Genomic DNA, 72,089 nt, shown 5'->3' on the forward strand with positions numbered 1-72,089 from the left:
GAATGTAAGGTTTCCACTTGGGGTTCAAGAATTTTCGTCCAATGAGCGTGAAGAAGAAGAGGAGCTGCTCCGACACCGGGAGAATCAATGGCCCGATCGTCGTGATGTTGGATTTCAGCGCCTCGCCGGCGATAGCCATGAGATCTTTCGACAGAGAGACGCCGCAGTGCCCCTGCGCATCTTCTTCCTGGTAGAGACAACGGTAGGCCTTTTCATCCGCTCCTTTGTGGGTTCGAACCACGTGGATAAGACGGTACTTGGCACGTCGGCTATCTTTCCAGCGGTTCGATAAGAGAATCGCAGCGCCCCCCATACGGAAGAGGCATTTGGGAACCAACATGGACCGTTGATTTCCAGGGTACCAGTTGTGCGTGATGATCTCCGTGCTGATGACCAAAGCGAACGAATCGGGGTGAACTTGGAGTTGATCGCGAGCCAAGTCGACCGATATCAGCCCGGCACTACAACCCATGCCGGAGAGATTGAAGCTCCTTATATTGCTCCTCATCTTGTATTTATTCACCACCATAGCGGATAACGACGGTGTCGGCGTGAACAAACTGCAATTCACGACGAGAATATCGATGTCTTTGGGTTTGATTCCCGTTCTCTCTAGAAGAGAATCGATGGCAGAGAAAATGATGAGCTGTGCTTCATCTCTGGAAGCTTCCATAGTGGGGTTGGGGGGTATGTAGTGATTTGTCGGAGGGACGCAGGTCTCTTCTCCGAGACCGGATCTTTCCAATATCCTAATCTGGAAATCAACACTCTTCTTGTCGTTGGGATTCATCAATCTCATGTGTTCCATGAAGGTAGAGGAGGGAACACGGCATGTGACCGGTGGCATGTGGAGAGCATAGTCGACCAGATAAACCGGGCGGGATTTTGACATGAAATAGACGGTGGCGATGAAGATGATGAGAAAAGCAGAACAGAGGATTTGGGTGAGGTCCAAGTGGAGGGATTTCCAGAGGCTGACCATTTCGTCGGGCTCAAGCCATATGACTTCCAACAGAATTCCAGCCATAATGGGAACAAGAAGAAAGATGAGGAAATTGTTGACGAGGTATTGGTAGACAAGCTTCACGTACTTGAGCTTGACGGAGTTGGAGAAATCCGGCAGCATCTTGTCAGACGAAAAGAAGAAGAAGAAGAATCTGTGTTTGTTTCTTTGTTCTCGTTGTTGGATTGACTTGGGGTTGAAGAGTGCTAGTTGGGATGGGATTTAAAGGCTTTGGAGTGGCAATGAATGAGGGCCGCTATGTTAGCTAAATGAAGCTCTCACTTCCATGGCTCCCTTTTCCTTTTTTGGGTTTTCTGCAAAAAGCAGTCTTCTGAAATGCTTTATTTGGAAAGATAGTCTTCTCGTGTGACAATTTTTACAAAGGAGTGGATTTCACCACCATCACCACTAAGTGCTGCATGGCCCCCAAATCTGCCCATTCACTGAGATTAGCATAACTGAAAAACAGGTTTTTTAAGTTGTCATCACATTACAGTGAATTTTGCAAATCAAGTCATGCCATTAATTTGTGAACAACATACCCACTATATTTTTTATACTCATAAAAGACCAAAATGTACTTACATGTGAAAGACCAAAATACTTCTGACTGCACTGTTTGCTGAATTGACGCCATCTGATCTGTTATTGCCCATTGAAATAAGAAAAAACTTGCTCGATCTCCAGGAGTTGTAACTTTGATACAAATTGATGTAGGGTAGCCAACAAGAAGGATGACTAAATTCACTAACTATAGAGGTGTATTGAAATTTAATAACCAAAGACTAAACCTATGAAGAAATGTTAAAATTACAAGTGAAAGCGTAAGAATAAAACCTAAATAACAAATCTAATAGTCCACCTTTGGTGCTCTAGGATTCTACCTATAGAAACAACATGCTAGATCATTGAAATCAACTTTTGAACCTTTTAACTTCCTAACCTAAGATCGTTCAATGAAAATTAAAAGAAACGATCCTGTTCTAAAAATTACTTCAATTGAAACAGGAAACCCAACTTAGCGATAAAATCAAGCGGTCACCACAGAGTGAGGGAACTTTCTTGGCTGTCCCTCTCCACATGAGAATGCTCTATAAAGTGATTATGTAAATAGGAAACTAATAAGTACATCAATCAATTCACATGCACATCTATATCATATATAGAATATAGATTTTGATGGTCACGAGGTTATTTAAAACCATATAAATGTAGTATTTCTTTTTACTATTAAATAGCTTATAAATTTTTATTTCTTTATATCTAACAAGGGACCCCATGTGGCTGCACTCTCATGCAACAGCCGTTCCGCAAAATGCCTTCTGCGATGGTCCCTAGCAAATCCCATCAAGTAAATATCTCTATACCTATTAAATACGTTATAGAACTAAATTTCTTAGTAAATATTAAATACCTTTACAGGAATGTTTGGCTAGATAGAAAGGGAATTGGACTACATATACAAGGAAGCAGCATAGGAGAGCTTCGCTCATGGGAATCTCAAGCTTTATAATATCTTATTAAGCGAGAATGAAGAATCATTAATCAGGGAATTTGGGTTTCCGAATTTTCTTGATTGGAAAAGAGCGTAACTCGTAAATGTTAGCTGAAAAGGCTGATGTATTGAGTTTTGGTATCTTTCTTCTTGAGTTACTAACAGGAAAAACAATAGAAAAAAGTGGCTTAGGCATTAATTATCAAATGGGTCAAGGCCATGGTAAGAGAGGAATGGACCGGTGAACTGTTTGGCAAAGAGATGAATAAAGCAGGGAAGCAGGGGCATGAATGCAGAGGATGACTACTCATTCTCATCTACCTCTTCTGTCGAATCTAACCAACAATATGGCTGTATAGTTCACATGTCATAGGAGGGCTGGGACACTCCTGGATGCAACCACAGAATCATATATCGCATAGTTTTGGGGCTTCGTCCGAGTTGTCTTGATGTCATGTTTTTCTGTTCAAAAGGAAAAACCCATGTGGTACATTTTAGGATCACTAATTATAATAGGGAAATGTTGTTAGTATTTTGCTGAGGGCACTCCCCACTTTATTAAAAGAATGGTATGGCCCGCACCATAGGATGATCCAAACCGTCCATTAGATGGGTCACAGCCTAAATAGGTTGTGTCCCAAAAATCATTTCCTTAGGTTGATCCTAACCCTCTGATCTATAGAGGGTTAGGATCAACCCTCTAACATTCAGATCGGAAGGTTAGGATCAACCTATGGAAATGATTTTACGGGCACAACCTATTTAGGTTGTGGCCCATCTAATGGACGGCTTGGATATAGTGCGGGCAATACAGTACTTTTAATAAAGTGAGGAGTGCCCTCATCAAAATACAGAAGCATCTGCTATCTGCAAAGACAAAAAAGTAAAAACGAGAGAAAACGAGAAAAAAATAATAATAGAGGAAGCATACATAACTCCAAAAAAATCACCACTCAACAACATCTACATTGTAAAAATCCAGCAATTTCCACTTTCCACTACTGCAATTATGAGTGTGCACCAAGGTTTCATAATACAGGTACTTGAAAACCAATTGGAACGTACAACATATATATATATATATATATATATATATATATATATATATATATATATATATATATATGAGAGAACATTTCCTACACACTTGTGTAGGTAAGTTACCTACACACTACCTTAAAATACAGTAGGGGCCCACATTGTTTGGGTGATGCAAACCATTCATTTGAATGATCCTCACATAGATAGGGTGTCCACAAAAAATCAGATCCATAGGATCATCCCAACCATTCAAACTATGGAGGCAAAAAATGGACTAATTTGTGAAGGTTTATACACGTCCATTTTACCTCCACAAATCGTAGGGTTGGGATGATCCTATGGATCTGATTTTTTGTGGACACCCTATCTATGTGAGGACCATTCAAATGAATTGTTTGGATCACCCAAACAATGTGGGCCCCCACTGTATTTTAAGGTAGTGTGTAGGTAACTTACCTACACAAGTGTGTAGGAAATGTTCTCTCTCTCTCTCTCTCTCTCTCTATATATATATATATATATATATATATATAGAGAGAGAGAGAGAGAACGGTTTCCACACACAAGTGTAGATAAGTTATCTACACACTAGCTTAAAATACAGTGGAGGCCCACATTGTTTGGATGATCCAAACCATTCATTTGATTGGCCCTCACATAGATATGGTGTTCACAAAAAATCAGCTCCATAGGATCATCCTAACCCTTCAAACCGTAGAGGCAAAAAATGGACAGATTTGTGAAGGTTTATACACGTCCATTTTACCACCACAAATTGTAGTTGGGATGATCCTATGGAGCTGATTTTTTATGGACACCCTATCCATGTGAGGGCCAATCAAATGAATGGTTTGGATCACCCAAACAATATGCCCTCCACTGTATTTTAAGCTAGTGTGTAGATAACTTATCTACACTTGTGTGTAGAAACTATTTCTGCGCTCAAGCGAAGGGAGGCTATCTGCGCTCGAGCTAAAACGATATTTCTCATTCGCTGTCTTTCAGTGGGTCCGTATATATGAGAAAAGTTCTAACAAAACCTACAAATGACAGTCGAGTCCTCAACTCCTTTTGAAACAAAAAAGAAAGGACAGTCGAGTCCCTGTTCCTCAAAACAACCGAGCAAATTTCTAGGATTTCTTTTTCCGCTCCTCATTTCTAGAGAGAGAGAGAGAGAGAGAGAGAGAGAGAGAGAGAGAGTGCCCTAACCTATGGTTTTACAAGCGAGAGAACACAAGTGAGTCTTCCTCCGTTTCCACTTTCGAATTTTTTGGTTAGGGTTTTGCAGTATATAGGATTTTAATGGTTTTCTTTCTTTTATCAGAAATTGAAATGGTTAGGTTCTTCAATTTTCGAACTATTTTTTGTTTCGAATAGGGCTCCTGTATTTATTGTTTTGAATAGGGTTTCTTTATTTTTTGTTTTCAATAGGGTTTCTGTAGTTTTGGTTTTGATTGTGTAAACCCTAGTCCAAAAGATAGCTCAGATTAACCAATATTTTTTTTTGTTTTTAATAGGGTTTCTGTAATTTTGGCTGAAATCTATGTAATTAGTTTAGAGGATACAACCCCAAAAGCCTAAAAGGGCTTCCGAAGTCAGAATATGGTGAGATTTATCAAAAGAAAGCTTTGGATCATCCAAACAATGTGGGCCCACATGATTTTTTGAGCTCTTGCTCAGATAACTTATCTGAGGTATCGTGCAGAAAACATTTCCCCCGTGCGATGCACAAGTCGACAAAGAACTGTACGGACCACATCACGGGTTGATCCAACCCGTCCATGTGATGGAACACAACATAAATAGGTTGTGCCCCAAAAATCATTTCCATAGGCTGATCCTAGCCCTCCAATCTATAGAGGTTTCCATAATATATTGTTCCTCTTAAATCGGATGGTTAAGATCACCCTATAGATTTTTTATTAAAAAAGCATAAAGGAAGGGGGTAGGATTGAAATTATTTGGCTTTAATGGGTGCCTTTGTTAAAAAGCATAAAGGAGGGGGTAGGATTGAAAATATGTGTGTTGAATGGGTGCCTTTGTTAAAAAAAAGTCAAAAAGAGTGATGTGTAATTCTACAAAAAAATTCTCTTATTTTCTCTTCTACTATATATATACTAGGGGATAACCCGTGCGATGCACGGGTCAAAAAATAAATAATTCACCAAAATGTTGCTAATATGCGTAGGATATTGAGAAATAGAAGCAATTTTACTAAAATTATGGGACATAGTAGAGATTTTTTCTCCAATACATAGAAATAATGGTATTTACTTTTCTAAATTTTTATATGAATTCTCCCAAAAGCCTATTGATACGACAGATTTGAGGAAAATAGAAAGACCAGCAAGACCAAAAATAAACAGGGCATAACTCAAGGGGCCAGTATCCATGATGCTGCTGCCATTCTCCATAAGTTTGCAACCCAAACTCTTGTTTGCCAAGAGGAATAGAAAAGTGAAATTGATTGAAAAAAAATGGATATACTGAGGATGGTGGTGTGCGGTACGCAATCGAACATGATGAAACATGATATTCTGAGGTCCGAGTTCAGATCCATGAAGACTCTGAAAATTTTGTGCATGCAATTTCATCCCCGTATAAAGTCATCCCATAAGGAGGTGGCACAAACAGCTTCCCATGTGTTTTGGATGCCTGTAGCAAGAAACTATGGAAAAGTGGTAGCAGACTTCCCTCATATGAGAGGGATCAAGAGTAATCTCCTCAGCCACAATATAGTACTATTGAAGGAATCTAATACATAAAGACCAATGCCCATATTACCAAATGATCATAGTGAAGAAAAATACTACCAAGAGGGTAGTTATTGTGACTGAAATTATATATCCTCGTCATATAAAATTGTAATAATCCTCCGTTGCGTCAATGGTCAGACCAATTTGTGATAGACCTAACATTGTCAATTTTGGAATTGATACGAAATGCCATCCCAACATTGGCAATCTTTGAGCATCTTGAAAGGTCCATCTCTTTCAAACCATTCATTCCTAAAACCAAGAAAATAGAACATCCAATCATAAGTAATCCCATATGGAATCACCAAATCAACCATAAATCATGAGCCAGATACAGTTAAAGCATTGCATCCAGTAACATTATAAGTGAGTAGTGGAGATAAACAATCTGATAACTTTTTTGATTTGCAACACAATTTAAGAGTTTAGAAACCATTGAAAAAAATGAAGAGCAGAATGATTGATATCCCCGCAACCTGCTATGTTTAACGTGCCAAGGTAGTGAAGTACATCTAAATGTTAGAAAAATTTGTACCAAATTTAAAGCAGCAGCAATAAAAAGAATGGAAATAAAAATTAAAAATATGTAAGGGAATAAGAACTCATGTATCTCTTCTATTCAGGAACCATGAATTTGGCTGTTTCAGGGACCCTGAAAATTCCTAAATGCCTTTAAGAAGCATGCATATAATAAAATATAAAACAGTGAAATCTGCACCAGATGAATTTAAAAATCACCTGAAATAAAGAGTTCGAACTCTAGAAAACCCTAGCCCTAATCTGACGAAAGAGAAGTCTGTTCGAAGGTGGGCATTAGGAGATATGAGTTTTATCTGTGGCATTGAGCCAAACATCTTGCGTGCAGACATCTCTCTAGGGCCGGCATCGATCCTCTTTTCACAGTTGATGGTGGGCTTCAGGAAAAGTGCGGCTCTGGTAGAGATTTAGAGAGGAGCTGGGCTGTCTGCAACTGACAGGAATTATTTTTTCTTATTGAGAGATGAAACGGTAGAGTAACATGAGGCGATAATGAACAAACAGGGCATCATCCTTAGGAAAACAAAGAATTTAGTATAACTGAAATCAGAAAAAATAACTTAAAAGGGCATTGAAGGAACACATACTGCGTACTGCCCATTTTTATAATGGAATTAAACAGGTTCTGACCCGGACAAAGAGAAACCTAAAAATCCATGAGAAAAATATTAAAAATCTTAATCTTAATAGCAATCTGAATATCCAAAAAGAAGAACGCAAATAAGGAAACCCAAAAAAATGGACTAATAGGGGGACAAAGACCCATCCATTTTCCTTCCATTTCTTTAGTTTACAACCATTATTGCAAGGTCTCAGTAAAAAAAGAAACGAAAAGAGACCAGAAAAAACCAACGTACAGACTACGGAGTCGAATCCATCCATGCTGTCGAGCAGGATATAAAATATCTCAAAAGAAAAAATCTCTCACGGAAGACACCTAATACAGAGAGAGTGATGTATACACAAAAGCTGCGTGTATACCATAAAGGAGGGGGGTAAGATTGAAATTATATGAGTTGAATGGGTGCATTTGTTCAAAAAAGTCAAAAAAATGTGACGTGTAAATCTCATGTAATTTTCAAAAAAATAGAAAAAACTCCTTTTCATCCTAGCTTATTGTAGTAGATACTAGTAAAAAACCCGTGCGATGCACGGGCCGACAAAGAACTGTACGGACCACATCATAGGTTGATCCAAACCGTCCATGTGATGGAACACAACATAAATAGGTTGTGCCCCAAAAATCATTTCCATAGGCTGATCCTAGCCCTCCAATCTATAGATGTTTCCATAATTCCTCTTAAATCGGATGGTTAAGATCACCCTATAGATTTTTTATTAAAAAACCATAAAGGAGGGGGGTAAGATTGAAATTATATGGCTTTAATGGGTGCCTTTGTTAAAAGCATAAGGGAGGGGTAGGATTGAAAATATGTGAGTTGAATGGGTGCATTTGTTAAAAAAAATCAAAAAAAGTGATGTGTAATTCTCATATAATTTTCAAAAAAATCAAAAAATTCTCTTCTTTTCCTCCCAGCTTATAGTATATATGAGGAAACTATTGGTGAGCTTAAGCGCACCAAACCTATGGTGCGCTTAAGCTCCCCAATCACATGGCTCCCCAATCACATGTGGTGATCCAAACCATTCATTTGCAAGGCCTTATGATAGATAGGGGGTGTACCAAAAATCAGCTCCATAGGATCATCCTAACCCCTCCATTTGTGGAGGACAAAAAATGGCCCTATCTATGTAAGGGATTTTAAAATGAATGCTTTGGATCATCCTAACAAAGTGGGCCCCCATGTGATTGGGCGCTTAAGCTCACCATAAGTTTGGTGAGCTTAAGCGCACCAACAGTTTCCTCTATATATACATATGAGAAAACGGTTCATACACATATGTGTAGAGAGTTCTCTACACACTCGCATAAAATACAGTGGAGCCCCACATTGTTTGGGTGATCTAAGCCATCCATTTTAAAGGCCCTCACATAGATAGGGTGTCTACAAAAAATCAGATCCATAGGATCATCCCAACCCTACGATTTCTGGAGGTAAAATGGATGTCTTTAAACCTTCACAAATTAGTCCATTTTTTGCCTCCACAGTTCGAATGGTTAGGATGATCCCATGGATCTGATTTTTTGTGGACACCCTATCTATGTGAGGGCCTTAAAAATGAATGGTTTGGATCAGCCAAATAATGTGGCCCCCACTGTTTTTTAAGCTAGTGTGTAGAGAACTTATCTACACATATGTGTAGGAACCGTTTTCTCTCTCTCTCTCTCTCTCTCTCTCCCTATATATATATATATATATATAGGGAGAGAGAGAGAGAGAGAGAGAGAGAGAGAGAGAGAGAGAGAGAGGAGACTGTTGGTGTGCTTAAGCTCACCAACCTTATGGTGCGCTTAAGCGCCCAATCACATGGGTCCCACATTTTCTGTGGTGATCCAAACCATTCATTTGCAAAGCCCTATCCTAGATAGGGGGTCTACCAAAAATCAGCTCCATAGGATCATCCTAACCCTCCATTTGTGGAGGACAAAAATGGGCAGATTTGTGGACAAACAAGGTCTGTCCATTTTGACCTCTACAAATGGATGGGTTAGGATGATTCTATGGAGCTGATTTTTGGTACACCCCCCATCTATGTAAGGGCCTTTCAAATGAATGCTTTGGATCATCCTAACAAAGTGGGCCCCATGTGATTAAGCGCCCAATCACATGGGTCCCACATTTTCTGTGGTGATCCAAACCATTCATTTGCAAGGTCCTTACATAGATGGGGGGTGTACCAAAAATCAGCTCCATAGAATCATCCTAACCCATCCATTTTTGGAGAATCATCCTAACCCATCCACAAATCTGCCAAGTTTTGTCCTCCACAAATGGAGGGGTTAGGATGATCCTATGGAGCTGATTTTTGGTACACCCCCTATCTACGATAGGACCTCGCAAATGAATGGTTTGGATCACCACAGAAAATGTGGGACCCATGTGATTGGGCGCTTAAGCGCACCATAAGGTTGGTGAGCTTAAGCGCACCAACAGTTTCCTCATATATATATATATATATATTCGTTTGGAGTTGGCTATATCAATGGATTTAGATATATGCCAAAGAAGAGAAGCACGTCGATTGGAAAGAGTTGAGATTGGCAAGGGCAAAGAGAAATACATCCCTAAACAACGGAGGATCGAGGGTGGAAGGAGGTGAAATGGAAAGCCCACAAGAAAAAATTCCAAAAAAGTGTAAAGCTCTGGCCGGAAAGTTTTCTACAATGCAGAAGCATAGACAAAGCTCTGGCCGGGGCTCTGAATTTCTCTGGGCAGCAGTGCGAAAGTGGTGGATTCGGGCAAGATAATAAGTTGTGGGGCATGGAAGGGTGATGTTTGATTGCCTTTCTTCACCTCCTCATATAAGAACAATGGAGATGTGAAGAGAGACTGAGGCATATGTTTACTTCTGCCCATCTAAGAAAGAGAGAGAGGGATGCGAGTAGGACTCCTCCACAAACTGATCTCGTGTTTCCGCTCTGTGGTAGAAACAACTTTTTTTGTTTCAATTTTAGTGTTTCTAGAACGCAAAAAAAAAAAACCAATAAGAATGGTTTTGTTGACATGCCAACCATGTTTTTTTTCTATTTTAATCAGAATAACAAAAACAAGAAAACTTTCTTATGGAACGTTGCCAAACACGCTATTAGCTAAAACACGACAGGATAGACACGATAGGAACTGAGGAAAGGGTAAGAAAAGCCTGAAAACAAGCGTAGGGAAAGTTGTGTTGTTTCCCATGGTTCAATGGGGAGCTAAATTAGAAACAAATGTGTTTAGGATTTTGGAAAACTATGTTTATATATATGAGATTAAACATGTCTCTTGGGTGTTGGAGTTTCCTGGTGTGGAGGCTATAGAGAGAGAGAGAGATTTCTATCAGATTTCTCTTTTCTATGGTCTATCCCTCCCTCGAGCTCTCTCAACATTGAGGCCATGTTTGGCAGCTATGAATTTTTTTTCCATAGATTATTCCTTTATCAAACTCCGCCTGTGTTTTTCACAGCGTGTCCCAACCCAGGATAAAGGAGGAGGGTTGGCGTCAGGTTGGCAGCCGGCCGTAAAATTTGCCACTCTTTTATGAAATGAATCCTATAGAAAATTTGTTGGGGCGTAACCCTCTTAGCGACGCACTGCATCAGCGCCCGGATGTGTTAAATGAGCGAGGATCTTTGCACCTTCATGGGTGGGTGCGAGGGGTGAGGAAGCTAGTCATGGGCCGTCACTCCGTTAGTGACGTGCCACATCGGTGCCCGGGTGTGGCGGAAACTGGGCAAGGGTCCTCGCATTCTACTGAACAGGTGCGGGGAGGGGGGCAAAACAATTAGTCCAATAGAGCAGGATTTGTTTAGCCAGTTGGAACATAGGTTCATTAACAGGTAAGCTAAGAGAATTAGTTGATACGCTGAGAAGGAGAGTTAGTATAGCTTGTCTTCAGAAGACTAAATGGGTAGGAGAGAAAACTAGGAAAATAAAAAATACGGGTTTCAAGTTATGGTATACAGGGAATGAAAGAAATAGAAATAGTGTAGGAATCATAATAGATAAGAGTCTAAGAGATGAGGTTGTAGATGTTAAAAGAAAATGTGATAGAATTATTCTAATTAAATTAGTATTAGGTGAAGATACAATTAACATTATTAGTGCGTTGCCCCTCAAATAGGATTAAATGATTCTGTCAAGAGGCAATTTTGGAAGATATGGATGAAGTAGTCCAAGGAATACCAAATGAAGAGAAGTTATTTATAGGAGGAGATTTAAATAGACATGTGGGAAGAACTAGTGGAGGTTTCGCGAGGGTTCATGGAGAATTGGGTTTTGGAAATAGGAATGAGGCAGAAGAAGATATTTTACGGTTTGCAGTGGCTTATTATTTGATGTTAACAAATACATTTTTTAAGAAAAGAGATTCACACTTGATAACCTTGAGCAGTGGCACCAACTATAGCCAGATAGATTTTATCCTCACTAGGAGAGAGGACAGAGCTGCGTGTAAAGATGGTAAAGTCATACCCGGGGAGTGTTTAGTCACACAACATAGGCTAGTGCTGTTAGATATATATATCAAACGTTGGAGGAGAAAAGATAGAGATGTCAGACATCCGAGGACTAGGTGGTGGGCTCTCAAAGGGGGAAAATTAAAGATGTTTCAGGATAGACTGCTTAAAGAAGGACCTTGGAGTCATGACGGGGGGACTAATATTATGCGGAATGGGTTATCTATTTATATCAGGAAAGTGGCTAGAGAGGTACTTGGAGAATCTACAGGAAGTGGGCCGTTGTCTAAAAACATGTGGTGGTGAAACGAGGAAGTCCAAAAGGCGATTAGGTCTAAAAGAGAGTGTTATAAATGTTTGCATAATTGTAGAAATGAGGAGAACATTGAGAAGTATAAATTGGCTAGAAAAGAAGCTAAGAAGGCAGTTAGGGAAGCTAGAGGCAAGCATATGAGGATTTGTATGGCAGGTTAGGGATGAAAGAGGGTGAAAAAGATGTCTACAAGCTTGCTAAGATGAAAGAAAGAGCAGGGACATGAATCATATAAAATGTATCAAAGACAAGAATCAAAGATTGTTAGTAAAAGAAAACGAGGTTAAAGAGAGGTGAAGAAGTTACTTTGATAAGTTGTTTAATGGAGAACCTATTGTGAACTTGGGAGATCTTGATAACGCTTTTAATGATACAAGCTGAAGGTTTGTTCATAGAATCCGAACATTAGATGTAAGCGTAGTTATGAAAAATATGAAATTAGGTGAGGCTAGGGGGCCTGACGATATTCCTATCGAGAATTGGAGATGTTTGGGTGATGTGGGTTTGGTTTGGTTAACTAGATTATTTAACAGTATTTTGAACACTAAGAACTTGCCTGATGAGTGGAGGAAGAAGACATTAATACCTATTTACAAGAATAAAGGGGATATTCAGAGTTGCACTAATTGTTGGGGAATTAAGCTAATGAGTCACACCATGAAGCTTTGGGAGAGGGTAATTGAGCATAGACTAAGAAAATAGACAAAGGTGCTAGAGAACCACTTTGGCTTCGTGCCCGGATGATCGACTATGTAAGCTATCTTCGTGATTAGGCGGTTAATGGAGAGATTTAGAGAAAATAAAAAGGACATTCATATGGTTTTCATTGATTTGGAGAAAGCGTATGATAAGGTTCCCAGGAGTGTTATGTGGTGGGTCCTTGAAACGAAAAAATGCGTGCTAAATATGTTGATGTGATTAAGGATATGTATGATGGAGAAGTAACTAGTGTCAGAACCACGGATGGCACGTCTAGTGAGTTTCCAATTACAATAAAACCGCACCAAGGATCAGCTCTAAGCCCTTATCTTTTTACGCTAGTTATGGATGTGCTCACTGTAGACATCCCCATTTTGCTCTGCTTTAATCAATAAAGAAGTTAGTGTTTTCTTATCGGTTTTTCAGTGTTTTCCATTTCTGTGTCCGTCTCTTATGTTTTCTCGATCTTTTCGGTCATTTCCGCCGTGTTTTGTATTTTTCCGCCGGGTGTTGAGAAGGGTTATTTACAGGAATCTAAATAAGAGAGAGCTTTGGGATAATTTGCTTCGGGCAGAGTCAATCGAATGGTCCCACGCAGTGTTTTGGAGAAGAAATGAATTTGGCTTACTTGGATCCAATACTTGAGGTTATTCGGGAAACTTTATTTGATGTATCATAATGAATCTATGGTTCGGATCATATGGGGTTAATTTCTATGCGCATCCCGTTGTGGGCTCGCAAACGAATGATTCGAATTGCTTGTAGAAATAACTTTGGGATGTGTAATCAATTTGTCTCTTGACGTGTCAGATGAAATTTAAGATCATTTTATTGAAAGTGGTTTTGAGGTATAACTCATTGATATTGCAGCCTAACAAGATCAATGGCTCGGATCTACCTTTGGCGGTGGGTTGTAAGGCGTAAATCAATTTACATCATGGATCTCCAATTAAGTGGTTCGGATTATCCAATGGAAACGGGTGTGGAATATAACCAACTTACATTGGGTTTCAACAAGCGGATAGTTCGGATTGCACTCTACATTTTGTTGGTGTGGGGTCTGCCATTTGAAACCCCATGATTTGAAGGTAGGCTGACCATTCGATGGAAAGGATTTTGGGCGCCATGTCATGTACAGTATGTCTATCCAATGAGTGGTTCAGTTCATCCCAGGGAATTATTTTGTAGTGTAACCTATTTACATTGCAACCTACTTACATTGAGTCTCATCAAATGAATGGTTCGGATCATCCATCAAATGGACGACTTGGATCAGCCAAAGGGAAATTGTTTTGGGGGCCACGTTAATTCATGTTGTTACTCACCAAATGAACGGTTTGGATCATCCCACGAATATGATTTATGGGATACGCCAATTTACATTGTGGTTTGTCAAATGGACTGAGGATTATCTCATTCGGTTCAAGTTTGAAGTGCACCAATTTACAGTGGGGTACTATCGAATGAGTGGTCAAGATTATCAAGTGAGAATAATTTCAACACAAGTCCAATTTACATTGTGACTTGCCAAATGGACGTTTTAGATCATCCAATGAGAGAGACTTAGGGGGCGTGTCTGATTTACAAATTGAGGCCCCCAAATTATATTGTCAACCATCAAATGAATGGCTCGGATCAGCCCACTAAAATGCACTGTTAGATCGTCCTATGGAAACCAATTTGGGGAACTTTAGATGAATGTGGCAGGGGGGCAGTTTTGTTATTTGAAGAAAAAAAAGTAATCCAAGTTGAGTCGGTTTGCTCGTTGGGAGAGAGAGAGAGAGAGAGAGAGCCCAACGAATTTCTATTCAAGGATAGGCCAAAAGGAGTGTTTTTTTTAACAATAGTGAGAGAGGACAGCTGTTGTAATGGGCATATCAAATGCTATTACAACAAGCAACTTACTAATTTACATTAAAGAGCTTTAGGAAATGTTAGAGATGAAAGAGAAGGTCATTGTTCGGATGCACCATAGTGGAAAGTTGGTTTTTTTTTTAGCCATAACTTTCTTAGAAAATAAGAGGCAGAGTTTTTAGCATCTTCTGTAGGCTAGGAAGAATAGAAGATTCTCATTATACCCTCTTCTGTTTCTTATGTAGTAGGAAACAAAATTAGGTGATTGGAAGGATATTATAGAAACTTTCATTCTTTGAAGAGCAAATAAAAAAGAGAACGACCAGATGGTTGGGCATCTTTTGGATCTCACAGAGCTCTTTCTCTCTCTCTTTTTCGAATCCTCCAACCCTCTCTCATGTCTCGGTTCTCTCACTCGAACCTTCTATCATATCTCATCACTCATCTCTCATCTCTATCTCTCACAAATCTCTCTCTCATATATCTCTCTGACTCCCTTAGCCATCTTTCTGCGGGTCTTCACACATAGCTTTGGTTCGCAACTTCATCAAAGGGGTTTTCTAGAGCGTATAAAAGGGTGTGACAAAGCGTATACCTTGGATTTACGCACCCTAGAGACAAGGAGCGCGATCAACGGTAGGTTCCTCCATTTTTTATAATATCAAAGGTAGAAAAGCATGCGTAGGGTTGTTTCTTCTTTGTTTTCTTCATGATTTTCGTAAATGCTACCATGCATGATTTTGGTGGGTCAGTTTATTTGATTATCAATTTTGGTAAAAAATGAATCGTTATATGAGAGAATTGGGTGTTTAACCGAATAGGATATCTAGTGGCTTTTGAATCGTTTTACAAAATGAGTATTTTAAAACCAAGGGTTTTTTGTGAAGCTATGTTTTCTGAGTCTTAATGAGGTTAAAAGAACACCAAAGATTTAAAAATTCTGGTAGATTTCATTTGTTTTGATGGCTCAAAAATTCGTTTAAAAAATACTTGGAAATAGGATTTTGATGGTTCTAAAAATTATTCATAAAACAAAACAATTTGAAACTCATTGAAATTTGGTCCTCATTATATTTTTGATTTTTAAGTATCATACAAAAAGTTTCAAAAGAGTTGGAGTTTATTTATTATTTTTACTAGAATTGTTTTGATAAAATCACTGATTTTCATGTATATGAAGGACATATCATTAAAAAAACTCCTTAAAAGCTGAAATATGGTAGCAAGTTGAACTGACCAGTCAGAATCATATCTTGAATTTCTCGAAAATTTTGGGCATATTTTAATATTTTTTATTGATTTTTAATTGCCCTGACCAGAACATGAATATATCTGTTAAAAATAGACAATTATCTAAATAATGTCTGAATGTTTTCTCATAATTTTTTATTTGTCCGAAAACGGTCAGTAAAAGTTTGGTTGGATTTGGAATTAATTTACTATATTTGTTAATGTAATGTCATCAATCTGACCCGTAAGTGGGAAATCAATTACAAATCGAATTTCAATCTTTAAAATCATGAAAAATTAAAGCAGAATATATTTTTCAAGAACACATCATATCCTAAAATTTCTGGAACAGATAACTTAATTAGCTATAGGCTTCTTTGTAAAATAATTAATCTGATCCAATTGTGGTAAATTCATCTAAAAATCCAAATTAATTCAAAGCACCTTGAAAATTTTCAGAGAACTCTAACTTTTCATCATGTATTCAATCACTAAGCCATCTGAAACAGAAATCTTAGGAGTAATAGATTTCCTTTGTAAAATAACATACTAGGATAATTTAACTGCCGAGATCGCAATCGTAATCGTATACTAATTGCGATTAATCCTGCATAATTGGAGTGCGTAAATTATAGTATGATATTGGCTCCGAGGTCCACTATCCACGAAAATCCTGAGAAATATGCCAGGCAATAAGATACTATAATTTACGTGCTAAATTATACTAGTGTAGAGAGCACGATTCCCTTCCACGGTTGCGATTCGAGGCCGAAACTTGCGAACCATAGAGCCTTTAGTATTCCTTAGATGTTTAGGAATCGAAAACCCTCAAAAATTGAAAATCATTAAGTTTAACAAATCGAATTAATTCGATCCGCGTTTTAGGAGCCGTTGGATTACGGTCTCCTATCGTAGGAACCTTTAGGGCCCCTTAGGAACACTTACGTCTCGTTGTGTCCTAGGTTTTAGGGAGTCCTAGAGTTAGGAGTCCATCCTCATCACGGTCGTTTCCTATGGATAGCAACCGTGCCAATAGATCTAGTTACACTAGTCACCCCTTTTTCCCATAGGACAAGCCTAGTCACCTAGGATGTAGGTTCACCTGCATTAGTCAAATGGATGTCTTGCACTTAGATATGACCATATAACATCTTAGATGGAGTCCTAGGATAATAAAATCTACTCAACTTGAAATAAATAATTTCTCTTAAACTGTAAAACAGTCAATCCAGTCTAGATCAGTGTCTTAGATGAGTTAGGCATAAGTAGCTTAGTTCAGGTGCACCGAACTACGATCGACTCTGATTCCAGTGAGGCTGGGATACGTAGGCAACTTGGATACTTGAGTGGCATATCAAGCCCGAGTCAGCTCCACACATAAGTGGTGGGGTTTTGTACATTAATCCTTAAATTAAAAGTAATTAAATCACTTAGGACTTTGCATGAAATTAGAATTTTAGGAGAACTTTCACTTAGATTGAATTCAAACAAATTAAGAAAATCAAGATACACATTTCGGAATTACATTGAAAATAGATCTTAGGATGCATGTCACGTAGTTCGCACATTAATATAGAGTTAAATGAGCCATTTAAAAGAAATTCAAAAGAGTTAACTTTTGAAATTGAAGACCGGTTATCGGACAGGAATGGTGCATGTGGTGGTAACTCCCCATACCTTCCATTCTCGTAACCAGGTAACGAGTCTAGATTTCTGGTCAATTATGGGTCCTAGATCCCTCATCTAGGTGGCGACTCTGTCACTCTCTTTTGCTTGGAATTCGGATTGCCTTAGTGATCCCAAGTTCACGAAAAAGATAAATTAAATCACACCTTGCTAGGCTCGGCGGCTTACCCCTGCCCTTATGGGTACTGGGTTGCACGTTTGTCTGCACCCTATGGTTTGGTTGCTGCCTGCTTGGTTGGGTAATTAAAATCAATAATAAAAAGTACACGCCAATCGCGTGGGTGCGAGAGACCAAGAGAGAGCGTGGCAGCTCGCGTCATTTACCTCTCTCGTGGGATCGGGTCCCACAGTTTGGCGACTCTGCTGGGGACCACCTAACTTCATTAAAATTCCAAAGGATAACTTATTTGAATTGATTTTAATTGGCTCATGAAAACTATATCTTATATGCTTGGTAGATTAGTTTGTTTACTTTCTCATCACATAATACTCAAACTTAATCTACCAAAACCTGAAGGCATCATAGATGGCGCAAACTTATTGCACACACTTACATCACTTGCATCTAAACCCCTGCATCTCACATGCACACCCATCATATTTTAGGAACCCGGAGTGTTATCTAGCATGGTTGATTGGGATTTCATCACCTAGTGCCTCTGTTCTAGAGAAGCATTCCACTCTTAGCCTAGTACCTTTATGGTGCGTAAACAGATTTCTTGTTCACGTACTAATACGCCGGACACTGGTACAGTATATTGAGCACGGATTCGCGCTAAGGGAACTCTTGGCCTAACCCCTAGATTAACCCACACATGCATATAGTATACGAACACACGTTCATCACGTGTGTGAGCCTAGTTTAGGATATCCTACCCATTTGTGTCTAGATTAGGCCGTAGTCCATCTTCCAATGGCTACGATCGGTCCTTAGGTACACAAACAAAGTCATGAGTCGAGATCATCTCTCCACTCCGTTAGATTAGGATTATGATTGATGCCTTCAGGTAACCCTTGTCAAAATGTAAAAAGATTAAAAAACTTTCACTTTGGGATTAGGATATAAATCCCATCTTTCCTAAGATTTCTTAGGATTAGCCATTCCTGATCTACCGGTTGAAAGCAATCCTATGTAATCTCATCTTTTGATCATGTGTCTATCATTCGCCTCTTGTGGGATTCGATTATGTCTTCATTCCCTTTCTCAATTGCCAGGAATTGTGTCTCAATCATTTGATTATGCAATCATGATGATCTGATCGTACTTGTACCCTTAGTCTCTTCTTATTCTAAGGGCAACCTTTTTCAAGAATATTTTGCTAAGTCCTTCAGAGTTCACTCTCATAATCCTTGAACTAGGGGCATTCCCCTATACAAATCTGTTATCATTGTCATGTCTTGGTCCTTTAGGATTCATTCTATTGTCCCAATTACTTGCTTAAATGTGTACTCTTTTTTTCAGTCATTGAGAATGAACACTCCTTGAATGTCAAGCTCATATACCGTTCTTATTGTTTCCATGTCAGGACTGTTCACAACTGAAAATCCAGGAAAGCTTCTTGGGTTTGAATCTATTCGCGGTCAGTGAGAAAGCTAATTCCCCATTTTCTTTGGAAGCGTCTCTAATCCTCTCATTCCATACTCATGGCAGACTCTATGAAAAATTCACAGTTCTCTTACATCATGGAAGCCTTGACCCAGCTCGTCCAACAGATGAAGGAATTGAAGGAAGAAAATCGATTCATCAAAGCTCAACTTACTCAGAAATTTGGTCCAACCACTGTTGTTTCTACGGGCAAAGATCCGAGCCTCTCCATGGTTATGGGTTCGGAAGAACTAATTGTGAATCTCTCTAGATAAATGGCTGCGCTAACAGAAGAAGTACATCAGATGAAGCAACAAATGCAAACCTAGTATTGTCAGTCTCAAAGTTCTAAACAATTCACTGACAAAAATACCAAAGTCCAGGATGTTGTTACCAGGAACTCTGTCTCTCAGCACCAGCAGGATTCTGTTGGGCCTTTAATTCTTAAATATGACCAAGAACCACCATCTGAGATTCCTAAAAAAGAATTCACCGACTTGCCGATCTCGCGACCTGATGCTTTGAAATGGTTGCTCAAGGAAAGAATGATAACACTATTGGGACCAGAGCCTGTTCCTAATGTTCTTCCCAGTCCCAGGACCTCCCAAATGAAAGAATTTTGTGATTACCATTTGCGTCCTGGTCATGCTACTAATAAATGCCTCAGTTTGAATATGATATTCAAAACCTTATAGACATGGAGCTCCTCGACCCTCAAAATCTTTTGTCAAGCGGCGAAACTCCATCCTTTCCTGATGACCGCAAACCGTGGTTTGAGCAAATGAAGAGAAAGTCTCACGATAATCACGACCAGCAATGTACAATGATGGGTCGAAATATATTGAGCCCGGTCTCCATAGGTCAGGAAATCAAAGTGGCCACAACACATGGGGCTTATAACAGAGGCAATTTTACTTCAAAAAAAATCAAGGAGCTACAAAATCCTATGGTATTCAAATACAATCAGTTAACGGCTACACCTAAGCAAGCGCTTAAGAAGGAATTTACCCCTCTCTCGTTTCCACCATCAGTCATTTGCAGCAAGGGTTAGCTTCAGGTCACATTACCCTACCCGCCATTAGGGCTCCTCCTAATCCTTTACCAGCAAATTGGAGAATGGACCAGTATTGTGAATACCATAGAGGCTCTGGCCACCTTACTGATAATTGCATTGCTTTAAAATTTAGGATCCAAAAGTTGATTGATGAAAGAAATTAGCCTACCAGAATCATGCAGTACTGCCGCCAGCCGATCGAAATGCTTAGATAACTGAGGGTTCAAAGAAGCACAGGTCCAGTTGCAATGAAAAGACAGAAGTTGAAAGTACCATTTATGAGCCAGCTTTCGCCGAGCCTCCAAAGCCGGACAGTTGCAGCAGTCTTAGTCCTTTTGTTATTTTAATTAAGTCCAGTCATGATGTCAAGTCCAGTGATCGAGTGCAGTCTTCTAAAAAGTTTGAATAAATTCTTAGTCCAGTTGAGTCTTTTCTTACTTTTATTTTTTGAGTCAAGAATGTGAATCCTGAGTCTATTCAGGATAAGTCTTATCAAATGTAGTCATTTTCAATTCAATGAAATTTGCTTTTTTCTATACATTCTAACGTGTGCTTCTGACTTTAATAAACAATGAGAATAATACTCCCTCCTCGAATGAGAAAGAAGATGCCGACGAAACTCCTCTTGAGTTGCAGCATATGCTCAAACAAGAGGAGGAGCACCTGTGGACCCCGATCCGAGATAGGCGGCGAGGGAACGGGTCCCCATCACCCTCTAGATCATCCACGTGTGAAGGAGAGCTCTACCAATGAACTCTCAAAACGGATGCCACCCTCATAGCATAGCATGAGTGGCGATATAAAAAGAAAGAGATATGTCTCGATCCGGAGCCAAGGCTCGAAACCAAGACATACCTGAAATAAACTCAGAGTCGCCATCCATGGATATGCCATGGAACCCTAAAATCAAATCCTCTGTGCAATGGATAACCAGAAATATACATGGGTTTGTGCCTGGTTACGAATGGGGAAGGTCTGAGAGCACCCCCAATTCGTCCGAGTGCAAGCACTTGGTCTCTTATGCCATTTATTATTAACTCCAAAGAAGTTTGGGTAAAAATCATGTGAAATGGGAACAATCCTCAGGAGTCGTCTACCTTAGCATGCATTTCCTGAGAATACAAATAATAAACACACATAAAATAAAATGAAAGAAGTGTCACCTAAGCATAGCTAGGTTATGAGTGACATGCCTAATGGGTGTCTAAATTCTGATATGCAAACACATGCAAGCTATAGCTAAAGGTATAAGATCAGTACGATAAAGTAAGAAAAAATATCAAAACATATAATAACAACACAACAAATCCTAAGACTCTAAATTATTAGCTCGAGTCCTCGAATAGTCTGGTATTCATCCAAAGAAGCCTACGTATCCCCGCCTCCACGAGAATCAAGGCAACGTAGTTCTTCGCACCTATTCTAAACTAGGATGCCTAAGACACCTAGACCTCTATCCTAGACTCGATCTAAAAGACCGGACCAATTATTAAAGTTTCTTGTACGATTATTTAAATTCCAGTGAATTGTGGATTTTAGGACACCCTATATGCCCTAACTAAATGCAGATTAGCCCTAAGCTAATGCAGGTGGTTCCTACAACCTATGTGTAACTAGGCTGTGTTTCCTAAGGAAAACAAATGCTGGACTAACGTATCCAAGACCTAGTCATCAGTCGGCGATGTGGATCGCCGACTGACCGGACGGAGGCGCTCCTATAACTCTAGGACAAACCCCTAACTCTAAAACAAGCACACAACAAAACAAACAAACAAACAACCTATTAAAAGAAACACCTAACTCTAAAACTCTCTATCTAGGAGAAACTCCTAACTCTAGAGGGAGATCTTTTGAAAAACAAGGTTTTAAAGGTTTTTGAAGAAAGTTTAAAATATTATTACAAAAAGTTTGGCTGGACTTGGGATGTAAATCCCAAGCTGCACTACGTACGTGAAAGGATCAAGCCAACGTAGTTCGAAACGAACTTCCTAACTACGCTCACGAAAACTTTAACTTCTCTAAATTATTTAAGGGTTTTAATATTTTTCAAATGTTTTTTATATTTTTTAAAGTTTTCAAATGTTTTTGAGTTTCAAATTTCTAATGTTTTTGGATTTTAAATCTTTTCCAATGCTCTGAATTTTTAAATGTTTTCAATCTTAAAGGGAACACGCAAGTAACACCACAAACTAGGGCAAAGCCCTAAAGCTAAAGGGGAAACCCCGAACAAGCAAGCAGCATCTCAAAGAGACGAACCACAACACGTAAAGAAGTGCCCCAAGAAAAGAGAAAACAATCTAAGATCCCAAGCAGGGAAGGCTCTATATGACTGAGTTAGTCTCTAATGGAAAAACTCCTAACTAATAACACTAGGGAGGGAGTACAAATGAGTCAGAGAGTCTCTAATAACACTACCAAGTCGAAGACTCGCTCTAAAAGAGGAGGCCACTCTAACATGAGGCTAGGTAAGCCTCCTAAAGGGAAAACTCTCTATATGAGACAAGGCTTGTCTCTGAGACACAAATGACGTAAACAAGGGTTCTGATAAGATTGGGCAAGTCTCCCATATACAAAGGAGGGCTCAAAGTATCCCTATCATCGCCCTTAAGTTCCATAGTAAGCCAATAATATAGTTCAAGTGTATAACCATCTTGGACAAACCAACATCAACATCTGTAGAGGTACCGAGTGATAAACAACACAGGTTCAAATACCTAAATCTAAGAATGTATACAAGGTTGAAATGAAATGTAAGGTTAAAACGCTCACGATGGAGTGTAGATGCTTCGTCCAGTTTTAAGGAGTAAAGTCACATAATTCTCCATGGAAGCGAGCAGCGACCTCCTATTTATTTCGATATAACCAGCAGTCCTTGCAAGTGCTTTTGCAAACAGATCCACTGCCGATAGATCAGAGGAACTCAGAAGTTCCTTTGCAACTGATCCGAAAATTGGAACCACACTATCAGAGACTTTGGATATTGTTTCGACTGTCTCTGAACCAGCTAACTTAGCAATATAGGAAGGCTGGGGAGCTAAGATGTGCTCAAATTTTACACTCGACTCTCTATCTATTTTAGAAACCGCAAACGATTTTTTTTTTTTCATAAAGTAGCACAGCAACTCCAATATTGCCAGCTCTCCCTGCGCGCCTTGACCGATGGATGTAGGCTTCCACATCTCGGGGCGGCTCACACTGAATAATTAATTGGACATGATTGATGTCCAACCCACTCGCTGCCACATTTGTGGCCACCAGAACCTGAAACTTGCCAGATCTGAATCCAGCAGGGGCAGATTCACGCTGAGACTGCTGTATGTCTCCAAGCAATGCTCGGGCTCCAGCGAACAAGCTCAAAGGCAGCATTCTTTGCCTCGACAAAAATAATGGCATGGCCTCCACTGCTATAACAACGATAATATCCGGGATAAGCTTGGTTCTCACTGAATGAAAGCAGGGAAGGGCAATATGTCTAACACTGGTACTAGCTTTCATTTTCTCATTACCAACAAGATCAATGGTTTTCTTCTGAGAATTAAGAAACTTATAAGCAATCTGCTTCACCCACGGAGGTAAGGTAGTACTAAAGAGAAGCGTCTGAACTTTGCTTATATTCTTAATCTTTTCAAGAATAAGCTCAACATCTTCAACAAAACCTATCCTCAGCATTTCATCAGCCTCATCAAGTACACGGAATATCAGAGCATATTCATTCTATACTTAATGACTAGCAGCTACATATCATTTAACCCCACCAAAATACAACTATAGAACATATAACCTGCGATGAGATAGTTTACCCAAGTTGCGATCATATCCACACTATTATAAATGATGTGAATATGCTTAAATCTCAAAGCAAATGAAACTTTTGGGTAAATGGCAGGTTCAGCCATGCAAATGGTAATACTAAATCAAAGCTTAAAGCTAGAGGAACTCCTCATTGAGGTCATCACAAACATGCACACTAACATCTGGAACATTTTAAGAGTATTCGATTAGAACTAAAAGTAGTTCTTGTCTAAAACAGGGGAGGTAAATCCCTCTTGTCAACAGTTATAATAAGCTAAAAATTCGAAATGATCAACTAAGTACAAAACCTCCCCCCAACTCAGCACCACTAGAAGTGGGCTCTCAAAAGGTTTCACATGCCAAAAGCGATTTTATCATGAGAAAAGATTAACAAACCGAGACATATATGATTAAAAGCTCACATGGTTAACTGTTCATATGAAGATCTAACCCATATAAACATTAATTCCCATGAGAAAAGATGAGAAAACAGTTTTATAGTATGAAACCCTCCACCTTGTGTTGTGCAATCAATAAGAAAACATGCATAGAAGCGCTTTTCATCTTTCCAAGATCAAATATAGCTGTAATAAGTGTGCAAGACAGTAGGATTCAAAACAGCGTACATGATAATCTGGACAACTTCTTATAATTCAACTTTCACAACAACCATAAGATAAAAATTATACCCCTGATAATTTACTCATGACTCAAAATCACTTTATTTTGGCTATAGCAACCTACACAATTCAAAATTAGTCTTTATTTATGAAGGAACATAAACACAGCTCAAAACTAAACCTTGTGCTCATTTAGTCTGTGTGAAAGTGAACATAGCTCAAAATCTAATCATATACACATGAGAATATGAAGAGATGGCATTAATGCACCTATCCTCTGGTAATTACACAAACTTACTATCTCGCCTTTCAATATTATCATAATCAGAGCATTTGGTTAGAACAAAAGCTGACTCAAACAGGAGCTGAGACAAAGATTGATTCAAACAGAAGCTGAAATAGGACTGATTTAAACAGGGGCTGAAATAAATAGGGATTAAAACATGGGTTAAATCTTGTATAAAACTGAGATCAAATCATGGACTTGTACTGTGCCAGCAAGAATTTGTAACCTAGGCTAAATTGTGCCAGAAATTAGGATGAAAACATGGAGGGTGTTATGATAACAGGGATCTAAAACATAAACTTTAAATGCACCCCTGTATATCTAGACACATTTATACAAGTAGAGACACACATGCAATGAACACAACTCTATACATATATACATACATGTACACATGCACAGCCACCTATTCACATATACTTATTCTCATAGACATTGATACATTCATAAACATGTACAGACACACACAGAAAATGGATACGCATACGCACACTTTTTAGACTTTGAAACACATACCTCTGCACATGCACACACCTTTATACACAGGTATATATTCTCATACACAGAGTAGATCAACAATTAAGAGTAATTGTTTAGGTAATATGGCAACAAAAGAAAGACATGCACCACTGATAACCTCACTGTCATGTAAATATTCTAGTTTAGACAGCAACACATTCAAAATTAAAGAGATCATGTACACAGTTGATCTTCATGTCATGACTTTGTGATCAAAATCATAATAAATAAAATCACAGATCCACCATTTCAATGAGCAAGTATACATTTAAAGAGTAAGATCAACATCCAGATATAGGGAGAATGATTATCAAAACTTGATTTAATAGCTTTTTATCAGTAAAAGTAGAATCAAGCTAGATCGACCACCAAACAACCATAAAAGAGATTTTTAAAGCAGGAGATCAACCGGATCTTAGCAATCCTACAAAATGATGATGAGAATCTTACCTGATTTGATATGAATTCTCCAAATTCAAGATAATCTCACCGAAGAAAAAGATAGCTAGCTTTCTCGCCCCTCCTCCGGTATTTATGCTCCAATTTACAGCGAGGTTTGCCGGAGAGGAAACTTTGAAACGGCACTTGGGGAAAGATGAGGTAGGATCCTAGCCGTGACAACGGAGGTAGCTAGATCCGAAGAAAGCAGAGGAATGGCCGGAACTAAATCGGATCTCAGGCGAGATCGATCGGAGGATAAGAAAAACTGAGATCTCTCAGATTTCTCTCTCACTCTTCTTCACAAATCTCAGAAATTCCTCTAATACCTTAGATCTAAGAGATTTTTTCAAAAATTTGTAATAGATCTAAGAAATAGAGATATTGATAGAGAAGGAATGAGTTAGGGTTAGAAATCACCAAGGTAATGACGGAGAAGAAGGTCTCGGTGATGAGATATGATCGGAGAAGCTTGAAAAGAAAAAAAAAGAAGTAATCAAGGCGAAAATTCCGGCTAGGACTTGGCCAAAATCCGGTGAGATTCCAATCGGAGAAGAGGAATCTGAGCTTGAGATTTGGGATTTCCCTTTTTCAGATCTCTCTCCCTCCCTCTCAAAATTTCGACGAAGATGAATAGTGCCTCCTTTTTCTTCATTAATTTTTCTTATATATGCAAACAATGGTTGGGATATTGGCACTCCTATAAACAATAAACGCACAGAATTTGATAGGCGCACAAATATTTGATGAGCGCGCGAAATCGGCTCTGATCCGGATGAGATTATGCACCCCCCGTACATATAAATGATATATATTTACCTCTTTTTTTCCCACGGACAACCCCCTTTTCAGATGAATCACCCTCCTTTTAGCTTACATGGCGCTCACTCTCTTGGCTCGTCTTATTTGACAAATTGGTTCGGAATTTGATGAGATTTGGCGGGGGTCTTGGTGAGACCCCAATCTATCTTATGATGTAATTCGGGATCCTAGCTTCGTGATTAAATGGGGTTCCGCCCAAGCACAGCGAACTTGGGTCCGGTCAAAATGGGGTGTCTACAGCGCCGAGCTCAGCCTCCCAAAGAGAAAATTGAAATGATAAAACATTGGCACTGAAACTTTGATTCAGTAAATACCTATTGAAAATACATTGCCCTCTGAAGAGTGTGAGGAATTGATAAACCCATTTCGAGAATAAAGAGATGGTCCAGTAAGCGCTACCATTAATGCCAGGAGAAAGACCCAGATAGAACGTTCAAGAAAAAATGAAGTGAATATCACATGCTATATAAGGGGCATGGATTCGAAATAACTTCCATATCTCTAGTCAATGGCCCCGGTCATAGGTTTCACTAGTGACAATGTAAATCCATCAAATTCAATATGAAAAGTGCAAGACCAATCATCTCAGAGCGATCATCAAAATATCAAGACCCACCGATTCAAGGATGAAATGAAGTCCAAAAACCAGTATGCACTCTCAAAGTCAAATTACTTATCAATATCCAGAATGAAGAAGAATCATTATCTCTTACCGGGAAATGCCGTCAAACTCCGTGAAAAAAATAAATAAATAAATAATCAGTACTAGAGGGACTCTAGTAACCTAGACCGATTCCCAATCTGAACATCGGAAAGCCTCATTTGGCCGAATAAATCCCAAAATCATAACCCAGTGTCAAAGAATACCGGTTTGCAAATCCTTTGAGCCTGAATGAAATTTCCTTGAAAACCCATCAAACTAGGGGCATCTACCCCGACCTACGCGAGACCTGATCCCTACACTGGGGTACATAGGCAGCTCGGTTAAACCGAGTTCGGTCGATTAAAAAAAAAAGAAATTCAATCATTCCAGAAAAAAGAGGGACAAGTTCCAAAAGAAGAAAAGTCAATCATTCCAGAAAGAAAGAAGAAAAGAAAAATCAATTAACCTTCAAACAATTTATCTTCAAACTAAGGGCATTCGCTCTGAACTACGCACGACCTGATTCCTACCCTAGGATACGTAGGCAACCTGTTCACAGGTTCGGTCGAAATCTTTGTTGAACCTTAAGCCATTCTTTGAAAAGCCCTATCCTACCTATAAAGTCCTTCCGGTGTTCAGAATTAATGATCTAGGTCCCGAAACACAAAAAGTGAAAAAGAAAAAAAAAGAACGGAGTTTGAAGATTTGCTAGACTAAAAACTTGAAAGGGTGGTCTAGGCAAAATTTAAGATCATTCCCCTGCTAAGTTGAAAACCCGAAAGGGCGGCTTAGGCAAAAGCTAAGGGAATAGCGTGCTGAGTTGAGAATCCGAAAGGACGATTCAGGCAAAAGTTAAGGCTAACACGGTCCACCAAGTTAAAAATTCTGAAAAGGTGACTTGGTCACAGTAAGAGAATCATTATAAGAATGCTACAGCCGGTATTAAGACTGAAGATCGAAAATAAGTTCAAGCGAGTTCAAGTGTCATCCTAGAAATTGGGGGCATTGAAACCAATCAATCGAATGAGTTGTAATCAACTCCTTGAGGCTTTGCCGTTTTAAAGAAGAAGTCCAGTGTTTATCGATTGAGAAACTACTCTTTGAAAGGCTAGACTTACCAAACAAAATGTTAATTAAGTCAGGAGCATCATTCTGTATCAGTCCAGTCAATCCATTCATGTTCATTTTAGCTCATTCTTTCAGAAACTTCCCGTTCCTCAAATAGTGTCTTTGCTATTTTTCCCTTTTGGGTAGAGTCGATCAATGTCCAGTTAGTCAAATATTGCGACTGCCTTGGTGAAAGAGGCCTGGTGTAGCTAGCTCCCTATAACTACGCCGGAGTCATGCTAATCCTGAGGGAGGACTTCAGGAATCAAGTGAAAAGTTTCCAATTTAAGCAAAAATCAATTCAGAAAGAGTCCAGAAGCATAAACACCAGTAAGCCCAGTTCTTATAAGAAGATCGTACCCTAGAAAGGCACCATAAGCTTGGAAGAGCCTTGGATGTAATGATGGTTGAGCCAGTGAGACTTTCTCTGTACTTGTCAAAAGAAGAATCCAATATCCAGTATTCCAATATTCCAGTTCCAGTATCCAGTATTCTAGTATTCCAGTATTGCAGCATCCAGTATTCCAGTATTTCAGTTCCAGTTCCAGTATCCAGTATTCCAATATTCCAGTTCCAGTATCCAGTATTCTAGTATTCCAGTTCCAATATCCAGTATTCTAGTATTCCAGTTTCAACATCCAGTATTCAGTTTCCATTCCAGTATTCCAGTTCCAGCATCCAGTATTCAGTTTCAATTCCAGTATTCCAGTTCTAGCATCCAGTATCCAGTTTCAATTCCAGTATTCCAGTATTTCACTATGCCAGTTCAGTTCCAGTATCCAATATTCCAATATCACAATTCTAGTGTCCAGTATCCCTATCACCAGTGTTTCAGTGTTCCATTTTTCAGTACTCATATTCCTGTTCCCAGTATTTCGACACTCCAATTCCAACACACAATTCCAGTGTCCGAAAATCCAGTGTTTCAGTACTCTAATTCTAGTATCCGGTATGTCTTCGTTCTAGATTCCCGGTTCCCGATGTTTAGATCAAGATTCCAGTTTCCAGTCCTAACATCCAGTGATCAAATTCCAATCCCAATTGAATCAATCAAAATGTCAATCCAATCTAATCCCCAGTTCACCAATTATCAATTTTTGACTCTCCAGTTTTCCAGTAATCAAGTTCTACAATTCCCAGTGAACTAGCTCTTTAACTTCCCAGTTCTTTAATTCTCCAGTTATCCGACTATTGAGTCCCTTAATCATCCAGTTCTCCAATTTTTAGCTCTGCAAATATCCAGTCCCTAAATTTTCAACTTCTCCAGTTTTTCAATTCTTCAGTTCATCAAATCTTCAATTCTCCAGTTTCAAGTTATCCAGTCTTCCAATTCTCCAGTCCACCCATTGTTTGATTATTCGGTTTCTCAGTTCTCCGGTTCTCAAGTCCTTAAGCCTTTAATTCTCCGGTAATCGAGTCCTCTAGTTTTTAAATTATCATTTCCAGTCTCATTCTCAATTGTCAAATCCGATCTTAAATCCATTAGCCCCCGTCTCACTCGCGAGTAGGCTAATTCTCTGATTTCTCTAAGCCCGTTCAGGAAACGGTACCTCCTTCCGTCGTTGCCCGTTTGAAAACGGCGCCACGTCTAGGTTGCATGATTTTTACACCTAGATTGAATCCAGTTCTTTATTATTTTGAACTACCAAGTTACGATGTTTAGAGTAAATGATCTTGATTATGTTCTAGGACTTCATCTAGGGTCTTGCATTAGGTTAGGTTGCATTGTCTAGTGAATCCATTGTTGATTAACGCTGCGCAAAATGGTGTTGTCACTTTTGCTTTGGTATTCAATGACTACATCATCTCTACCAAAGAGGGGCATCTATAGACACCCCCATTTTGCTCTGCTTTAATCAATAAAGAAGTTAGTGTTTTCTTATCAGTTTTTCAGTGTTTTCCATTTCTGTGTCCGTCTCTTATGTTTTCTCGATCTTTTCGGTCATTTCCGCCGTGTTTTGTATTTTTTCACCGGATGTTGAGAAGGGTTATTCACAGGAATCTAAATAAGAGAGAGAGCTTTGGGATAATTTGCTTCGGGCAGAGTCAATCGAATGGTCCCACGTAGTGTTTTGGAGAAGAAATGAATTTGGCTTACTTGGATCCAATACTTGAAGTTATTCCGGAAACTTTATTTGATGTATCATAATGAATCTATGGTTCAGATCATATGGGGTTAATTTCTATGCGCATACCGTTGTGGCTTCGCAAATGAATGATTCGAATTGCTTGTAGAAATAACTTTGGGATGTGTAATCAATTTGTCTCATGACGTGTCAGATGAAATTTAAGATCATTTTATTGAAAGTGGTTTTGAGGTATAACTCTTTGATATTGCAGCCTAACAAGATCAAAGGCTCGGATCTACCTATGGCGGTGGGTTGTGAGGCGTAAATCAATTTACATCATGGATCTCCAATTAAGTGGTTCAGATTATCCAATGGAAACGGGTGTGGAATATAACCAACTTACATTGGGTTTCAACAAGCGAACAGTTCGGATTGCACTCTACATTTTGTTGGTGTGGGGTCTGCCATTTGAAACCTCATGATTTGTAGGTGGGCTGACCATTCGATGGAAAGGATTTTGGGCGCCATGTCATGTACAGTATGTCTATCCAATGAGTGGTTCAGTTCATCCCAGGGAATTATTTTGGAGTGTAACCTATTTACATTGCAACCTACTTACATTGAGTCTCATCAAATGAATGGTTCGGATCATCCATCAAATGGACGACTTGGATCAGCCAAAGGGAAATTGTTTTGGGGGCCACGTTAATTCATGTTGTTACTCACCAAATGAACGGTTTGGATCATCCCACGAATATGATTTATGAGATACACCAATTTACATTGTGGTTTGTCAAATGGACAGTGAGGATTATCTCATTCGGTTCAAGTTTGAAGTGCACCAATTTACAGTGGGCTACTATCAAATGAGTGGTCAAGATTATCAAGTGAGAATAATTTGAACACAAGTCCAATTTACATTGTGACTCGCCAAATGGACGGTTTAGATCATCTAATGAGAGAGACTTAGGGGGCGTGTCTGATTTACAAATTGAGGTCCCCAAATTATATTGTCAACCATCAAATGAATGGCTCGGATCAGCCCACTAAAATGCACGGTTAGATCGTCGTATGGAAACCAATTTGGGGAACTTTAGATGAATGTGGCAGGGGGCAGTTTCGTCATTTGAAGAAAAAAAAGTAATCCAAGTTGAGTCGGTTTGCTCGTTGGGAGAGAGAGAGAGAGAGAGAGAGAGAGAGAGAGAGAGAGAGAGAGAGAGAGCCCAACGAATTTCTATTCAAGGATAGGACAAAAGGAGTGTTATTTTTAACAATAGTGAGAGAGGACCGCTGCTGCAATGGGCATATCAAATGCTATTAAAACAAGCAACTTACTAATTTACATTAAAGAGCTTTAGGAAATGTTAGAGAAGAAAGAGAAGGTCATTGTTTGGATGCACCATAGTGGAAAGTTGGTTTTTTTTTTAGCCATAACTTTCTTAGGCAATAAGAGGCAGAGTTTTTAGCATCTTCTGTAGGCTAGGAAGAATAGAAGATTCTCATTATACCCTCTTCTGTTTCTTATGTAGTAGGAAACAAAATTAGGTAATTGGAAGGATATTAGAGAAACTTTCATTCTTTGAAGAGCAAATAAAAAAGAGAACGACCAGATGGTTGGGCATCTTTTGGATCTCACAAAGCTCTTTCTCTCTCTCTTTTTCGAATCCTCCAACCCTCTCTCATGATCACTCTCATCTCTCGGTTCTCTCACTCGAACCTTCTATCATATCTCATCACTCATCTCTCATCTCTATCTCTCAGAAATCTCTCTCTCATATATCTCTCCGACTCCCTTAGCCATCTTTCTGCGGGTCTTCACACATAGCTTTGGTTCGCAACTTCATCAAAGGGGTTTTCTAGAGCGTATAAAAGGGTGCGACAAAGCGTATACCTTGGATTTACACACCCTAGAGACAAGGAGCGCGATCAACGGTAGGTTCCTCCATTTTTTATAATATCAAAGGTAGAAAAGCATGCTTAGGGCCGTTTCTTCTTTATTTTCTTCATGATTTTCGTAAAAGCTACCATGCATGATTTTGGTGGGTCAGTTTATTTGATTATCAATTTTGGTAAAAAATGAATCGTTATATGAGAGAATTGGGTGTTTAACCGAATAGGATATCTAGTGGCTTTTGAATCGTTTTACAAAATGAGTATTTTAAAACCAAGGGTTTTTCGTGAAGCTATGTTTTCTGAGTCTTAATGAGGTTAAAAGAACACCAAAGATTTAAAAATTCCGATAGATTTTATTTGTTTTGATGGCTCAAAAATTCGTTCAAAAAATACCGGGAAATAGGATTTTGATGGTTCTAAAAATTATTCATATAACAAAACAATTTGAAACTGATTGAAATTTGGTCCTCAGTATATTTTTGATGTTTAAGTATCATAGAAAAATTTTCAAAAGATTTGGAGTTTATTTATTATTTTTACTAGAATTGTTTTGATAAAATCACTGATTTTCATGTATATGAAGGACATATTATTAAAAAAACTCCATAAAAGCTGAAATAAGGTAGCAATATGAACTGAGCAGTCAGAATCATATCTTGAATTTCTCGGAAATGTTGGGCATATTTTAATATATTTTATTGATTTTTAATTGCTCTGAATAGAACATTAATATATCTTTTAAAAATAGAAACTTATCTAAATAATGTCTGAATGTTTTCTCATAATTTTCTATTTGTCCGAGAATGGTCTAGTAAAAGTTTGGTTGGATTTGGAATTAATTTGCTATATTTGTTAGTGTAATGTTATCAATCTGACCCGAAAGTTGACAATCAATTAAAAATCAAATTTCAATCTTTAAAATCATGAAAAATTAAAGCAGAATATATTTTTCAAGAACACATCATATCCTAAAATTTCTGGAACAGATATCTTAATTAGCTATAGGCTTCTTTCTAAAATAATTAATCTGATCCAATTGTGATAAATTCATCTAAAAATCCAAATTAATTCAAAGCACCTTGAAAATTTTCAGAGAACTCTAACTTTTCATCATGTATTCAATCACTAAGCCATCTGAAGCAGAAATCTTAGGAGTAATAGATTTCCTTTGTAAAATAACATACTAGGATAATTTAACTGCCGAGATCGCAACCGTAATCGTATACTAATTGCGATTAATCCTGCATAATTGGAGTGCGTAAATTATAGTATAATATTGGCTCCGAGGTCCACTGTCCACGAAAATCCTGAGAAATATGCCAGGCAATAAAATACTATAATTTACGTGCTAAATTATACAAGTGTAGAGAGCACGATTCCCTTCCATGATTGCGATTCGAGGCCGAAACTTGCGAACCATAGAGCCTTTGGTATTCCTTAGATGTTTAGGAATCGAAAATCCTCAAAAATTGAAAATCATTAAGTTTAACAAATCGAATTAACTCGATCCGCGTCTTAGGAGCCGTTGGATTACGGTCTCCTATCGTAGGAACCTTTAGGGCCCCTTAGGAACACTTACGTCTCGTTGTGTCCTAGGTTTTAGGGAGTCCTAGAGTTAGGAGTCCAGCCTCATCACGGTTGTTTGCTATGGATAGCAACCGTGCCAATAGATCTAGTTACACTAGTTACCAGTCACCCCTTTTTCCCATAGGACAAGCCTAGTTACCTAGGATGTAGGTTCACCTGCATTAGTCAAATGGATGTCTTGCACTTAGATAGGACCATATAGCATCTTAGATGGAGTCCTAGGATAATAAAATCTACTCAACTTGAACTAAATAATTTCTCTTAAACTGTAAAATAGTCAATCCAGTCTAGATCGGTGTCTTAGATGAGTTAGGCATAAGTAGCTTAGTTCAGCTGCACCGAACTACGATCGACTCTGATTCCAGTGAGGCTCGGATACGTAGGCAACTTGGATACTTGAGTGGCATACCAAGCCCGAGTCGGCTCCACACATAAGTGGTGGGGTTTTGTACATTAATCCTTAAATTAAAAGTAATTAAATCACTTAGGACTTTACATGAAATTAGAATTTTAGGAGAACTTTCACTTAGATTGAATTCAAACAAATTAAGAAAATCAAGATACACATTTAGGAATTACATTGAAAATAGATCTTAGGATCCATGTCAAGTAATTCACACATTAATATAGAGTTAAATGAGCCATTTAAAAGAAATTCAAAAGAGTTAACTTTCGGAATTGAAGACCGATTATCGGGCAGGAATGGTGGATGTGGTGGTAACTCCCCATACCTTCCATTCTCGTAACCAGGTAATGAGTCTAGATTTCTGGTCAATTATGGGTCCTAGATCCCTCATCTAGGTGGCGACTCTGTCACTCTCTTTTGTGTGGAATTCGGATTGCCTTAGGGATCCCAAGTTCACGAAAAAGATGAATTAAATCACACCTTGCTAGGCTCGGCGGCTTACCCCTGCCCTTATGTGTACTGGGTTGCACGTTTGTCTGCACCCTATGGTTTGGTTGCTGCCTACTTGGTTGGATAATTAAAATCAATAATAAAAAGCACACGCCAATCGCGTGGGTACGAGAGACCAAGAGAGAGCGTGGCAGCTCACGTCATTCACCTCTCTCGCGGGATCGGGTCCCACACTTACGGAGGGTATCCAGGAAGAGGTGCCGTGGTGAATGTTATTTGCAGATGACTGAGTATTAATCGATGAAACCAAAGCAGGAGTAAATGCTAAGTTAGATTTATGGAAAACTACTTTGGAATCTAAAGGTTTTAGACTGAGTAGGACTAAGATAGAGTATATGGAATTCAATTTTAGGAATGTAAGGAGGAGGGATGAGGATGTAGTAAATATGACTGAACAGGAGGTACCTAAGAGGGATTTCTTTTGCTATCTCTATTCAATTCTACACAAGGAAGGAGAGATTGGAGATGGTGTTAACCATAGAATAAGAGCAGGTTGGTTGAAGTGGAAGCTTGCCTCAGGACTTCTGTGCGACTGTAAAAGCCCTACCAAGTTGAAGGGAAAGTTCTATAAGACAGCTGTGAGACTAGCCATGCTGTACGGCTCAGAATGTTGGGCCACCAAGAAGCAGCATGTTCATAAGATGAGTGTAGAGGAGATGCGAATGCTTAGATGGATGTGCGGCCACACTAGGTTAGATAGAATTAAAAATGAAGACATTCGTAAAAAGGAGGGGGTGGCACCAATTGAGGAGAAGATGAGAGAGCACCGCTTAAGATGGCTTTGACATATCCAACGTAGGCCTTTGGATGATCTGGTGAGAAGAGGCGACTAATGCCAAATTGATGGAATAAAAAAAGGTAGGGGCAGAACAAAAACAACTTGGGTAGAAACAGTGAGGAAAGACTCGATAGCTAGAAACATAACAGAGAACATGACCTTGGAAACGATAGAATGGAAGAAAATGATCCACGTAGAAGAACCCAACTAGAGCAGAGATTAGAGCCGGATAGATTCCTTTCACCCACTTCATGAAATTTTTCTAAAGGATTCATTTAGCAGACCCCAACTAGTTTGGGACTGTAAGAAAAATAAGCAATCACTTACCACCTTGTACACAAAGGGTTAGTGAGCCATACATTATTTGTGCAACCCAAAAGCGGAACTGAGGATCTTAGCTTTATGTTACGAGCCTGTTAATATCACAATAGATCCGATAACGATCTCGTTGTTTGTTGTAGCAGAGGCTACTAGAGTAGCACTTTCGTTCTTCATGATCACAAAACGGATGATGGCTCTAAAGAGAGTAGGGAGAGAATGAAACTTGGGAGAGAGAAGGAGGATGGATTAGAATCTCATGTTATGTATCTCTTTTCTAGAGATATCGACTACTTACGTATTAATAGTAGTCCAGGATTATAAGGCTCCTTCTCAAGATAGGAGCTAGTAATCTCATCCAAGTTCAACGCTAATTGCTTATCAAGATAAACCAAAACGAGAGTTCTAATATCTCATGATAACTAATTAGATTTATCCATTTAGATTTTTGGGGGGCCGACCACCTATGTTGGCGTTTCTTTGGGTTACAGGTAAACCAATCCTTATCCCAACATCTCCCACTCGCACACATAGGGCAAGCGATCTCTCTCATCAAAAATCTCATATACTCAACTCCTCATACCGTAAAATGGAACGTGTGACCTAACGAGAAGGGAAATACAACAATAGGAGTCCTGTGTTAAGTCATCATCTAACTAACACAGCCATCACTCAGAAATATCTCGTCTATGCCCCAGACGGTTTGATTACACCGGATTCAACACTCTTAATCCCTAAAAAATAAGCAGTGCTATACCCCAAGATATGTAATGTACTCATGACTCATAACGAAAATACAATTCCGACATAGTCGCCATGGCTATGAGTTACACAACATGGTGTAGTAACAAACGATCTTCCCTAAGCTCTCATGCCAGTTCAAATAGGCTCAAAAGCTTTCCTAGATATGCCCCGCGAGATCGTTTCAATCATGATCCTAAGGTACATGCTAAAGTAGCGTCATTGAGTTTCTTCTTCATGACATAGTCTCAGGTCAAATAAAGGGCACAAATAGGAACAAAGTATTAGTTATGATGCATGTGGCTCACACAGTGACGAAGCAGGGATTCATTCATCACTCCCACTATCGGTCGTCTCTAAGCATATACAGTATGATATGTATGTTATGATGTGATTCCCATGAAAATGGGTATGTCACTTTCAGCACAGTCACTCTCACAGCGCCTCCTTGAAATCTCACATCCGCTACATACAGGCTACATAGTCATAGAAATGCTCTATGATCAACCAATTGATGGTCTCATCTTAGCTCCAACTAAGGCGACATATAGCTGTGGATCCCGTCCGGAGGGTGACCCACGAGGGTGTGTTTTATGATAGCACCTTTGTTCATTGACTTTGAATATGATTGTTTTTCTCATAAAGTTGGGATGAAAATCCTAATTTACGAGAGATGCCATGACCAAAGTCGCCACCTAGATTAGGGACCTACGACTCAAAATTAACTCTGTATGTTTGGTCTACGATTCCGAGTTGGGTTAAGTTACCTGGTTACAAGAAGGGAAGGTGTTAGGCACCCTTATTGCCCGATGAAAGTCGGTCTTTACCTTTTAAAAGCTTTAATTATCTAAATTCTAACTAAATGGGGTGAATGTGAATGTTTATTTGAACTAACCTAAGGATTTCTAATTTGGCCGTTCACAGTTTATACTCATGCAGGCCAGGAGTGCATCCTACATGCAACTACATGCCTACGTTTTTTTACGTTTTATGAGATTGATGAGATTTGGTTTGAGTTTGATTAGATTGATGCAACTACGTTACATACTTCTAAGACTAAGTTGCATCTTCAGTATTTGTGTGACTCTAAGAGTTCTATTGAGGAGCTCGGAGTAGAATTTCTAAGTTTTAGAACCTAAAACTTTTACGTTTTTAGAATTTTAAAATTTCGAATTAGTGATTTTCCAATCAATTTAAGTTCTTAGGTTCTTTTAGATTTTTGAATTCTTTAAGAGTTCCAAAGTTGAACACAAATAGCTAAACATACAAACAATTATTCTAATAATGAAAGAAACTGAAACAAACAACCTAGTATGCGAATTCTAAGCATATCATGCAAGCAATATATTATTTCTAGCATGCAAAGAAAAGAAATTACACTAAACATGTGAAAAATGACTAAACATGCAATAGAAGAAAGGGTTTTGGGAAAGGGATTGGAATGGTGACGGGGAATGCGAAGTCTGAAGAAGGGTGTGGAAAAGGAAAGAGGTAGAAGAAAGGTGTGGGAAAGGAAAGAGGTAGATGAAAGGTGCGACCGAACTTGGTGGTGCCAAGTTGCCTACGTACCCCGTGGTGGGGATCAAGCCACATGTAGTCCGTGGAAGAGTTTGAATTTGGGTTAGGAATTGGAATTTTGGAATTGGGAATTAGCATTAAGGGACTGAACACAAAGGAATAATCAAGTTTGTTAATTTTGGGAATTCAGAAGAGATAGGGTTACGAGATTCGGCCAAATAGATTCTGACATGGAGCTTGGATTGTGTTGAGGTGTGACTTGGTTAGTGATATGCAACTCGGTTGGGGAAAAGGAGGGCAAGTCGGTTGAGGGTAAGGAGCACAACTTGGTTGGGGATAAGAGTGCATGACTCCGTTGGGTAAAAAAAAGGTTTGACTTGGTCGGGGCTAAAGGCATGACTCGGTGATATTAAAGGGGTATGACTTGGTTAGACAAAAGGGACGACTCAGTTCGGATAAAAGGGGGTCTGACTAAATTGGAGTCATAAGGGCGCAACTCAGGGTTAGGACTAGGATACGGCTCGATTGGAGTCATAAGGGTACAACTTGAGTTTGGGAATAAGGGTATGACTCAGTTGGAGTCATAAGGGCGCAACTCGGGTGACTCGGTTGGATGTTACATGGGTTGGGGGTGAACACAGTGCATGGTCTGTAGAATTTGGTGATTCTTTACACATGCACAGCATGTGTATTGTGGGAAGGGTCTTGAATTAATGATTAAAATCAAATGGGTTTGAATTGGCTTGGTTGAGTAGGTATATTATGGGTGGAGTCCGGTTGATGGGTTTAGGTTTCGAACGAGTGGGCTCGGATGATGCAGTCTAGTTGGTTAAGTTGAAGGGAGGGATGGTATGGATCCACACAGCACATACAAACCGTGCATAGCACATGGGCTTAATTATTCTTAGATGGGCATGGCACATGCGATGCACACAATGCATTGGATGCAATACATATGATTAATGGATTTGGGATTTTGTTCATGCATATGCATAGCAAATAAGGTATTTAAGATGCACACAGGGCATTGGGTGCACAGCACATAGTGCATAGGTTCGATTGGGTATGGGTTTGGTCATGGCTAAACCGGGTTGGAATGAGTTGGGTTGAATTGGGTCAGGTCAGGTTAACACGGGTTTTAGGTACGAGTTGCACCGATTCGAGTTGGCTTTGTGCTGAGTCGGGGCTGAACCGGGTTAGGTCCAGGTTGGACCGGATTGAGTCGGGTCAGATTAGGGTACGGCTTAAGCTAGGTCCTGGTGAGTTGGGGCTAAGAGTTGCGGGTTCGGGGAAGTGTCGTTTGCATGGGGTGCAACCTAAGTGTGGTCTGTTGGATTGGCCTCACTATAGTTTGTCAATGCAAATAGTGCATGAATATGCCCAACGTATGCCCACCTAAGTGGGGTCTGTTGGATCACGCCACGTGTCACCCTCGCACCAGAGGAATCTAATTATGGTTAAGAACGGTGTTAAGACACGGCAGGGCCATGTGATCTCGCCACGTGTCGCTTCCCCGCCACCAAAATCTTAAGCATAATCACCATCATTGCGATTATGGATAAGGTTGCACGACAAAGCCATGTGTGCCGCCGAGCCAGGGGGCAACCCAATCCAACAAAAGAAGGCTTTCTCTCTAAAATGATGAGAGAGGTCCACGTGGCATCCCATGAAGGAAATTTGCATGCAAGAAAGAAGGATAAATAGGCTAATAAACTCTTGAAAAAAGGGGGATCCAACCCAAGAGGGAAAAAGGAAAATTAAATTCCTAAACCAAGCGCCATTAAAGGGGAGCTTTAACCACCATTAAGACCATTCAAGTCCAAGCAAAGAGAGGGGAAAAAGGTGCCGGACGCCCGCTCTCTCCTTCCTACTCTCCACTTTCAACCCATCCGCCCAACTTATGGAGAAAAAGCCCGCGCATTAGTTCTGGTAAACTTGATCGTCCCCCTGTCATTTCTTGCTGTTCATCATACGGTTTGTCCAGAATCTGACTTGGGTGTCGAGGTGGTCATCCGCGACCCACCTTGGACCTCCCTGACCCTTTTGTTTGTGATTGCAGATATCAACGGAGGCACTCTACCTGCCATGTGATTGCAAGCCCGGATTTTGGCCCCATCATATTGGCGCCATCCGTGGGACTCGTTTGAGCCTGAATACTTCGTGACGATGAGAAACCACACCCAACAATAAGAAATAGGGCTAGTGACCAGAAGCCAGGCCCAACATGCACAAACTCATGTCTCTAACTCCCGGGACCAAAACTCGCATGCCTCGGGCCAGCACTTGCCTACCTCCAGCATACCGCAGATGGTTCCCACCATGGAAATGTTCAACGAACTTCGTCAGAAGGTCCTTCTACGGTTGCCTCCACAACCAAAGCCCCCCGTTCCCGAAGTTCCCCCAGCCCCACACGGGCAGACTGAAATCTACGAAGAAGACAGTGAGGAATCATACGAGGAATGTCATCATCGACGGAGGCGGGAACCAGTCTGAGTCGCCTCTCCTTCTATAAACAGCCCTTTACCTCCGCCAGAGGGAGCTCCCCTGACTAGGGGATATTGACCAGATGCTGAAAAACCAGCCACTTAGAGCCACACCAACCCCACCCGGACAACTCGATTCTAGGAGTTGTGCCTGGTACAAGCAGAAGAGGTGGCTACTTCCGCACAACTATTAGGTTTGGACCAACTAGCTAACTTGCAAAGGCAGATCCAGGAAGTCAAACGAGAAATGAAAAAACCATACGCCAACGACATCCAGAACGAATGGGAAAGAGAAATAATGTCCCCGTTCACATTGGAGATTATAAAAACCCCTGTAGAAACAGGGGTAGATTTTTCTCGATTCGGTAGAGTTCTAGCTAATATGTGACCCCTGACAATTCGATTCGGTATGAAAACCTCGGACAACTCGATTCGGTAGATTTTTTTAGCGGATCTGTCACCCCTGAAAAACCAGCCACCACAGATCCGCTAGAGTTCCTCCAGACTTTCAGGAGAGTAATGGCGCTTCGAGGCGCATCGGACGGATTCATGTGCAAAGCCTTCGCCTCCCTCCTAAGAAAAACCGTCAATGACTGGTATATGCACATGGAGCTGAACTCCATCAGATCCTTTCACAAATTCGGAAGAAAGTTCACGGCACGATTTGCTAACAACCGCCTCCGTCATGACCCGACAGACGCTTTCTTGGCCCTCCGACAGGGAAAAAATGAAAGCTTGAGAGACTTCATGCTGAAATTCAATGCCAAATTATCCCGGCTCACCAACATTGACGTCCAGATTGCGGTCGCCGCCCTAAAGTACACTACCATCGATCAAAACCTCAAGGTACACCTCACTCTCAAGCCACCGCGGAATCTACAAGAGCTTGAGTCCAAAACCAACAAGCTCATCCGAGCAGAAGAAGCATGCATACGGGAACAGGGCCAAGCAGGCCCCGTGGAAAAGAGAAAAGAAGACACGAAGGGAGCAGGGAAATTGCGGGCCGAGGAGAGGTCAGAAAACGAGAACCCTATCCCCATTTTTGAAAGGTTAGGAAATGCCCCAATAAGAGTCCCGCTTTCCCATGTCCTGTTCGCCATCAGAGATCAGGGCCTCCTAACTCCTCCTAAGAAAATGAGCACCGATCCAAAGAAGTGTCTCGCCGGAAAGTTTTACGATTTTCACATGGACCATGGCCATGAAACTGACCATTGTTACCATCTTAGACTCCAGGTGGAAAAGCTGGCCGAAGAAGGCCACTTGAATCAATATCTAAAGAGCCCCGTGCGGATCGAATGCCTTCACCAATAGACGCACGCACGTCGCTCTTCTCCCTCTGGCAGATCGAGAAGCCGACACCGGTCCCGCAGCAGGCACCGGTCTCGAAGCAGCATCGGTCCCGAGACCGTCACCGCCACTCCCAACACCATCGATCCCCTAAGAGAGAAAAACCCCCACGCCAAGCGGTTGCCCCCGATCAACCTCCCACCATCGCTGGAAAGATCAACATCATAACAGGAGGGGCCGCAGCAGGAGGACCTACAACGGCCGGCCGACGAGCATACGCAGAGCGAGTATTCTCCCTGGAGATGCCTTTAAAAAGGGCCCGGACAGACCCGCCTCAAGAAGACAAGGTCACATCTTTCTCCAGTGAAGACTACAAGGGACTGCAAGTCCCGCACGACGATGCGCAGGTTATCAGGCTGATCATCTCTAACTACGATGCAGAGAAGATCCTAGTGGACACAGGGAGCTCCGTCAATGTGTTGCACCTAGGGACCTTTGAAGAAATGAAGCTCGGTGAAGGAAGGCTAGGACCTGCGGAATACTCGATATATGGATTTTCGGGAGCTTCTGTGCAAGTCAATGGAAAAATCGACCTACCTGTCATCTTCTGTATGTACCCCCTCCAAAAGACCATTATGGCCACCTTCCTGGTCATAGATATACCCTTCACCTACAGCGCCATCATCGAGCGACCGGCGCTGAGAGATCTGGGGGCGATAGTATCTACCCCTCACCTTAAAATGCAGTTCCCGACTCTGGAGGGGATAGGAGAAGTGTGCGGGCAGCAAATGATAGTACACCGGTGCTACTACGCAAGCTTGAAGGGGAGCAACGCCCCAGCAGAAAATTTCACGATCGGGGGCGAGGACCCTTGAGAACGAGCCCGCACAGTTAGGGGTGAGCCAATCGAGGAGCTAGACTCTATTTTCGTATCCGAGGACCACCCCGAAAGGGAAGTCCGGATAGGCTCCCTACTAACTGGCACCCTGCGAGACCAAATGATTAACTTTCTCAAAGCCAACGATGATGTATTCGCGTGGTCTGCCTCCGACATGCCCAGCATACCCTCAGAGATCGCGGTTCACAAGCTAAACGTGAACCGGCCCTCAAGCTCGTCCGACAAAAGAAGAGGAACTTCGCGGCAGAGCGACAAACACATATCAAAGATGAAGTGGAAAAGTTACTACAAGACGGATTCGTCCGGGAAATCCGGTATCCCGAATGGCTGTCCAACGTAGTCATGGTTAAAAAAGCTAACAGTGGTTGGCGGGCCTGTATAGACTTTACTGATTTATACCGAGCCTGTCCAAAAGATCGCTACCCTTTGCCAAGCATAGATCAGCTAATCGATGCAACTTCCTGGCATGAGCTTCTCACCTTCCTAGACGCCTTTTCCCGCAATAACCAGATAAAGATGCACTAGCCAGATATCCCCAAGATAGCATTTATCACCGCCCAAGGCCTCTACTGTTACACAGTAATGCCTTTTGGGCTAAAAAACGCTAGAGCCACCTACCAAAGGCTCGTGAACAGATTTTTTCAAAAACAGATAGGCAGGAATGTAGAGGTCTATGTAGATGATATGCTAGTTAAGAGCCTCAAAGCCGGGGAATAGATCTCCGATCTCAGAGAGACCTTCGACGTTCTATGACGAGCCCGGATGAAACTTAACCCGACCAAATGCGCCTTCGGGGTGACATCCGGGAAATTTTTAGGCTTCATGGTCAGTCAGAGAGGCATTGAAGCCAACCCCGAGAAGATTCAAGCTATTCTGAACATGGAGCCCCGAGCAACCGCGGTAGAAGTGCAGTGGCTAACAAGGCGAGTTGCTGTCCTCAGTCGTTTCATGTCCAAGTCGGCGGAAAAGTGCCAGCCTTTCTTTAGGCTCTTGAAGAACATCCAGGAGTTTGAATGGACCCCCGTTTGTTAAGAAGCATTCGACGCTTTGAAGCAATACCTCCAAACACCCCCGGTGTTAATTAAGCCAGAGCTCAGAGAAGAGTTATTTTTGTAGCTAGCAGTCAGTCCTACAGCGGTGAGCGCCGTATTGGTCCAACGAAAAGACAAGGAAGAACGTCCGGGGTACTACGTGAGCAAGATCCTCCATGGCGCGGCGGTACGGTACCGGAACATAGAGAAGTTCGCCTTCGCTGTTGTTACTGCTGCCCGGAAGCTCCGCCCTTACTTCCAAGCCCATACCATAGTGCTTTAAACGGATCAGCCTCTGCAAAAAATTCTACAAAAGCCAGAAACCGCTGGGAGAATGGTGAGGTGGGCAGTGGAGCTGGAAGAATTTGACATACAGGTTCGACCAAGACCAGCTATCATGTCTCAAGTCCTCACAGATTTCATAGTGGAATTCACTGCCCCACCCCGGGGCCCACAATGGTGGAAGAAACCGAGACCCCCTCCGAGTCACCAACCTCTGGAAGCGGACATGCCGAGCCCGGACCACCTGCAGAAAGTAATGAGGCCCTCTGGTTTCTGCATGTGGATGGTTCGGCAAGCAAGGGAGGATGCGGAGCGGGAGTGGTCCTTACGGGGCCAGATGAGTTCTCAGCGGAGTATGCCCTACCATTAGATTTCAATGCCTCCAACAACGAGGCTGAGTATGAGGCGTTGCTAGCCGGATTAAGCCTAGCCACAGAACTAAGCGTAAGGAAGTTGAAGGTTTACAGTGATTCACAGCTAGTAGTTGAACAAGTAAATGGGACCTACGAAGCCAAATAACTCTGGATGAAACGATACCTCAAAAAGGTGAGAGGAAAGTTGGAAGGAATAAAGGAAGTGGAAATTCTTCAAGTGCCGTGGGGCATGAACGCCTGCACCGACGCCCTCTCCAAAATGGCCTCTGAAGAGACCTGTGATTTCGGCTCCATATGCACCGAAATATTGCTTCACCCTAGCATTGATGAAAAACAAGTAATGGAAATTCCGGCCAAACCGACCTGGATGGACCCCATAGTACAGTACCTGTGAGATGGGATACTGGCCGAGGACAAATTGGCGGCCCGGAGGCTAATCGCAAAGGTCGCCCACTATGTACTCCAGGAAGCCAAATTATACAAACGGTCATACACTTGGCCGTACCTTCGATGCCTAGTTCCCTTTGAATCAGAGTACGCGTTGCGGGAAGTGCACGAAGGGATCTGTGGAGATCATGGGGGCGGGAGAACACTGGCCCAAAAAATCATAAGGCACGGGTATTTTTGGCCGACGATCCTGAGAGATGCCCAAGAGTTCATCAAGAAATGTGGCCCATGCCAGAAATTTGCTACCACGCCTCGCCAGCGGCCACCCCGTACGCCCCCATGTCGATCCCTCTACCCTTCGCCATGTGGGGTATGGACCTGGTTAGCCCCTTTCCAAAAGCCCCGGGAGGACATACGATGCTATATATCGCCATTGATTAATTTACCAATTGGGTCGAAGTCAAAGCCGTGGCGAAACCAAACTCTAAGGCAACAGAGAAGTTCTTCTACCACGACGTAATCTGCCCACTTTGGCATCCCGAGAATACTCGTGACAGACATTGGGCCCCAGTTCGCGAGCACTGAGTTTTAAAGTTTTACGACAATCTGAGTATCGAACACAGGTTCGCGTCTGTGGCGCACCCTCAAGCCAACGGACAGGTAGAAGTGACTAATAGAATCCTACTTCAGAGTCTCGAGAAACGGTTGGAAGAAGCTGGGAAGTCCTGGGTGAAGGCACTCCTCAATGTCTTCTGGGCCTACAGAACGATGCCCCGGACTACGACTGGAGAATCTCCTTTGAGCCTAGCATTCGGGGTCGAGGCCGTCATTCCCGTGGAGATCGGAGTCCCGACTTTTTGCATGGAAAATTTCGATGAACACGAAAACTCTGAGCTCCTCTGGAACACCCTCGACCTGGTCCTGGAAAAAAGAGAGCGGGCTAGGCTCCGGATTGCCTCCTACCAACAAAAAGTCTCCCGATATTACAACTCCCGTGTGAAAACACGCTCGGTACGCCGGACCTAGTGTTGCGACGATCGGAGGTCTCAGACCCCCGACACTCTGGAAAACTCGCCCCCAAATGGGAAGGGCCCTACAAAGTCACCCGAGCACTCCAACCCGGAGCCTACCAATTGGAACACCTTGAAGGAACCCCAGTCCCACGAGGCTGGAACATGAAAAATCTGCGAAGGTTTTACCAATGAGAGGAAAGGGTAAGTGGTGTCTTTTCTTTTTTTGAAAAATTATTATGCTTGTATTTCTTTTGTCTTTCCTTTTTTAGAACGAAGCCAATGTAACCTCTGTTGCGATTAATGAAAGGATGTTTTCTCCATAATACGTCTATCTCCACCCTCCGGCCCATGCCTCGCGTTGGACCGAGAGGGCACAGGAAGTGAGGCAGAGGCAATATCTGGATTGATCCCCCAGAAAATGCCCTAAAACGCTTCCCATGAAATAAAAGAAGACCAGCCATTTCTAAAAGACAGGCGGGACATATCAACTCCGAGCTGATCACTCGCGAGGAAGATGGCCCTCCCACAAACAGGATACCCTAAAGCAACACCCCACGAGGGCGCACTAAAAGTAGTCAAGCCTGCCAATCCAAGGGTTAGTATTGTCATGACAAAAGAAAACGTACAGCGATCTCTCCAAAAAATGGGCCACAACCATCATGTACTACTGCAGCCTAGCCACACAAAAAAGGGGAGAAGAGCGAACAGGCATACCCTCTCTCCACCAAAAAAAAAAGGGGAAATGTTGCTTGGCGAATTACTACAGATCCAAAGTACCGGTCTCAAACAGGACCATGGAAAAGAGCTTGATAAAAGCCTCTAGAGGCGCAGGAGCCGTACTTACCACCCTACTGATTCCCTGTCGAAGGCGCAACCTCAGTAGGGGCAGTCGGAGCCGCCTCGCTTGCCGAATCCTTGGTCGACTCCACAACAATTACCCCCTCCTGAGGAGGATCCTCCGGAGCAATCTCCTCGGACTCATGCCTCAGCTTCTCCAAAGGGAAAGATGGGTCGACCTCCCGTCCACGCCGCCGACATTCAATGAAATCCTCTACCTCGATGTCAATGCTAAATTCGGTCGTGGCCATAAAAAACTCCTGGGAGCCCCGCCATTCCTCCCGTGCCCTAGCCAACTCCCCGACTTGCGTTTCCCGGGCAACCAGCAGATTATTCTCCGCCATGTCTCTCCTGTGTTCGGCCATTTGAAGTTGTCCCCTGAGGTCCTTAATGATGTCCTCAAGTGACGCCTTCTCGGCCTGGACCTTCCCAAGATCCTCCCCCAACTTGCGGATGCGCTTATCAAAAGAACCCATCTCAGATTCATCCTCCAACATGTACTCCAGCATCTTCCTAGCAAAACTTTGAGCCTGCAAGGATACATCCCGGGGAACTATCAGCATGATAATACACAAGATACGGAATGGAGACATTACACAATAAATCGAACAAAGGATACTTATGCAAGGCGCAGAGTGGAGATACCGGGCAGCCAATGTTCAGTGAGGGTATTTCTCCAGCTCGGCCTCGTCACCAGGAAGAGCCGTCATCAGGCCCAACTCCACCCCAGCCCGTGGGTTCGTAAGGACGCCGTCCCCATCGCCGATCCTCCAATCTGGCCTAAACACCTCGCCGTGCATCTTGAAATTCTGCTCAGGAATCTCCACGTCATCCAAAATCAACTTGGTCATACTAGACCCCTCCATCATTCTGGGAACATCAGTGAAAAATGCCGACGAACCCTTAGCCAACTGTCTGGTCTTCCTCTGAGGAGTACAGGGAAGAGTGACCTTCTTAGCAGGAGGCTCCAAATCCTTGACAGGAGGAAGTCTCTACACACCTTTCCCCCCTACCGAGCGGCCGGAAGAGCTTGAAGGCGTAGACCCCAGAGGCACGACCGTCGCCTTCCGTGCCGCCGCCATGAACTCCGAAGGGATCTTTGCTCGACCAGAGCAGCCCGTCGGCAATTCCACCATAGCCTCCTTCCCCTTGACAAGGTCCTCGGAGAAGACATATCTGTAACCCAAATTCAAGAAAAGTGATTCAGCAATACAAAAAACGAAACTCGGGAAAAACTTAGAGAAAGCCGCTAACGAGAAGGGGGGCTCACCACAGGGATTGGCAGAGCTCTCTCCCACATCCTCGACTGTCCTGTGGGTCGTCCTCGCCATAGTACAGATCATGCCATACTTCCTCAAACTCTCCTCTTCCTTGAACTCGGAAACATCAATGGGTTCCCCGGTGACAAGCTTCTCCAAGTCAAATTTACTATAATCTGACTCATCGGGAAAGGACTTCCTTCTCCACTTGTGGGAACGCCTCCAAGACATGGGGAAACCCCAATCCGCATCCGACGGAGGGGTAATAAACACAAACTCCTCCTTCCACGTCTTTATGGAGGAAGGCAGGTTTGTTGCAATCTTTACTTGGGGACGCTGGCTCAAGTACAACCAGCTATCCTCGCCCTATATTAGAGGGCCGAGGGCGACACAACTCCTAAGCAAACGGGGGGGTGGCCTGGGCCTTGTGCTGACCGGCCTTGGTTACAAAGGCTAAGAGGGTGTGCCAACTGTTAGGAACCAGTTGGGAAGGTGCCACCCGGTAAAACTCAAGAGCTTCGACGATGATACCCAAAAGCAGAAATCTAACCCCCACCCTAAAAGACTCCACATAAAAGGCTACCTCGCCCTCTGTAACCCCCTCACACACCCCGTCTTTAGAAGTTGGGATTCGAATCCCATACTCACCAGGCATCCGGTATTCTTTCCTAATCCTGCCCTCCTCCGACTTCTTCAAGGAACTCTTGATTGACATCACACGCCCAGGTCGAATAGTCTCACCGGCCATTATGTTCCTAATGACCGCCTCGCGAGTGGGGGGAACCTGAGTGGGGAGTCCAGATTGAGTGGCCTCCGAAGATGTTGAACCAGAGGCCCCAGTACTATCCTCCAGTTCTCTAGGCATATGGTCGCCTTGAGAATCACCCCCTTTGCACCTCACCACCGACTCACTAGTTGGATTATGAGAATCAGTCGTATCAGATATTGTCAAAAAAGAAAAAAAAATAGGGGGGGTACAGAACCAAAGATTGATTGAAATGAAAAGTATGAGACTCACCTGGAAGAAGGCAAGGACCGGAGATAAGCCAACTGTGAAAATACCCCTCAAAAGAAAGAGATCAACCGATGGATGAAAGGGCCTCGCAGAAAAACCTATTACACCCAGAGAAGATGAAGGAACAGAAGACAATGATCCCGAAAAAGCCTTTAAGTTAGGGTTTCCACACGTGTCAATCACCCTCTCGCCTCCCTTCAATCGGATAGGACATCCACACGTGGCGCTGTTTTGGGAATTTGAAAAAGCCGTCAAAATCAAAGCGCCATTTTGTCGGTGAAAAGACACTTCTACCCCCACTGCTAAACTTTGGAAACAAGCTACCTTCACCGTTTTCCCGCTGAAAGTGAGGAGAAGACCATTCGAAAGGGTGTGGCCACCCTACTGCCATTCCACTTAGATGGAAAGAGAGCCTGGTTGAGCAAAAAGGGCTCGGACGTCAGAGCAAGGGTCCATCCACCCCACTACCATTCCACTTAGATGGAAAAAGAGCCTAGTTGAGCAAAAAGGGTTCGGACCTCAGAGCAAGAGTCCGGCCACCCCCACTACCATTCCACTTAGATGGAAAGAGAGCCTGGTTGAGCAAAAAGGGTTTGGACCTCAGAGCAAGGGTACGGCCACCCCACTACCATTCCACTTAGATGGAAAGAGAGCCTGGTTGAGCAAAAAGGGTTCGGGCCTCAGAGCAAGGGTCCGACCACCCTACTACCATTCCACTTAGATGGAAGAATAGCTTAATTAAGTCAAGAAGGTTTGGAGCTCGGGACAAGGACTCGGCCACACCGGCGCTCAGCCTCCTCACACGCACAAGGAAAAACGGAAAGAATATATCTACATTACACGCAAGGCATACAGACAACGATAAAGATGCCACAAAGAGCACTCCATGGGAACAAAAGATAACTATCCATTAACTGCCTTTTTGGCCAGAAGGCCTACAAAAAAAAGAAGGAAAGAACAGGGGAACAAGAAGAGAAGAGGCCCATAACCAACAAGGCCCTCAAAACAACTTTTTCTTTCAAAAAAGAGGAGAAGGAAGGGAAGCCCGACCCCCGAGAGTCAATCTGAAAGACTGTTTGGGGAACTTTCCTCAGATGAGTCCTCCTCCTCCTCTCTCTCCTCCCCAGAGCTCTCCATAAAAGGGTCCACCTCATATTCGAGCAATTGTTCGTTAAGATCACGGACCTTCCTCTGCAACTCTCCGTTCCTCCGCTTCAAATCCTCAATTTTCTCACCCATCCTCAGGACGCAATCGCATAATTCCATCCCCTGCCGATAGACCCTGGAGAAAAAAGACTGCTTATTCGCAATGTGAGAGGAGAAAGGCTTGCCCTTAAGAGGCGGAGAGAAGGAAAGCCCAGAGGAGGGCTCGGGTCCCTCCTAGCCTTCTTTTGGTAAGTCATGAGATCCTCATCAGATTCAGAAGACAGGTCAGGATCGCTGGAACATTCGGAGGTAAGCGGGGCCTTACCCTTGTCCCGTGAGGAGAAGCCGTCTCTAGGTTTGGACATGTTCAGCAGATAGGGAAACAGTAAAATTAGAGAAAAGAAGGAAAAAGACATGTGGAGAAGAAGACCAAAAAAGCCTCTATTATAAGCGTCAAAGCGACCCTTAGATTACCAAACGAGGTAACCGACTCTACACGTGTCTTTTCCCAGTTGAGTAATCAACCGACGCGTCATAATTACCTGGCAACCCCTCGAGGATGAATCGCCAAATGAAGCAGCACGCTCCTCCGCAATTCGAGGCTCCCATCAATGCCCTCATCACAATATTATTTAACCAGATAAATGAACTTACTCCCTTGGTCCATTCAACGGACCAAAGGAATAGGGGGGTATTATGATAGGGAGTAAAAATGGTGATGCCGTTGGATCATGCCATGTGTCACCCTCGCACCAGAGGAATCTAATTATGGTTAAGAAAGGTGTTAAGACATGGCAGGGCCATGTGATCTCGCCACGTATCACTTCCCCGCCACCAAAATCTTAAGCATAATCACTATCATTGGGATTATGGATAAGGTTGCACGACAAAGCCATGCGCGCCTCCGAGCCAGGGGGCAACCCAATCCAACAAAAGAAGGCTTTCTCTCTAAATGATGAGAGAGGTCCACGTGGCATCCCATGAAGAAAATTTGCATCCAAGAAAGAAGGATAAATAGGCTACTTCTTGAAAAAAGGGGGGATCCAACCCAAGAGGGAAAAAGAAAAATTAAATTCCTAAACCAAGCGCCATTAAAGGGGAGCTTTAACCACCATTAAGACCATTCAAGTCCAAGCAAAGAGAGGGGGAAAAGGTGTTGGACGCCCGTTCCCTCCTTCCTACTCTCGACTTTCAACCCATCCGCCCAACTTATAGAGAAAAAGTTCACGCATTAGTTCTGGTAAACTTGATCATCCCCCTGTCATTTCTTGTTGTTCATCATACGGTTGGTCCAGAATCTGACTTGGGTGTTGAAGTGGTCGTCCGGGACCCACCTCGGACCTCCCTGACACCTTTGTTTGTGATTGTAGATACTAACGGAGGCACTCTACCCGCCGTGCGATCGCAAGCCCGGATTTTGGCCCCATCACATAATACATAGAAAATTGGATCGGATACAACACATGCACATAACATTTATAAAAGATTAATTGCACAGATGTACATGGTGCATGCATACAGTGCATAGATTTAGGAACAATAGGGTTGGGCCTTTGGGTGTATGTTCTGAGGGGTCACGAGTTTATGGGTGTCGGGTTCGGGATGCGGGTCCGGGCTCGGGCTGACTCGGGTTGAACCGGGTTGGCTCGAGTTCACACCCAGGTTACGGTTCAGGTCGCGGTTCATTTCAGCAGGTTGAGTATTTTAGGAAACAATTGGGCCGAGTGGCTCTTAGGGGTTGGAAGGGGGAGAGAGTTAGTTGGTCCGAGTGGGCACGATGGCTGGTTTAACTAGGTTGACCGGGTCTATTGTATGAGTGTATGAGGGTACTGTTGGGTGGGTAGTGTTTGAGCACGGATGGGAACAAACAAAGGGCATGTGGTGTATGGTGTGTGGCTATGGTCATGGGATTTAAGGCTTTTGGCTTTGGGATGGTGGGATAAGGGGCTGATGGCCATGGGTAATGGAATGTAATTATGATGTATATAGGTAATGGAGTATGAGGCTTATGGCTATTAGTTATTGATATGGTCTGATAGGGTGTGTGAAATATAGATGGGGATGGGGTGTGACGTCTGTTATGTTGGATTTAGCTAGATTAGGTTCAGGGTCTGTTGAGTTGGAGTTGAGTTGGGTTCGAGTTGGGCCGGGTCAAATTGTATACGGCTTGGATGGGATAGCCTCACACAGTGCACACATAGGATCAAATTCAGCCCCCGTACAAGAGGGTTTGAACATAGGGATTCAGCACGTGAATGTAGGGGAACAGCCTCACACAATGCATACAAAGGATTAGATCAGCTTGTGCATGTGCCCACATAGGATTGATTAATTAGGTTGCATGGGTTGTGCTCATATCATTATATATTTAATATACTGTTCCAACCATTCAAAAAGGGGGTTTGAATATCTTTTTCTAGGTACAGCTCATGAATGATTTTGGGTGATACACAAAGTGCATAGGCTCGGTGGTTGTAAATTTGGTTGGTTTTGGCTCGGATTGAGTCCGCGTAGTGTGAGTCCGGGTTGGATCCGGTTGGGATTAGGTTCGGGATGCGGTATTGAGTTCACTACGGTTTGAGGTATGGGGTCAGGGTCAGGGTTTGCTTGGGCTGGACCGGGATGAGTCCGGGTTAATTTGGATTAACTCGGGCAGACTCGGGTTGGGCTCAGGTTAGGGATGACGAGCGGCTTTGGGTTAAGGCCAAGTTGGCCATGGGTTTAGGTCGAGTAGGGTTGGATCAAGGCCGAGTTGGGGGTTCGGGTCAAGGCCAGAGGAGCCATCGGGTTTGGGTCAAAGCCGGACGGGCTGGGGTTTGGGTCAATGCCAAGTTGGCGATGGGTTTGGTATTCTAAACACTAAGAGTTTTCAAGGGATTTGGTTCTTTTATAATGGGCCATGGCAAAAATAAACATACAAAAGATAGAAAGAGGAAATAAATGCATAACTTAAGATATGAAAAACTTTGCCTACCTCGTCCAAAGCTTGATGATGATTCTCCCCTTTGAATAGTGGTCTCTTAAGATGATGATTCCTCGTTGAAATAAACCGCAATCAAAAGTAACCAACAGAAATTGAACTGGATTTGATAATGGATCACAGTGGGGATTTCTTAGGGAAGGAGGGAGCTGATTGATGGGACATAAAATACGGCGCGATCCTCTAATCTCACCACGTGTCGCCCATGCATCGATGGAATCTAATCATAATTAAGTAGGGCATTAATGACCGACAAGACCGCGTAATCCCGGCACGTGTTACCCTCCCGCTGCCCGAACCTCATCATCACGATTATGGGCAAGATTACACGGCAAGGCCACGCCCACCGTCATGCCAGAGGAAGGCAGTCCAATCCAACAAGTGTGGTCTCTGCCTGAAATGATGAAAGGGCCCCTTAAAAGGATTCCCAAGTGAGAATAAGAAGAGGCCGCAGGGGAGGAGAAAAGATCCAATCCCTCTCAAGGCCACCCAAGAGAAGGGGCAACTCCCCGAAGAGCGAGGCGACAACAAATGAAGTAGGGAGATTAATCTTGGGAAGGAAGGAAAAAGGTGCTAGACGCCCGAATTCCTTCCCTCCTCTTCTTCCACTTCCCACTCGTCGCCTCCGACCCGTCCACCCATGCACCGAAAGAAGAACCCGCATTTTGGTCTTGGTAAACTTGATTGCACCTCAGCCTTTTCTTGCTGTCCTTTATATTGTTGGTCTAGAATCTGACTTGGGTGTCGAAGTGGTGATCCGAGACCCACCCTGGACCCCCCTTGACCCCTCTGTTTGTGATTACAGACCCCCGCGGAGCCTCTCTACCCACCGCGCGATCGCAGACCCGGATTCCGAAGCCATCATATTGACGCCATCCGTGGGACCCGTTGAGATCGAACACCTCGAAACGATAAGAAACCACACCCAATAGCAGGAAACAGGGGTAGTGACCAGGAGCCAGCCCAGCATGCACGAACCCATACCTCCAACTCCTAGGGGCCGAACTCGCCGCTCTCGGGCCACCATCGGCCCGCCTCTAACACTCCACAAATGATCCCTACCATGGAAATGTTCAACCAACTCCGCCAGGAGCTACTCCAACGACTGCCGCCACCACCAGAGCCTCCAGCCCCGGGGATGCCCCCGGCTACGCATGATCGCACGGAAGCTTACGACGAAGGTGACGGGGAGTCGCCAGAGGAATGTCATCCTCGGCGAAGGAGAGCGCCAATTCGGCGAGCGCCCTCCCCTTCGACAAATAGCCCTTTACCTCCTCCAGTTGGGGGACACCAGCCAAATAACGGGAGACAAGCTACCTTGAGCTATGCCCCCCCTACCCGAACAGCTTGATTCCAAGAGTTACCCCCAACGCAGGTAGAAGAAGTAGCAACCTCAGCGCAGCCCCCGGGCTAGACTCATTGGCCGACCTGCAGAGACAAATCCGAGAAGTCAAACGGGAGATGAAGAAGCCTTATGCCCACGACATCCTTGACGAATGGGAAAGAGAGACGGCGTCTCCGTTCACCTCAGAGATCTTAAAAACCCTTGTGGAAGCGGGAATAGATCTCTCCCGATTCGGCTTTTACGATGGGAGCACAGACCCTCTTGAGTTCCTCCAAACTTTCAGGAGGGTAATGGCACTCCGAGGCGCGTCGGACGGATTTATGTGCAGAGCCTTTGCCTCCTTGCTAAGAAAGACCACCAACGACTGGTACATGCGCCTGGAGCCAGACTCCATCACATCTTTCCACGAATTCGGGAGAAAGTTCACCGCAAGGTTCGCCAACAACCGCCTCCGCCACGATCCAGCGGACGCCCTCTTAGCCCTCCGACAAAGAAGAACGAGGCCTTGAGAGACTTCATGTTGAAATTCACATCGACGTCCAAATAGCGGTCGCGGCACTAAAGCACGCTACCACCGACCCAAATCTTAAACTACATCTCACCCTCAAGCCGCCATGGGACCTGCAGGAACTTGAGTCCAAAGCTAACAAGTTCATACGGGCGGAGGAAGCATGCGTACGGGAGCGAAGCCGAGCCGGCCCCGAAGAAAGAAGGAAGGAAGATGGGAGAGGGTCCATGAGGCCACGGGCCGAAGCAAACCGGAACCCCGCCCCCGTCTTTGAAAGGCTACGAAGTGCCCCCCTGAAGGTCCCCCTCTCCCATGTCATGTTCGCCATCAGAGATCAAGGTCTTCTGACCCCTCCTAGGAAAATGAGCACGGACCCGAAGAAGCGGTACAATGGAAAGTTCTGTGATTTCCACGGGGACCACGGCCACGAAACGGACCACTGTTTCCACCTCAAACTCCAGTTAGAGAAACTGGCCAAGGAGGGACGTTTAAATCAGTACCTTAAGAACCCCGCGCCGATTGAACGCCCGCACGAAGCCCAAATCCCCGCCAACGTGCCAAGAAGCAGGCACCGGTCTCGAAGCAGGCATGGGTCCCGCAACAGGCACCGGTCACCTAGAAGGCACCGGTTCAGCAGTAAGCGCCGATCCCGCAACGGGCACGGCGCGCGCCATCACCAATTCCCCAACAGGGGAGAACCACCTCAGTAGAATCCGACCTCCGAACAGCCGCCCACCATCGTCGAAAAAATCAACATCATCGTCGGAGGACCTGCAGCCGGGGGACCGACGACAGTCGGCCGACCAGCATACTCGGAGCGGGTACTCTCCCTAGAAATACGCTCCAAAAGGCCCCGGATGGACCCCCCCCCCAAAAAAAAAGACCAGATCATCACTTTCTCCTCTGAAGACCTTAACGGGCTACAAGTTCCCCACAACGATGCGCTAGTAGTCAGGCTAATCATCGCCAACTTCGACATAGGAAAGATCTTAGTGGACTCGGGGAGCTCTGTCAGTGTGCTGCACCTCGAAACCTTTGAAGAAATGAAGCTGGGCGAGGGGAGACTGGGGCCCACAGAATACTCCATCTACGGTTTCTCCAGGGCACCAGTGCGGGTCAGTGGCAAAATCGACTTACCAGTATCCTTCGGAATATACCCCCTCCAAAAGACCATTACGACCACCTTTATGGTCATAGACATTCCTTTCACTTATAGCACCATCACAGGACGCCCTGCTCTGAGAGACTTGGGAGCAGTAGTTTCCACCCCCACCTCAAAATGAAGTTCCCTACTCAAACCGGGATAGGAGAAGTTCGGGGACAGCAGATGATAGCACGCCAATGCTACATAACAAGCTTGAGAGGAAGCAACGCCCCGGCCAAAAATTTCACAATTGGGAGCGAGGACCCCCGAGAGCGAGCCCGAGCGGTAAGAGAGGAACCCACCGAGGAGCTAGGCTCCATCCCTATATCCGAAGACCAGCCAGAGAAATAGGTCTGAATTGGTTCCTTGCTAAAAGGTGCCTTGCGAGACCAGATGATCAGTTTCCTCAGAGCCAACAAAGATGTGTTCGCATGGTCCGCCCTGGACATGCCGGTATACCTCCGGAAATGACCGTTCACAAGTTGAACGTAAATCCGACCCTCAAACCCGTCCGACAAAAGAAAAGAAACTTCGCGGCAGAACTATAAACTCACATCAAAGCGGAAGTGGAAAAGTTGCTGCAGACCGGGTTTGTCAGAGAAATCCGGTATCCGAGTGGCTATCCAACGTGGTCATGGTCAAAAAGGCCAGCGGGGGTTGGCGAGCCTGCATAGATTTCACAGATCTACACCGAGCCTGCTCGAAAGATCCCCACCCTCTCCCACGTATAGACCAGCTCATCGATGTCACATCCGGACACGAGCTCCTCACCTTCCTAGACGCCTTCTCCGGTTACAACCAGATAAAGATGCACGGGCCCGACGTCCCAAAAACTGCATTTATCACCGACCAAGGCGTCTACTGCAATACTGTCATGCCCTTTGGGTTGAAAAACGCGGGGGCTACGTACCAGCTGCTCGTAAACAAACTATTCCGGAAACAGATAGGCAGAAATATGGAAGTGTACGTGGATGACATGTTGGTAAAGAGCTTGGAAGCCCCCAAACACATCTCCGACCTTCAAGAAACCTTCGACACCCTGCGACGGGCCCAGATGAAACTCAATCCCGCAAAGTGCGCCTTTGGGGTAACATGTGGAAAGTTCTTAGGGTTCATGGTCAGCCAGAGAGACATCGAAGCCAACCCAGAAAAAATCCAGGCCATCCTAAATATGGAGACCCCAGCAACGGCAGTAGAGGTGCAGCGACTCACGGGACCGATCACCGCCCTCGGCCGCTTTATGCCCAAATCAGCCGAAAAGTGCCAGCCCTTCTTCAAGCAGCTAAAAAACATACGAGAGTTCGAATGGACCCCAGCCTGTCAAGAAGCTTTCAACGCCTTAAAGCAATACCTTCAAACACCCCCTGTGCTGGCCAAGCCCGAACCTGGGGAAGAATTGTTTTTGTATTTGGTCGTCAGCCCTACGGCGGTAAGTGCGGTACTGGTTAAGCAGAGCGACAAGCGGGAACATCCGGTGTACTACGTGAGCAAGACCCTCCATGGTGCAGAGATTTGGTACCTGGACATAGAGAAATTCGCCCTCGCAGTCGTCAGCGCCGCCCGGAAGCTCCGCCCCTACTTCCAGGCCCACCCCATAATACTCTTGACTGACCAACCCCTCAGAAAAATTCTGCAAAGACCGGAGACCTCGCGTAGAATGGTAAGCTGGGCCGTCGAGTTAGGGGAATTCGACATACAGGTCCGGCCAAGGCCGGCCATCAAATCCCAGATCCTCGCCTACTTCATAGTGGAACTCACCGCCCCAGCCGCAGAACCAATAGCAAGGGAGGAAACCAGGGCCCCCAGTGGGCAAATGACTCACGAAGGCAGGCGCAGCAGGCCCGAGTCGCCGAAAGAAGACAACGAGACCCACTGGACCTTGCACGTGGACGGCTCGGCAAGTAAAGTAGGATGCGGGGCAGGATTGGTCCTCCAGGGCCCGGATGCATTCATAGCAGAATACGCCCTCCGACTAGACTTCAAAGCCTCCAATAACGAGGCTAAATACGAGACCTTATTGGCAGGGCTGAGTCTGGCCGCGGAGCTAGGCACGAGGAAGTTAAGAATCTACAGCGATTCGCAACTGGTGGTCGAGCAAGTGAACGGAGCGTATGAGGCCAAGGAACTCAGGATGAAAAGGTACCTCCAGAAGGTAAGGGAAAGGCTAAAAGGGATGGGGGAAGTCAAGATTCTCCAAGTACCGGGATGCATGAACGATCGCGCAAATGCGCTGTCCAAAATGGCCTCCGAAAAAACCCATGACTTTGGTACCATGCTCACGAAAATACTGCTCTCACCCCAGCATCGACGAGGTACAAATCTTGGAAACTCCACCATGGCCCAACTGGATGGATCCCATAGTACGGTACCTGAAGGACGGAATACTGCCAGAGAACAAACTGGAGGCCCGACATTCAACCGCGAAGGCCGCCCACTACGTGCTCCACGGGCCCAAGCTGTACAAACGGTCGTACACATGGCCGTACCTCCGATGCCTGGTACCCTCGTAGTCGGACTACGCACTACGAGAGGTGCACGAGGGGATCTGCGGAGACCACGGAGGCGGGAGGACCGTAGCCCAGAAGATCGTAAGGCATGGCTATTTTTGGCCTACGATCCTCAGAGATGCCCAGGAATTCGTCAAAAAGTGCAATCCCTGTCAGAAATTTGCTACAACCCCCCTCCCCCATCGACCAGCCACCCCCTACACCTCGGTGGCGGGGCCGCTGCCTTTCGCCATGTAGGGCATGGACCTGCTTGGGCCATTCCCGAAGGTCCCCGGGGGGCATACGATGCTATACGTCGCCATCGATTATTTCACGAAGTGGGTCGAAGTTAAAGCCGTAGCGAGACCAAACTCTAAGGCAACAGAAAAAAAATTCTATCATGCGTGGTTTGCCGCTTCGGCATTCCCAGAATCCTCGTAATAGACAACGGACCCCAGTTCGCAACTGCTGAGTTCGGCAAGTTCTGCGACAATTTGAGCATCGAGCACTGATTCGCCTCGGTAGCACACCCTCAGGCCAACGGGCAGGTGGAAGTAACTAACAGGATCCTACTCCAGAGTCTTAAGAAGCAATTAGGAGAAGCCGAAAAGTGCTGGGTAGAAGCGCTCCCTAGCGTCCTTTGGGCGTACCGAACGACACCCCAGGCCGCAACAGGGGAGTCCTCTTTCTGTTTAACCTTCGGGGCCAAAGCGGTCATTCCAATAGAGATCGGCCTCTCCAACTTCCACACGAAAAACTACGACGAACATGAAAATTCCGAGCTCCTCCGGAACGCTCTCGACCTCGTACAAGAGAAAAGAGAGCGAGCCCTCCTCCGGACCGCCGCTTAGCAACAAAAGGTGGCACGATACTACAACTCCCGTGTAAAGAAGCGTTCAGTAAAACCCGAAGACCTAGTACTACAACGAGCGGAGGTATCCGACCCCCGAAACTCCGAAAAACTCGCACCTAAATGGGAAGGACCCTACAAGGTCGCTCAAGCGCTCCGTCCCGGAGCCTACCAGCTCGAGCACCTCGACGGGATCCCAGTCCCCCGAAGCTGGAACATGGACAACCTCTGAAAATTTTATCAGTGAAATGAAAGGGTAGGAAATGTGCTTTCTTTTAAGTTAATATGTATTCTTTGTTTGTTTTCTTTTTGTTATTTTCAGCACAAAGCCATATATCCCCCTTTGGAATCAATGAAGTAGCGTTCCCACCTAAGATATGAGCATGTCCATTTTCCGGCCCTCGACACATTTGGGACGAAAAGAAAACAAGGAGTAGGACAGAGGTAACATCTAGGCTGATCCTCCCGAAAGTACCCTAAGATGCTCCCCATGAAAAGAAAAAAGACATGTCCTTTCTAAAGGGCAGGCAGGGCCCATCAACTCCGAACTGATCACTCGAGAGGAAGATGACCCTTCCACAAACAAGATGCCCTAAGGTGACGCCCTGCGCACTAGAGGTATTCTTGCCGACGAAATTAGAGGCCAACAACAATCCATCAAGGAGAAATCTGCAAAAGGGCTCAACCACCCCACGTAGCATCACATAAAAATGCAGGAGGCAAACGAGCCTTCCTTTTCAGCCCCCCCCCCCCCCCCGCGGCAAAAAAAAAGGGGATAGAGTTCAAAGTGTTATTACAGACCAGACATCTTGGCCCCAAACAAAATAGAGTTAGAATGTTATTACAAAAAAAAAAAAAATAGAGTTCAAAGTTCAAAGAGCGTCCTCATTGGCCCCCTGCGGAGACCTCAGCGACCGCAGAGACATTCGGGACCGCCACCGGATCCTTGACCGGCCCCGTGGCATCTGCTGCCCCCTACACAAGATCCACCGGAACAGCATCCTCAGCATCATGCACCAACTTCTCCAAAGGAAAAGAGGGGTCGACATCACGAACGCGCCACCGACATTTGATGAAAGCCTCTATCTCGATGTCGACACTGAACGCGACCGCTGCCCTAAAAAACCCTCGAACCACGCCATTCATCTCGCGCTTTCACAAGCTCCTCGGCATGCGTCATTCGGGCCACCACCAAGTTGTTTTCCGCCCGGTTCCTTCCATCCTCAGACATCTTGAGTTGCCCCTGAAGGTCCTGGACGGTGTCGTCGAGCACCGCCTTTTTAGCTCGAACCCTCTCGAAGTCCTTACTCAGCTTGCGGACGCGCTCCTCGAAAGCGCCGATCTTGGACTCATCCTCGACTATGTACTGCAGCATCTTCCTGGCATAACTTTGGGCCTACAAAAGCCCCGCCACGAGCAAACCATTAGTGACCTCAAACGGAAAAGAAAAAAAAAACGAACGTAAAATCAAACGAACAATACTTACACAAGATATGGAATGAAGGTACCGGGCCCCCAGTGCCCTACGAGGAAAGTTCTCCAACTCAGCCTCGTCACCAGGAAGGGCGGTCATCAACCCCAGCTCCACCCCAACCCAGGGGTTTGAGAGGACACCATCCTCAACACCAATCTTCCAATCCAGCTTAAACAATTCCCCTTGCGCCTGGTAGCAACGCGGGGAGAACTCCATTTGCTCCAAAAGCAGCTTAGTCATGACCGACCCCTCCAACCGACTCGGTATGTCTTCTACAAAGGCAGATGGGAACGGACCGTTCGACCAGCTTTCCCCTGTTTGGTGCGAGGAGGAACAACTTTCTTGGCAGGAGGCTCCAGCTCCTTAGGAGGAGACCTCGCCGTATCTTTCAAACCGACTGATCGGCCGGAGGAACTAGATGGCATGGGCTCGGGAAGCCTAGCCACCGACCGGTCCTTCCTGGCCGCAGCCATAAAATCAGAAGGAATCTTCGGACGGCCGGTTGGGCCCTTCACTGCCCCCACGATAACCCCCTTTCCCTTAGTGCCGGGCCCCCAGTGCCCTGCGAGGAAAGTTCTCCAACTCAGCCTCGTCACCAGGAAGGGCGGTCATCAACCCCAGCTCCACCCCAACCCAGGGGTTTGAGAGGACACCATCCTCAACACCAATCTTCCAGTCCGGCTTAAACAGTTCCCCTTGCGCCTGGTAGCAACGCGGGGAGAACTCCATTTGCTCCAAAAGCAGCTTAGTCATGACCGACCCCTCCAACCGACTCGGTATGTCTTCTGCAAAGGCAGATGAGGAATGGACTGTTCGACCGGCTTTCTCCTCTTTTGCGCGAGGAGGAACAACTTTCTTGGCAGGAGGCTCCAGCTCCTTAGGAGGAGACCTCGCCGTATCTTTCAAACCGACCGATCGGCGGGAGGAACTAGATGGCATGGGCTCGGGAAGCCTAGCCGCCGACCGGTCCTTCCTGTCCGCAGCCATAAAATCGGAAGGAATCTTCGGACGGCCGGTTGGGCCCTTCACCGCCCCTACCATAACCCCGTTTCCCTTAGCAACATCATCAGAAGAAGACATACCTGTTGCAGCCAAAAAAAAAAGAGGAAAACAACAACTCAGAAAGAAGAAGGACGCCAAAGAAAGGAAAACCCAGGGGAAATCGCTAGCGAAGAAAGAGGCTCACCACGATAGCTGGAGGAACTCTCCCCCACTTCCTCACCCGTCCGGCGGGCCCTCCTCTCTGCAGCACCAAGCAGACCATACCTTCTCAAACCCCTCTCCCACCTGAACTCGGAGACGTCAATAGCCTCCTCGGAGGCAAGCTTCTCTAGGTCAAACTTGCTATAATCAAACTCATTGGGGAGGGATTTCCTTCGCCACTCGACAGAACGCCTCCAAGACCTAGGAAAGCCCCAACCCGCATCCGAGGAAGGAATAATAAACACATACTCCTCTTTCCACTTCTTAATGGAAGAAGGCAAGTTCGCCGTGATCTTCACCTGAGGACGCTGGGTCAGGTACAACCAGCTGTCCTCACCCTTCACCAATGGGCTAAGAGCAACGCAACTCCTAAGCAGAGGTAGGGTAGGCTGAATCTTGTGAAGGCCTGCTTTGGCCACGAAAGCCAAGAGAGTACGCCAAATGTTGGGCGCCAGTTGAGAGGGGGCCACCCGATAAAATTCGAAGGCCTCAACTATGGTGCCCAAAAGTGGGAACCTAATCCTCGCCCTAAAAGCCTCCACATAAAAAGCCACTTCTTCCTCCGTAACACCCTCACACACCCTGTCCCTAAAGGAAGGAACCCTAATCCCGTACTCGTCAGGAATGTGATATTCCTTTCTAATCCTATCCGTCGCCCCTTCCTCCAAAGAACTCTTGCAGGACGCCACCCGACCACTGCGGATGACAGCACCAGACAGAATATCCCTAACCTCCGCCACACGAGCAGAAGAGACTCGAGCGGGGGATCCAGAGGAAGCGGTCCCCGACGACGACTCAGAAACCCCGGAGCTATCCTCCAACTCCCTGGGCATCTGTTCATCTCGGGAATCGCCGCCCCTGCCTCTTACCAACCGCCTCCTTTTCTTGGCGGAGCCTTCTCCGCTACTTCTACTAACTTGATAGATGGACTCTGAGAACCGGTTGCGACAGACATCGTAAAATAATCAAATATCAGACAAAACAAAAAAAACACACGAAACTCACCGAGGTGAATAAGTGAAGGAGAGCAAAAACCAGAGAAGAGTCGATAAAAAACCAGCCACTGGACGAAATCGCTGCAGAGAACAAAAAGACGAAAGAATAGGGTAAAACAATCCCTGAAAAAGCCTCAAAGACTAGGGTTTGGACACGCGTCGATTAACCTCCCTCTCTTTCCAATCAGATGAGACATACACACGTGGCGCCGATTGAGGAACTCGAGGAAACCGCTAGAAATCGAAGCGCCATTCCCTACGACTAAAAAGACATTTCTACCCCTGCCACTAAAACTTCCCTAGCAAGCCATCCCCGAGACGTCACTTGTAGCGTCCTCACTTAATGAGGGAGGGGGCTCGAAGGCCAGAGCCCGAGACCTGGCAAGGGAAGCCGACCTCAAAGCACCGGATGAAAAGCATGCGGCACGACAGAAAAGACTCGGAACCACGGCACAAGGGCTCGGCGTACGACTCCACTAGATGGAAGAAACCCAGCACGCTGGATAAAGGCTCGGGGCCATACACAAGGTCCGGCCGAGCTACCTCAATCCCTCGGAATAAGGAAAACATATACCAAGCACATTGGAAAGGGCACGGGCCCAATGACGAAGCCAGGCCTTGCTACCTCCGCTCCGCTCAAATAAATGTAACTACCGCACAGATGAGAAAGGAAGCACAAGATTCAAAATAAAAACATAGGGCACGCAAGCCCAGTACTAAAAAAAAAAAAGAAGAAGCAAAGGAAACTTGGTCCCACAGAAACTAATCGCCCGAGCGGCTGGAAGAAGACTCCTCCTCCAGGGAATCCCCCTCCTCCTCCCAGGAGCTCTCCAGGAAAGGGTCCACCTCATATTCAAGCAGCTGCTCGTTAAGGGCATGGACCCTTCTTTGCATCTCCTCGTTTCTCCGCTTCAAGTCCTCAATCTCCTCGCCCATTCTCAAAATCCGGTCACACAGCTCCATCCCCTGCCGATAGACCTTGGAGAAAAAAGACCACTCCTTAGCGACATAGGAGCAGGACGACTTGTTCTTGCTAGGCAAGGAAGAAAGGCGAAGGGGGGGAAGCCTGGAGGAGGATCCGGATCCCTCCTGATCCTCTTCCGATGAGCTGTGAGATCTTCCTCCGAGTCAAAATCGCTTTCTTTCACGGTGCTGCATCAAGAATACAGATCAGGGTTGCTTGAGGATTCCTGGGAAAGAGGGGCTTTGCCCCTAGCTCGCGAAGAAAAGCCGGACATGTTGTCAGAAAAGGAAAAGATGCAGAGAGGCAATCAGCCTAAGAAAGAAAACAATAAAAAAAAAGTACCTGGGTAATCTTCCTTTATAAACTCAGACGAAAAACCCCTGGGTCACGAAATGATGCGACCCATCCTATACGTGTCTCCCTCCTGTTGGGCGACCGGCTAAAGCTACATAATGACATCACAATTCGCCAGGAGAAACCGCCGGACGAAATGACACATTACCTCGTACTCCGAAGCTCTCATAAATGCCCTCGCGATAACATTACTTGACCAGACATTACTCCCTTGGTCCATTCAATAGACCAAAGGAGTAAGGGGGTATTATGATGGGACATAAAATACGGCGCGATACTCGAATCTCGCCACGTGTCGCCCATGCATTGATGGAATCTAATCATAATTAAGTAGGGCATTAATGAGCGACAAGACCGCGTAATCCCGCCACGTGTTACCCTCTCGCTGCCCGAACCTCATCATCACGATTATGGGCGAGATTACACGGCAAGGCCACGCGTGCCGTCACACCGGAGGAAGGCAGCCCTATCCAACAAGTGTGGTCTCTGCCTAAAATGATGAAAGGGCCCTCATGGCGCCCCTTAAAAGGATTCCCAAGTGAGAATAAGAAGAGGCCGCAGGGGGGGAGAAAAGATCCAATCCCTCTCAAGGCCACCCAAGAGAAGGGGCAACTCCTGGAAGAGCGAGGCGACAACAAAGGAAGTAGGGAGATTAATCTTGGGAAGGAAGGAAAAAGGTGTTAGACACCCGAATTCCTTCCCTCCTCTTCTTCCACTTCCCACTCGTCGCCTCCGACCCTTCCACCCATGCACCGAAAGAAGAACCCGCATTTTGGTCTTGGTAAACCTGATTGCACCTCAGCCTTTTCTTGCTGTCCTTTATATTATTGGTCCAGAATCTGACTTGGGTGTCGAAGTGGTCGTCCGGGACCCACCCCGGACCCCCCTGACCCCTCTGTTTGTGATTGCAGACCCCCGCGGAGGCTCTCTACCCACCGCGCGATCGCAAACCCGGATTCCGACGCCATCACTGATATTTTCATTGGCTCTTGAGATGCTCTCGGTTGAATAGAGAAGAAGGATATTTATAGAGTTTAGGAGGGCAAAAGTTGTCATCTTGAGAAATCTTGATCGATTTTGATTTATGAATGAAATGGCAATCTAATAATTGACCAACCTATGAGAGAGGGACCTATGTCCTCTTTTTTAATTTAAGCAACAAAAGTGAGCAGCTTTGCGGGAAAGTTTCTTCTCTTAAATTTTGGAAACGAGTTAATGGCTTTCTTTTGTGTCCCCTTTTAATTTTAACCAACTTAAGTTTCCTTTTCTTTAAAGCTAATTGGGCTTTGATTGGTGAAAATGATACCCAGACTCCCCTCAGTATGGCCAACACGTTCTTCCAATTGGAAAAACGTGTGGTAAAATTAGAATAGGGATAAAAGAGGAAGAGTCTTCCAATTAAAGTAGGCCATGTTTCTTGTTTTCTTGGAATAGTAGTGACGAGTTGCCCAAAATCTATTTCAATGAGATACCAGTTTTCATAAAATATCGAGGAGAGAAAATCTCGATCCTCCCAAAACGTGTGGTCATGAGAGAGAGAGAGAGAGAGTTAGTTATTTAGTTAGGTCTAAAGAATGGGGATCCAAAAAATGCAGCCGAATGTTTCTTGCGATTGCTTTTACATGTTTGGACTTGACTCTTGAGAATCTCCTTACACACATACTCTTAATAGATAAAGTTAAGGTTAGAATGAAACTCTTCCATAGCCTTTTATTTCTTAATCTAACGGATAGAATTAACTCACCTAAAGTGGTCTGCATTTTATGGATGAATCTAATTGACATTCAATTTTAATTCCTTAAATTCTATTATAAAGTCCTTAAAAATGGAGGGCCCATTACATGGCCGGACAACTATTCCTTGAAGAATTTAATTTTTTAAACCTTGGTGAACCCCACCAATTTGGACAAATTCCTAACACTTTGTAATTGTATATTTTGAACATTTAGCGGGCCCCTCTTTCAAGCTTGGCTGAAACACCACATCGTATAGAATTCCACATTTTTCAAAAAATACAAACAGTGGGCCCAACTTGAATTTTCTGAATTCGAAACCCTTGGAAAATTACATTTCCACAAAAAAAACCTCTTGGATAATGATGAAAAATGGATGGAAAAGTTGGTAATGACATGAGAATGATGAGAAAAAAATAGGTAATTGACACAGAGTGAGAAAATATAGGAAACTAACTTAGAGGGTGGACACTAACCCTTACTATGGAAAATCTTTGTTGGATAAAGTGAAACAAAATGGGAGTGTCTACAATAGCATATAAGCTTTGTTAAATTATCTTAGCTCACCATTTAGGCGCCAACGATATTTATGTCTCATCTTACTCGCTATCTAAGCGCCAAGGTGAATCACCTGTGTGAGTGGGTCGATTCAAGCCTATGACATTATACTAAAGACATGTAGTCAAATACAAAGAAAACATTCCATAAAGAAAATGCAGATCTAAATAGAATGAATGATAATAATGTCAATCATAAAAAAAATGTCCATAAAATAATAAACACATCAAATCCTACTAAGTCCCATACTCCTCACATGAGAAAGGAACAAATCTCTGGCTATAGGCTTAATCAAGGGATCAGCAACCATACTACCAGTGGAGATGAGCTTTAGGACCACTTCTCCTTGTGCAACTTTATCTCGAATGAAGTGATAACGAACATCAATATGCTTGGTCTTCCCATGGTACTTGGGATCCTGAGCATAAGCTAGAGCAGTTGTGCTATCACAGTAAATCAGTATAGCCTCGTCAGTATATGCGGTAACATCCAGCCGTTGTAAGAACCTCCTCAACCAAACAGCTTCCTGAACCACTGCTAAACATGCTACGTACTCCGCCTCCATCGTGGACAGGGCAACGCAAGTCTGCTTCTTACTGCACCAAGAGACAACTCCTACTGCTAGTAGAAATGTGTAACTCGATGTGGATTTATGCCCACCTCTACCATTTGCCCAATCAGCATCGTTGTAACCTCTTAGTCTCAAGTTTCCACCATGATAACATAAGACGAGGTTAGCGGTCCCATGAAGGTATCGAAGGATCATTTTCATTGCCTTCTAATGAGCTAATCCTGGATTGCTTTGGTAACTACTAACCATGCCAACTGTGTAGCAAATGTCTGGACGTGTACACAATATAGCGTACATGAGACTCCCTACTGCAGCTCAGCTGCGTAAGGTACTTTAGACATTTGATTCTTTTCCTCATAAGTCTTTGGGCATTGGTCCAGGCTTAATATGCATTCCTTCTCCATTGGAGTGTCAATAGGTTGAGAGCTATGCATGCGGAAGCACTCAATGATCTTCCTAATGTAAGTCTCTTGAGACAAACTTAGAAGCTTCTTTGAGCGGTCTCTTTTGACCTTAACTCCAAGCACATAATCTGCTTGACCCATATCCTTCATCTCAAAAGTAGAGGATAGCCACTTCTTAGTGGCGACAATGGAATCCATATCATTCCCAGCTTGGAGAATGTCGTCAACATACAAAGATAGGATAAGAACACTCTTTTCGGATGGTTTTATGTACAAGCAATGGCCTTCTTCAACCATGTGGACCCCGATCCAGAGGAGACGCGGCGAGGGACGAGAAATACCACTGCAATCCTCAAAGATCTCCACATGTGAAAGAGAGCTCTACTAAGAAACTCTCGAAACAGGTGCCACCCTAATAGCATAGTACGAGTGGTGATATAAAATGAGATACCTCTTGATCCGGAATCACGGCTCGAAACCAATACGTACCTAAAACAACTCAAAGTCGCCATCCAGGAAAGTCAGCCCTGGAACCCATTAAAAATAAAATCCTCTGTGCAATGGATAACTAGAAATATGTATGGATCCATGCGTGATTACGAATGGGGAAGGTCTGAAGAGCGCCCACAATTCGCTCAAGTGCAAGCACTTGGTCTCTTATGCCATTTATTATTAACTTTGAAGAGTTTTTGGCGAAAATCAAGTGAAATGGGAACAAATATCCCCGAGTAAACGTCTACCTAAGCATGCATGATCCAAGAATGGGTAAAAGAAAAATAACATCCAAATCCTAAAGAGAGGTGATATCAGTATTACCCTACATTGGAATAAACATTAGAGTCCACTGTCTCTCAAAGAGACATAGAAAACTAGGGTGAATCTAATATCAGATAACCCTGCTATCTATCTCTGCACATCCATCTAACATCCATGTCTAAAAAGAAATAATACCAGTATCATCTGCCATTGGAATGATCATTAGAATTCACCGTCTCTCAAAGAGGCGGAGAAGACAAATGTCAACCCAATAACAGGTAACCCTGTTACCAATCTCTAAACATTCATCTAATCCTAACACAACACATCTAGGAAAAACAGTAAACAATCGCATGCATATCTATAACTAAATAGATAAACCTGCACAGTGAACAAACGTTAATAGATGATAGCAAGAGTAAAAAATCAGCAACAATAAAGGACTACAGCTAAGCATGTGAGTAAGCAAAGTAATAATAAAGAGCTATAACTAAGCATGTGAAAAGTAAGTAAGCATGTGAAGAAACAAGTAGTAAAGAGCTATAACTAAGCATGTGAATGTTACAGCTAAGCATAAAATCAGGAGATAACAACAAATTCAACAACTAAACATGTGACAGAGCAAAGCAATAAAAGAGACAGGCAAACTATTAATCATTGTAGACACACTTTAACCAACAATAACCTAATATATTGATCCATTGAATTTCACTGGTAAAATATGCATCCTCACATTCCCTGAAAACCAAAATGATAAAGAGATGTACCTGGTAAGACGATTAGATCCGAAAAATTGGAAAAATACCCTGATTGGTGACTTAGAGTGTTAAATCCATGTAAGAGTCCCTCTATCATGGATTTATATGTTTAAGGCATTAATCTCTCGATCTGACTTTACGGATCATCAATCGGGACAAAATAAGCTAGGGTCACTTCACAACTCGAACCCTGATTCCATTATGAGACCCGATTTCCGTAAATCGTTAGATCAAGGGCTGATTTTTTACCTGGGTATCTTTCTTTACTAAGAATTTGTGATCATTTATTCAAAATAATATCAATCAAGGTCGATCTCAAATTTGGATTAAACATTGGGCCACTTTAATTAAGCAAAAATCCAGTGAAAAGTTACGGATCAAGGCGGGATAAGCGAGATCCGTCAAAATCGTCCCATTAAATCACCGATATCAAAACTTTCTAATGACTCAACTATTGTCAATATCATGGTTTAATAGTTTTAACCGTTGGCCCAAAGTTGATCGAATCAGTTGGTTCGTTCGGACCACCGATTTGCTCGATCTTTGGAAAAACAATCTACCGACGGAGATCGGAGGCTCGAATTGGTCAAAAATTCTGAAAATAGTATTTCTACGGAAATATTGGGCTTAAATGAAAGAGAAAAAATCAACGATTCCAACGCCGAAAGAATTATCGAAATCGGACTAATAAATCTCCTGAAAACCGTATTTTTCGATTTTCACATTCAAAATATTTGAAAATTCTTTTACAAAGATTCTAAGAGATTTGGAGGCATCATCTTGTCCATTCTTTCAATCGAAATTGATCTCAACCACCCAATCTTATTCCATGTCTTTTACAAAGATTCCAGGAGATTTGAAGGCATCATCTAGTCCATTCTTTCGATGCTCTAAAGATTGCAATTGATCTCAACCACCCAATCTTATTCCATATCTTTGCAAAGATTTCAGGATATTTGGAGACCCCATCTCGCCCGTTCTTTCGATCACATGGAGATTGCAGTTAATCACGGCCATCCAAATCGTTGCCATTCTCTACAAAGGCAACCAAATTGGACATTTCCCTTGTCTTGAAATTTGCTTCCAAATCCACAAAGATTCCAAGGACAAGTGGCATCATCTTGGACCTTGAATTGTTCCTAAATCTTTAGTGCTTGATCCTGACCACATAAGTGCCTGTCATTTTGAACATGGTCATGGCTAAAATGGAAGATGCCAAAGAAGAGGGAGAATATTCTAGAAAAATCCGATCATGGCCATCCTTTTTCCTTCCTTTCTCCATCACTCAATCTCCACCCTACACCTTTAGGCTCCTAAGAAGGCAACCTAGCTCACCCATTCCCCTATTAAATACCCCTCCATTGCTCCATCCCAAAACAACCGAATACTCCAAAAGCCACAAACACGAAAAAAAATTTACTCTCTCTCTCTCTCACTTTACTCTCGAGCTCATACAACATTCATCTTCAATGAATCACTATTGGTTGGGAGTCATCTTCAAGGAATTTTTATCAACAAAGGAACATCATCAAAGTATTTGGAATTTAGAAGGAACATCATCGAGCTTCATAAGAGGTAGGCCGTCCATGGAATTCGATTTTATTTTTGAGAAAAGCATGTAAACCCCTTCAATTCTCTATGATTTTTGCATTTGTGAAGGTTCCTAATTTAAATCTCTAAGTTGGGAATGTTCACAAATTTGGAATCCATAGATTTAAAAGACATTTTGATCAAGCATGAAAGAGATGCTGAGAAACTGAAATTGTAAAACTTTGATGGGAAGGGTTTACATGTTCTTTGTCATGGTAATTATTGTACCCATCTTCTTTTCTAGCCCTCTCAACTCCTAACAAATAATCGGCCAGGTTTCCAAGGTCCCAAAATCTCCTTTGTTCAAATCCCATCGAGAACAACCAAAATCCTTGTTAATATCTGTTGTACATGTATAAGAATGACTCAAGACCCACTAGATCATACCCTAACAGCCATCGTTGGTGCCTTACTACCTACACCCCAACCCATGGTCTGCTTGGCCGCTCTCCCAAGTTCAACAGAACGTGCATAGTCATGTACGATCGAATATATATCTCCAATCCGCCTACCCTCGAACAAACCTGTATTCTCCACCCCTTTGCATCCAATTCCCATAAAGTTCTGAATCATGTAATCCTAGTACATGTGCTGTACACATGTGATCTTGAAAATCCAAGGGTGGTCCCTAGTACGGCAACTATGAGGAGTGAAAATTAATTAGGTTTCTAACAAGTTTTACTCTTTTGAAAACTCAAACCTAAATTGGAAATTAAGAGATCAAAATGAAATTCAAGCACACAAGTTAAATCAAGAGGTGCAATGCAAAATAGAGAGCTATAGTTCAAGAGAGAGTGCACCCGAGATTTAAAGTGGTCGGTCCTCAAAACGCGAGGCCTACTCCACTCCACCAACAAAGACCCGTTGATGGCTTCACTAAGTGATCTTCTTAACTTCGGCAAAGATCGGTGCCGATTACAAATTCCGATTACCTTTAACCTTGGTGGCAATCTTCACCACGGAGAGTGGGCTACGCTTCTCCGAACACTCACCCGAATACAATTTCTTGAATAAGAAAGAAAGAACAAAAATCCCTCACAAGGGT

The 72,089-nt window shown here is 43.5% G+C and overlaps 2 protein-coding genes and 1 pseudogene across 2 annotated transcripts; 2 read left to right on the forward strand and 1 right to left on the reverse strand.

Moving 5' to 3' along the window:
- Positions 1-1,211, reverse strand: part of LOC143863717 (3-ketoacyl-CoA synthase 6 pseudogene) — a 2,282-nt pseudogene extending 1,071 nt beyond the window's left edge.
- Positions 1,212-41,361: 40,150 nt separating this feature from the next.
- On the forward strand, positions 41,362-43,004 carry LOC143863319 (uncharacterized). The gene is made up of 2 exons (XM_077374006.1): positions 41,362-41,913; positions 42,069-43,004. Exons 1-2 carry the CDS (start codon positions 41,362-41,364, stop codon positions 43,002-43,004), a joined length of 1,488 nt encoding a protein of 495 aa, XP_077230121.1.
- An 845-nt stretch (positions 43,005-43,849) lies between these two features.
- On the forward strand, positions 43,850-44,341 carry LOC143863320 (uncharacterized). Its single transcript, XM_077374007.1, has 2 exons — positions 43,850-44,050; positions 44,144-44,341. Exons 1-2 carry the CDS (start codon positions 43,850-43,852, stop codon positions 44,339-44,341), a joined length of 399 nt encoding a protein of 132 aa, XP_077230122.1.
- The last annotated feature ends 27,748 nt before the right edge of the window (positions 44,342-72,089 follow it).

The sequence above is a fragment of the Tasmannia lanceolata genome, unplaced genomic scaffold (genome assembly GCF_043159265.1).
Source record: "Tasmannia lanceolata isolate RefF3 unplaced genomic scaffold, GAP_Taslan_0.1 ptg000044l, whole genome shotgun sequence".
Taxonomy (NCBI): Eukaryota; Viridiplantae; Streptophyta; class Magnoliopsida; order Canellales; family Winteraceae; genus Tasmannia; species Tasmannia lanceolata.

Coding starts and splice junctions, on each gene's coding strand:
- LOC143863319 (XM_077374006.1), top strand. CDS start 41,362: ATGGCGCTTCGAGGCGCATCGGACGGATTCATGTGCAAAGCCTTCGCC. Junction 41,914..42,068: donor TAGGAAATGCCCCAATAAGA/GTCCCGCTTTCC, acceptor TTACCATCTTAG/ACTCCAGGTGGAAAAGCTGG.
- LOC143863320 (XM_077374007.1), top strand. CDS start 43,850: ATGGTCAGTCAGAGAGGCATTGAAGCCAACCCCGAGAAGATTCAAGCT. Junction 44,051..44,143: donor AGGAGTTTGAATGGACCCCC/GTTTGTTAAGAA, acceptor TTATTTTTGTAG/CTAGCAGTCAGTCCTACAGC.